This window comes from Papaver somniferum, unplaced genomic scaffold (assembly GCF_003573695.1).
Source record: "Papaver somniferum cultivar HN1 unplaced genomic scaffold, ASM357369v1 unplaced-scaffold_117, whole genome shotgun sequence".
NCBI lineage: Eukaryota > Viridiplantae > Streptophyta > Magnoliopsida > Ranunculales > Papaveraceae > Papaver > Papaver somniferum.
Window position 1 is genome coordinate 1,972,064 of NW_020620714.1, and position 70,830 is coordinate 2,042,893.

Consider the following 70,830-nt stretch of genomic DNA (forward strand, 5'->3'; position numbering starts at 1 on the left):
CTGATGAGAACAAGGGGAGACTTTTTTATTCCAGAGAGTGGACTTGAAGGTTATGCTCCTGCTTATCCCGACCTCATAATTGCATTTGATGTTGGAAGTGAGAAGTTCAGGGTTATCCCAATTCCTAGTTTCATCCTGGACGAGCCTACTGAAAAAGTGTACAGTGGGGATGCTAATATTGGGTGGACGCGTGACTCTAGTTTATCAGACCAGCAGGCGCATTGTTAAGCTATGGATGTTAGACGATGATGGAGTCGAGAAAAGATTAGAAAACTGTCGAGGAAAAGGAAGTAGTAACTGGAGTGAAGAAACTATTACACTACCTTTTGATTTTTATATTCGTTTTCTTGGTTTTCATGGAGTTGCAACAAATGCTGAAAAGATCTTAATCTCTGAATACGGAGATATAGATATTGGCGGTACACAGAAAAAGTTGGCCAGTTTGTATTGTTATGATCGCAAGGCAAAGACCTCGGAGAAGATTGAGATGGACGCAATCTTCTCGATTCCTTGCCTTCACTATAATATTTCTCTATTTACAACTTATACGGAAAGTATCATTCCAGTGCAGCCTCCTCAACAAGACAAAAATCGGAAATCAGAACTAGTTCTCTAGGGGTTTAATGTAGTCTTTATGTTCTGTAATTTCACTCTTTTTAAGTAGTTGATTTCATCATCTTATCCCGCGAAACATAACAATGTTAACCAGTGTGGTATCAGAAAACTTATAAGCAGCATATTTGAATTCTAGCAACTTTAATGTATTTTCACTTGGTAAATTTACCCATTTTCGGTACAGTCAAAATCTCTGCTTTTTTTAACGCTAATACAAAATGACAATGATTTCTTGAAAGAACAAGAGGCATGAAACTGAAAGATCAAAATGTCTGTAACCAAAAGGAAGGATGTGAGGAGATTTCAAGTCACTGTTACATTGTATTGCGTGTTTTAGTATGAGAATACTACGAGAAAAGGGATCTGTTCTTGTTCCGTTCCAGTCTAGCTTCCCTCTGTTGAGAGACATAAAAAATTAAGTATCAAGATGAGCATTGAAGGTACTTACCGTTCAAAACATGAAACATAGATAATAAGGTACGGAAGAAACAAATAAAGATGAACAAAAAGTGAAGCTGAAGATTAAAGCTGTTGAGGTTTTCTCTCAACAGTCCGCAGTGAAGCATGTAAGAGCATAGGAACGTAAAGAACTCCACGAGCCATCATATAGATAACCGAATAACTTATAATCATAGGATACCATGGATTACTACTACGAGACAGGTAGACTGACATAACAAGCAATAAGGCTTTCCTAACCTACACCATAATACAGCTTTAGCTAAGGAGGTATAAATTGATTTAAACACTTCCAACACAAACAGCCTATTGAGAGAATTCTAAAGGTAGGTGTAACTATTACTGATTCCACTAATAACCGCCTAACCAGAATCTTCTGATCCTAGAGCTGTGCTAGTCTCCATGAAATCATCAATACCCCTGCCTACTTTGTAATTTTCATAAAACATCTGTTTGCTTGCTTCAACCAAAACCAAAATTTGAGCAAAAGACATAAACGCCAAATATGGAACCACCTTCAGGATTATATATAATGAGCTGTAGGATAACACGAGCACACTGCAAAGTTCTCGGCTCGTGTTTATTTGACTAGTTCGTGTTGGAGTGCTCTGCACCCTGGTCATGAAATCGAGGACTACTGCATTCGGCTCGCGTTTATTTGACTAGTTCGTGTGGAGTGCTCTGCACCTGGCTCGTGAAATCGAGCAAATATAAGGGCTTGCAGAAACTAGCCATATCAAGGATCCAGGTCAAGTGAAATATCTAGGACAAGAGAACCAGCTCGAATGAATGGCTCACGGATCCTTACTTTTCAAGCACAACTGGCATATATATGTAAATTTTCAATACAGTTGTGGCGGAAATTCATGTATGACATGACAGGATGAAAATTTATCTGCCCAGTATGTAAGGCTTAAATATTGTATAGGATGGAAGATGTGGGAAACGTACAAGCATAGGACGTATAGAAGTCCACGAGCCCCGTAGATGGATAACCAGACAACTTATGTCATAGGATAGCAGGGATCAGTACAAGATGCACTACTTTCTCAACCCACACCACCATGCTTTAGCTACCTCTTTATTAGAAGATTTAAACCGATTTAAACACATCCAACAGAAACAGCCTATTGCAAAAATTCTAAAGGGGAGTAATAACCATCACTGATTCCACTAACAACAGCCTAACCGCAGCCTTCTAATCCCACTGCTGTGCGACCCTCGAAGAAATCATTAACTATAAAGACTTAGACGAAGAAGATTTGTTTGGTTGCTTCACACCTATTCATATGGATGAACCAAAATTTGGGCATAAAATCGAAACATGGAACCTTTAGAATTATGACTACAACTAACAGTCTAACATAGTATAACAAGAATTGGATATGGTATTTACCTCTTTCTTCTTGCATTCCTTATAAACATCAAAATACTCCTGACATTTACTCTTATCAGTGCTGAATTCTTCTAAACCTAAATCATGAAATCACCATTAACAGAAATTCCAGCTCCAATAAAAACCATCAAATTAGATATTCTTCAAGAAAATTAAGGTCTGGGTTTTTCTTTAAACTTCAATTCAAGGAGATTTCAACAACAATCACAACAAATTTCATCAAATTTTTTTTAATACTGATCGAACCAGGAAAAAAGAAGTAGAAGAAGATACATACACTTGAGAGAAGCAGAGTACTGAGGATAACAATTAGAATCCGAGATTCGAGAAGCACTTGGATATGATGATGATGATTGAGATGGCGACTCCATGATTTTGCTATGCCCCTTCTTCTTCGATTCAACGAGAAAGGGTTTTACTTTACTTTCTCCTCTCTGTATTGGAAGCTACAGAACAAATTAAAGACATACGTGGTTCCTCTGGGTTCCTTCCGCGTGTGCTTCGTTAATTATGATTCTCACACACCCTTTACACCCCTTCAAAATTATAGTACTATTTCCTGATCACTTTCCTCGTTCCTTTGATGTCGTCGATTTTGAACTCTCTCCCTTCTTGAAGTATTTCATCACTTCCGTATCCAAACTTTCCATACAAGGATGAGATCATTCTTGATACCATTTCATGTAGTTCTCACCAGTATCGGAAGTGTCATGACAATCTTCAATCTCTCTTTTACTCATTTGGTTTACTACTTCGGAGCGAGCATTCCAATGATCGATCATCCGTGTTTGTTCATAGGTCAGTCTGACATCTTTCTCCTTAAATTGGGAGTTGCTTACTGTTGATGGGGAAAAACGATTCGCTGGTTTTTTAGGGAATGGAGAGACGACCGTGTGACGGAGGCTCCTCAACCGAACGAATTGCCTAACCTCAAACAGATGCAGTGCATGGGAGTGATTTGAGTTCGAGAGATCAATCTGTAGGACTTCGGGCTAAACCAAGACAATGGTCATTCCAGAGTCAATTCGATCACAAAGAGGGAAGAAGGTTAATCTGTAAGAGGGAAGCTGAGAAGTGTGTGAGATCAATGATGATCAAGGATTGTGAATGTGTTTAAGGTTTCTGCAAGTTTTCTGTGAGCTATTGAGTTCGAATAAGTTCTGGTCGATTGATTGAATTCTTAAAGGAGATTGCTCGGATCAGAATTCGTTTGTTGTTCAATCGTGGATTCAGAGACTTATTTATATTGTTAGAATAGTAGACACATTGATCTCCAGTAAGTGTGACGGTTGCTCGAGTGAAAGAGTGGGAAATCTTAGTTTAACCAGTTCCAGGTCGTGCAGAGACTTGGTTGATTGTCCACCTCCCACTACTTTGCTAACTTCCGCAACTGCTTGTACGACTTACTCACATTTCTCATCGTGGATGAACAAGCGTTCTGTAGACCGCCATACCAAAACTCTAATTAATATCCACCATGTAACATGATTGATGTCTCACGAACGCGGAGTCTGCAAAGCAGACGTGTATTTGATCAGTCAGTCATTGACTTGATTTGACGAATGAGTCTAGGTATTTTCCAGTCGAGCATGATTGCTAAATGCTCTAGGATTCATGGATTGAACATGTCTGATGGGAAGTATAGTTCTCGAATGAATTATGTTGATAATTGAATCAACATAATGAATATTGGTAGTCTGAGAAAATATTGCTCGTATGATGAATTGTTGAATAGTGATAGTTGGATCAATATTCGAGCGTCTGAGCAAGTATCGCTGATTCGATAAATTACTGAATATTGATAGTTGAATCAATATTCTAGCATTTGAGCAAGTATTGCTCATTCGATGAATTATTGGTAACGTGACCAAATAAAATATTAATTAAATGTTGGTAGCCTGGCCAAATATTATATATTTAACCCAGATGTTGATTGCTGGATCAACATAAAATTATTAGTGTTTGAGCTCGCTCAGAATTATGATTTGCGGAGCATTTGTTCGAAACCCTAATTTTGATCAATTGTTGATTTACTGAAAATAAGTCACTCAGTGAAGGAATGACCGGATACATAGGATGATGGTCGACCATGTAGCGCCTAAGTGCTCGAGTAAGCATGCACCAAAGTCCTTTGTTGACCAGTTGGTGAAAGGTTGATCAAATGCTGGTTTGATCATTTATTAAAATAATGATTGTGTGAGTGTTAGGTAGTAAAACCTAGTTATGGAGAGATGAGGGACTGACCAAGGGGTCACGGGACCGGCCCTTGGTGGTCTTGGGACCAGTTGAAGGTAGATTGAGCGAGTCCCAAGTTGGTTGGAGAGAGTTTGGACCCAATATGAACAGTTGAGAGATAATTAGGTCAAAATTATGAAAGAGTATGGGATCGGATCCTTGCAAGCCTAAGGTCCGACCTTGGTCAGTCAACGTGACATGCCCATGTCACCATACTGCTCGTGTCTCAGTCCTGAGAGTTTTGGAAATTTCTGGTGTGCGTTTGAGTAATATTTTGGATTTTCAAAAGAGTTTGATCTTGACTGAAACTCTCAATTTTGCTCGAATGAGAAAGTAGAACTTTGGTCATGCGACCGATATTTTGAGAATATTAAAATGATAATATTTTAATTTTTGACGTGAGAAGTCTAATCGGTCATGTGACTATTTGACTTTTTGGCTTTTTCATAGTTTGAGTAATATTTGAAAAAGTATTGAAAAACTAGGGTTTTCGCTCAAACGATGGAGTTCCATGAGGTGAAGAAAATAAAAATATGAGAAAATAAGGGATTATAAGGTGTGGGACCGCTTACAGCTAGGGCATGGCCGGCCGGCTAGGTGGCTCGGTCCGATGACACCTGTCCCTATTTTTGTTCGATGAAAGTATGGAGAAACTAAGAGTTTCGCTCAAATGAGGGAGTTTGATCAAATGAAGGAGTCTTCATGAGATGATGGAAATATATTAAAATAAAATAAAAAAATGAAAGAGGGGACCGGCCACGGCGGCATGACCGGCCGGCCGGTGGGCTCGGTCCCACACCTCTTGTTTATTTTATTATTTTCCTTCATAAATTCCTCGTTTGTCCATATTTTTGAATGCTCGTTCGTGCGTTTGGGTGCTCATTCGTGAATTATTGTCAAGTACACTTGCACCATTTTATCGGGGATTACTCGTTGATGGCCCAGACGCCCGACTGTTGAACGTTTATTACTAATTCATGAAATTCATCTGAGAATGATTCATGAAACGGAGTAATAAAATGAGTTGATTATCTATTAATAATCCATGGAATCTAGTTGGGGATTCAAGGCACAGAGTAATGAGATAAACTGGTTATCTATTACTAATCCATGGAAATCAGCTGAGGATCAGCCATGGAAAGGAGTAATGAGATAAAGTGGTTATCTATTACTAATCCATGGAATCTAGCTGAGGATCATCCATGGAACGGAGTAATGAGATAGAATAGATTATTTTCTAGAAATTCAGTTAATGAATGACACGCTAGAATTAATCTATTTGCATAATCGAGATACTAGATAGTTGAAGCATCATACTCGTTTTGAGGGGGTATATATATAGTCAGGGAACAACGAACGGCGTGACGTCCTTAAGACATTAAGCTCTCTAACAAACATTATGTCTAGGAACCGACCAATCATTAAGAGATTCTATACATGGTCTCTCTACGTAGTCAGGGAACAACGAGCAGTGTGACGCCCTGAAGGCATTAAGCTCTCTAACAAACATTATGTCTAGGAGCCACCCAATCATTTTGATTATATATAGAGGTGATGATGAAATGTGTGAAACATCAAACACTCAGCTGGGAGGCCTTTCGAGAAACATATTCATCATAGCTCTGAGAGGAATGTTCCCCCAGTCAGAGATCGTGAAACGGTTCACGGATCATAAACTATGAATCGTCACATACATTCCTGAAGTCGGGTCAGAAACATACAGTATCATGATTTTACGATTTTAGCCCGTGCCGAAAATCCACCATCAACATTTACGTTCAGTTTCAAATGAGAGGCTTCAGGTGCTATTTTCTGGATAATACGAATTTGACGGAGCGTTCTACGAGAATCTAAAATGACGAACCCAGTTGGATGAAACAAAGATCCCACATAGGTCGCCACATCATAAAAACACTCTATCATCAACTTCATCTTCCCCATCCTCATCAAGTTCAAATATGGATCAAAACCATATCATCGATTTTCAAAGCATCTAACGTTCTCCTCATGTCGACCATTTCCGTCTCTTTAGCCTTGTGTTGGGTCTCTCGAAAAGGGTTTCTTCTTCTTGTAGGTTTTTCTAGAGCCCAATTCTTATCCTGGTAAGTCCTCAAGCATTTAAAATGGTCGTAAGCCCATGATTACGGGAAAAAAAAAGAATTATAAATAAGATATTACACACAAATCAATACAAAATTTTAAAAAAAAATTGTTATATTGAAACAAAAGATACATGGATAAGAGCAGCAAACCCAACAATTTGTGTTTCTTTCCACCTAGAAGCGTTAATTTAAAAAGATTTTCCATCACATTAGAAAGGAGGGCGGTGCCCCACGAGTACCTAGGTACCTCGTTTGTTTTCGAATCGAGAATGAGAGTCTCCAACCACTGCAAATTACAAGCATTTACCTTATTTAATTCCTAAGAAATTAGGGAAAAAGACGGTCCCAAGAGAGTGCAACAAGTAAGCTATATCTGTACGTCTAGCTCTTGCTGCATCCATCATCACCTGTCCACTAGCAGTCTTGGGGAGCTTCTCCCTCAGACGAACCATGTTAATCTTCATTGCCATCTTCACTAATTCTTGACGTTCACCTGGTGCTATGTATTCCATTTATCTCTAGTCAAGGTTCCGCCACCTATCTCAAACTTTTCTTCCGCTTCGAGTTTTCCCCACCCAAGATAGTGTTTCACCAAGACATAAAGCTCTTCAAAAGGAATAGAATGGTTGAAATCCACAAACACAGCTTTTCTAAAGCCATAACGATAATTTTCTTTACATTATCCGGGGTGATAATAATCTCGCTGAACGGGAGTATAAAAGTCATGGTTTCGATCAAGAATCTTTCTCTAAAACCACAAACAATCACAAAATCATAAATCTTCTACAAAGCCTCGATTTCATACCATAACACCTTTACCCTTATCAATAGCAGCAGCACTTGTTTCAGCCAAGTTTTCATCTTCAATCTTTAACTTGGTTGTTCAAAAACCGGATTTGCACTTCTTCCACCTTCATTTGCTCCATCGGTGATAACTCCACCTTCATTTTCTCCATCAGTGACAACTCCACCTTCACTTCGACGAGGATAAAAGGATCAGGTTGCGACGAGGCTCGCAGGCCGGCGTAAAATATGTCATACATTCATGAGTTGGAATTCATTCCAGCTCTACCCCACCCTGACTTGCTCGGGAAAATAAGGGATTTCATATTTCAGATTATCTTATATCTTACTAATATAAAAAAAGAGCTCTTTTTGGTAGGAGACCCCCTAAATTACTTAGTTGTCCCCATTTTTTACATATTTACATAAATACCATTGTTTTAAAAATAGATCAAAAATTTTAAAAACTTAATATCTTTCAAAATATATAACGGATTTTTTTTTTAAATTTATATATTTGAAAAGCTCTTTCAATTATTTACGTAACGAGTATAGTAAATTTTTGTTCTAGGATTTTTTGTCATGGCTCCCAATTTTAGTATTGTTGGATGAGTAAAAATTCAAGCATGTGCATCACATATATGTCCTTACTAGTTAATATAAAGAAAAGATCTATTTTTGGTAGGAGACCACCTAAATTGCTTTGTTGTCCCATTTTTTACATATTAAAACTTAATATCTTTCAAAATATACACCCGTTTTCTTTTTAAATTTATATATTTGAAAAGATCTTTCAATTATCTACATAACGAGTATAAATAAGAATAATAAATTTTTGATTTAGGAAAAAAATTTCATGGCTTTCAAAATTTAGTATTGTTGGATGAGTAAAAATTCAAGCATGTGCATTGCGTATGTGTCCTTGCTAGTGGATAATATTAAGAAAATAAATAAATATCTTAATTTATAATGGTATAAAGCCCGGTTACCTTCTTTCCAAAGCATTTTGATCATTAATTTAATTCATTCATGGATATGTCAAAATCTCATTTTCTTATTGGAAAATGATGAAAGAACAAAAATTGACTAATACAAACTAGGGGAAAAGTTTCTAATAAGCAATTGCCTGGCGTCAACAGATAAATTCATACGTGTTGTGTGCCACTAGTATAATATCTTCCCCGTAAATAACATATCCCTAAGAAAGAGGTCATCATGATAATACCAGTTAGTGCTCATTCTTTAATTATGGCATGTGTGACGACTACTTCCTTCTCTATTAACATCAATGGATCTTCACAAGGTTTTTCTAAGAGTGAAAGGGGTACCCGACAGGGTTTTCCACTATCTCTTACTTTATCCATAATATGTTTTCAGGGTCTCTCATTACTGATGCAACAATTTGAATCCGAAGGTCTTTACCAAGGATATAAAATCAACAGATGGGCACCCACAATCTCCCATTTGATGTTTGCTGAAGATTTGTTTTTCTTTGGTGAGCATTTCAGATCAAATGTGTTTAATCTGAAGAAACTTCTCCAACAATATGTATCTATGTCTGTCCAACTCACCAATTACAAAAAAATCATCCATTTACTTCAGTAAGGGGATTTCAAATTTAAGAAAGAAAAACAAGTATGCAAGATTTGGGAGTTAGAGAGATGGTGCCTGATGATAAATATCTGGGGCTTTTCCTATTGAAGTCGGACTTCAGAATTACAAGTCTCAATTATCATATTAAGAAGTTTAATTCTAGATTACCAGGCTGGAGATTTCATTATACGAATATGGCATGGAGAACTGTATTGTTAAAAACTACCTTTCCTCAATTCCAATTTATTCCATGGGAATTTGTCTTCTGCCAAAAGGTGTTACGCAAGAGATAACCAAAATTCAGAGATGTTTTTGGTGGGGTCATTCCACTGAAGAAAGAAAACTGCATTTCTTCAATTGGTCGAAGGTTTTCTTAAGTAAAGAAGATGGAGGTTTGGGAGTTCGAAATCCTGAATGTATGAATATGGGCGATGGTCTGTAAACTAGCATGGAGATTTCTGGAGAATGAAGATGCCATGTGGGTTAAACTTCTTGCAGCGAAATATATTCATTATGAATATTTTTGGATTGCAATTAAGCCGGGTAATTGCACTGCAACATGGAGCAGTTTATTAGAAGTCAGGCAGTTTCTCATAAATAAGGTTTTCTGGCAGATATCTAATGGCGATAAGGTTCATATTTGGGATAATCCTTGGTTACCATTGAGTTTGGAGCCCTTGATCAATAAACCGCTAGATCCAACTGTGGATGTTACCAAAGTTTCATAACTTCTAGTTTCTGATTCTAGATCTTGGAATCTAGAATTGTTGAATAATCTTTCCACTCAAGAGATGGTTGCAAGCATTACTTCTATCTACTTCAGTCCTGATGATAACTTAATGGAAAAATTGATTTGGAAATGTACTCCATCAGGTAAATTTTCGACAAAATCTTGTTACAAGCTGCTAATGAATAATCAACTTATTTCTCCAAAATTTAGTTCCTTTCCTTGGAAGAGATTTTGGGCTTTGTCTCATATTCTGCCAAAGATTTTAATTTTTATATGGAAGTTCCTGAACAATGGTTTAGCAGTTAAGATGAATATAAGTAGATTTGTTTCTCATATTCAAACTTCTTGCACTCTTTGTGGTGAAGCCGATGAGACAATAATTCACTTACTGTTCCAGTATGACAAAGTAAAGTTAGTTTTCGAAGCTGCTGGATTGAATGTGAATATATTGGCATATGAAGACAATTTAATGCTATTACGAGGGATTGGATGGAAGATAATATCAATCAAAAATTTGTCTAGAGGATGTGTGTTCTTTAGAACATATGGAAATCAAGGAATGATATGACTTTCTCTGGTGGTAATTTCTCAATTAGCATCATTCTGAAGAAATCTGATCATGACTTGAACATGTGCATGGAGAGTTATCAGGGAAATATATAGATGAAACCAAGAACCAACATTACAATCTTGGTCCTCTCCAGACCATACTTATATCAAGATAAATGTAGATGCAGCATTCATCTCCAATAATGGAGCAGCGGGAGTAGTAGCGTGGGATGGTAACAGAAGTTTCTTAGGATATGCTTCTATCACCTTTGATTGCACGTCTTCGTTACTGGCAGAAACTATTGTTTGCAGACTTGGGTTGGAATTTGCTTTGGAATGTAACTTTAGTAGAATCATTATTGAAGGTGGTGTTGCTAATGTGACTGTTGCTATTCTTGGAGATATTAGAGACATTCATTGGGGCATTGCTGTCTGTGGTCATTTATTGACAGCATGTTCGAAAGAGTGCAAATCAGTTGGCACATGACTTATATCAACATGCTTTTCATGACAACGTAAATAGAAGGCGGAATGCAAATTCTCCACCTCTTTATATTTCTGCAAACTTTATTTACTGAGGTAGTTTAATAAAGTTGAGCTTTTTTAAGCCCGTTCAACCTTGAAAAAGAGGGGGGGGGAAGATATATAAGATCTACCCTGAATAAAAGAAATCGTGGAGCGTTTTTGGCCAGCATGATGTTTCTTTATTGTTAACAACTGCCAACAACTCATTTGACTCAAATAGTATACTAACAATGATACGGACTAGCCACCTACCATCTTGAAGTGCTCAAGAAACTAAATTGGAATCCAAGAAATAAAAAAGAGATGGTATAATTTCAACATCCAGGAGAGGTGTTTTAAATAACAAAGCCATTATAGCTGGTTAATTTGCACAGAGTAGAGATCACAGAATGAGTTTTCCCAACGTTCGTCGTGTCTCAACAACGAATGTCCGACCAGCCAGTTACACAGATAGAGATGAATCTGATGATAGTCATAAACGTATCGATTTGAATCCATGGGATCTCACACATCTAAGACAACTATACATGCAAAGGGGTCTTCTCTTCAAAAAATCGCAACAAGCAGAAGAAGAAACATCGAAAGAATCCATCGATAACATAATAAGTCGCCTTAAAACTTCTTTGTCATTTACACTTGATTATTTCTTTCCTCTAGCTGGTCGTCTTGGTATCGAAAAACATGAAGATGATGGCACCGTCTCCTTCTACATCGACTGCAACTTTGAGGGTGTAGAGTTCATCCATGTGACTGCAGAGATATCGGCAGAGGATATTCTCTCCCCAACCTACACTCCTCAAAGCCTAATTAATTCATTGTTCTCCCTCAATGAGGTAAAGAGCTACGAGGGTAGTACACATCCTTTACTTTCTATTCAAATAAATGAATTACGTGATGGCTCCATATACCTAGCGTGCAGTCTAAACCATTTGGTCTCCGACGGTACATCATTTTGGCATTTCATTAATTCATGGTTTGAAATGTCAAGATCATCGTCTGGTGGTTGTCACAGTCCAAGTCGTCCTCCAGTGTTCGAGCGTTGGTTTCTCAATGATGAAGATTCCCCTATCCGTCTTTCCTTCACTTCCGAAGATGAAATTCTCCTGGGAGTGAAAAAATCCAGTCCACCTCCACATGGTATTGTGGAGAAGTGTTTCCGTTTTACCAAAACGAACATTGCAAAACTGAAGGCGACTGCCAATTCAGAAATAATATCCGGAACAAAACAAAATGCGGCAATATCTTCGTTGCAAGCGGTACTAGCTCATGTTTGGATAGCGGTAACCAAAGCTAGAATGGGTTTAGATTGTAATTCTACCGAATCCATTTCGTTTGGGTTAATGATGGATGACGGTAGCAAGTTGATTCCTCCCTTGTCAGAAGCCTATTTTGGCAACTCAGTATCCTCTAGGAAAGTAATCGCGAAGGGCGATGAGGTGCTCAAAAAAGGATTTGTGTTCTTAGCTTTGCAATTGAACCAAGTGATTAACTCCCAGAGTGATGAAAATATTAGAAGCTCTTACATGTCGTGGATAGAGAAACCATTTATCGTTGGTTCCGGAGTCGGTACAGGAATTATCAGCAGCAGGTTTTTGGCCAGGAGTTCTCACAGGTTCAATATGTATGGAAACGATTTCGGTTGGGGACGACCTATTGCCGTAAAAACTGGGATGTCTGGAAAATCCACTGATGGGGGAACAACTGTGAATCCAGGACCACTTGAAGGAAGTATTGACATTGAAATCTGCCTTCCAATAGAGGTTTTTCAGGCCCTGGAGAATGATACCGAATTTATGGAAGCCTTCTCATCTTAACCATTTTCTTCTTTTAAATTTAAAGATTAATAATGTCGGAATTTGTTTTTCCTTTTCATTAATTCTTTTATCTTAATCACCATTCAATCAATCAAAAGTTTTCTAGTATATGAATAATTGAGCGGTCCATCATCCATGTAGCATTTTCGTAACAGTTGAGAACATAGCAACACAAAAAATGATCAAATATTTATACCACTTTCGTAACAGTTGAGAACATAGCAACACAAAAAATGGAAATCTAAAGAAATAAATATATAAAAGAAGTCTTACCAATACAGTGAGGGAAGATCGTTCAAAAATACAGTGAGGGAAAGATTTGCTATATTCATAAAGGAGACTAATAATTTAATTAAGTCCAACAATCTTTAACACAACACGGCACTTCCAAAATATCACTACTTACCCAAGCAACAGTTAGACATAGAAACACATAAAAAAAACACATAAGTCAAGTACATTGGTAACACAAAAGGATAGTATTGAAATTGTACAAAGAAAAATCATATTTTATGATCTAGCTGATTTTTGTTTTCTATGGTTTTGTTTCTACTTCATAATCAAGCCGCTTTTCATGTTTCTTTTCTATTTGATTGTTGTTTGTTTGTTCTTGTTGGGGCACTTTGAAGTTAAAAAAAGATAATTTGAATCTTAAAGAATATGGGCATTTTTTTAAATATATTTCTGCACATGGACATTTTTTTAAAAATTCCGTTTAAGAATCATCACTCGTGATTTTCTTTAATTTATACAATGTATGATCAGGGGCATCTCCACACGAACCACAATATTAGACTTGTATATAGGCTCACCAGCTGTGCCAGCAGAGCTGCACTTCTAGTCTAAGTTTTAGTCCAAGTCTTTAGGTGTATAGTTACTGAAAACGGTGTAATTCCGAGTCCCGTGTTGTTTTGCAAACTTGTACTGATACATATAAATACTCAATGAAGAATCAATCTGTCTACACAGTTGTGAGACAATAAACCAATAACCTAGAATCTTTGATGATATCATCTTGATCCATCCTAAGACCTATATTTATTCCTTCCGCACATATATCAAACTTTGATCTCTCTCACAATGGTGGAATCTGCTGATCAATCACCTCCTCACAGTCCAACTCATCTCAATAATGAAACCCAAGTCAATTCCTCTTCAGGGAATATTCGAACCCTAGACCCTTACGTCATCCACCCAAGTGGCAATCCTGCAACAGTTCTATATTCTCCTCTTTTGCAGGGTGATAATTATGGTTCCTGGGTTAGGGGAATAACCAAAGCTCTGAACGCTAAAGGAAAGCTAGGCTTCGTTGATGGTTCTTTGTCTCCTCCAAAAGATGAACTGCAGTATCAGTGTTGGAAACGATGTGACGATCTCGTCGGAAGTTGGTTACTGAATTACTACCAACCTGACATTCGTGCTAGATGTCTCTATGCTCCGTCATCTCATGCGATCTGGAAAGATCTCCAGGTGAGACTCTACATAGCTAATGCACCTATTCTTTTCCGACTTAAGTCGTTGTATCTGCTATTAGACAAGAATTGATGTTTGTCTCTCTGTATTACACTAAGATTAAAACTTTGTGGGATCAATACGACTCTCTTGTGGCTGCCACCGAAGTTTGTATATGTGGCGCTGGTAAATCTCTTCTTGAGAGATTCGAACGTGAAAGCGCCATGGAGTTTCTCCAAGGTTTACATGACCGCTTCTCCAACCTCAGAAGTCAGATCCTAATGATGGATCCTTTTCCAACTGCTCTGCACATCTTCAACATGGTGCAGCAGGAAGAAGAACAACAACACATTACAGCAAGTCCTCTCCCTGCCATTGAAGCTGCTGCTCTCAACACCAACAAGTATCAGTCTCATTCATCTCGTACAGCACCTCTAACTCACCACAAATGACCTCGACCACATTGCAATTATTCCAATCGTCATGGTCATATTCGTGAACGGTGCTATCGCTTGCATGGTTTTCCATCGTCTTCTACAACAACACCTACTTCTGACACCACTACTGCAACTCAGGAATATCTCACCATGCAACCTGCTGCCATTCCAGCATTCTCAGCTGAATAATACAGCCGCTTACTTGGTCTTATCAATCCTCCAGGAGAAGATACATCCATCGAGCCTCGCGTAAACTTTGCTGGTAAGCTCTTCAATACTTTCTTTTCCGAACCATGGTTTGTTGACAGCGGTGCTACGCACCATATCTGTGATTCCTTATCGTATTTTACATCATATACTCCTGTTAATTCACTAATTCAGATGCAATTGCCTGATGGCACTATATCCACAGTAAAACATATTGGTGAAGTTGTCTTCTCACCAACTCTGAAATTGTCAAATGTTCATCATATACCCAATTTTAAATTTAATCTTCTATATATGAGTCAGTTGACTCGTTCTTTGCGTTGTGTTGTAATTCTTACACAAAATTCCTTTGTGTTTCAGGACCTGCTCACGAACAAAGTGATTGGTCAGGGTGATTTAAGTGGAGGACTTTATCAACTCCGAGTCTCTGCATCTCCAGCAACATTGCCCAAAGCTCTTTTCAATAATAAGACGTCCTTCGATATTTGGCATTGTCGTCTAGGACACCCTAGTTTAGATCGTTTCAAGTTTCTCTGTAGTTCAAACAGTTATATTCAGTCTAGTTTTTCCAGTACTTGCGATGTATGCCCTATGACAAAGCAGACTCGTTTATCTTTTAATAAAAATCGTATTTCTTCTACTCGATGTTTTGTACTTATACATTGTGACATATGGGGTCCCTTTTTCACAACATCTATTACTGGTGCAAAATACTTTCTCACCATTGTTGATGATTTCTCTAGATGCACTTGGGTATATCTTATGCATACCAAGGGAGAAACTTGCAAGTTTATCAAATTCTTTTATCTTCATGTTATTACTCAATATTCTCGAGAACTGACTACTATTTCCACTGGTAATACATTGCCTTTTTTACCGGTTCTACAGCGTTTTCAATCAGATAATGGGTATGAATTTTTATCTAATGAATTTCAGACTTGGATCAATGATAATGGAATTCATCACCAAATAAGCTGTGTTCATACTCCACAGCAAAATGGAATAGTCGAACGAAAACATCGACATTTGCTGATTGTGGCCAGGGCACTTCGTTTTTAAGCTAATCTTCCAATCACCTACTGGGGAGAGTGTATTCTAACGGCAGAATATCTTATCAACAAAATGCCTACTCCGGTTCTCTCCAAACGATCTCCTCATGAAGTTCTTCTATGTACACCACCTAATTATCGTAATCTCCGTGTTTTTGGATGTTTGTATTATGCTAGAAACACCAAAATTATGAATAAGTTTGATCCTAGAGTCAAACCAGGTGTATTCCTTGGATATCCGTTTAATCATAAAGGTTTTATTATCTTAGACCTTGATACAAAATCTACTTATGTTTCCCGTGATGTTGTATTTCACGAGACAGTTTTCCCTTTTAAGGATGCTCAATTATCTACTCCAGATTCTTTTAAATCTGCACCACAAGAGGAATATTTTTTTGATGATCTTAATACCTCTTTTCGCAGTTGCCACCAGCTGCAACTATGCCTTCTCTGTCAGCAACTCCGACAATACCACAGTCTCCAGATGCAAGCTCATCTCAGTCCGTGAGTTTTCCCCTTTCAACTGATGTTGATGCATCACCCAATTCCAGTAATACTGATTCTTTGCCAACATCTCCTGGGAACTCTAGTATTGATCCATTACCGCTTACTACTGTCACTACACCCCCTGAAGAATTGCGTAGATCGACTCGAGAGCATCATCGTCCCAGTCATTTGAAGGAATATATATGCTCATCCAACAAATGTACTTCTCAGTCTCAGTATCCTCTCACTAATTATATTTCTTTTGATCAATTTACTCCACAACATCGTGCTTTTTTGTCTTCAGTTATTACTAATGATGAGCCACGCATGTTTATGGAAGCAATCAAAATTCCAATTTGGTGCAATGCTATCATAAAGGAACATACTGCACTACACAACAATGACACTTTCACTATCACTACTTTACCTCCTATCAAGTCTGTTGTTGGCTGCAAATGGGTATTCAAAATTAAATATCGTCCTAATGGTGAAATTGAACGTCATAAAGCTCTCCTTGTAGCTAAAGGCTACACGCAACAAGAAGGTATTGATTTTAATGACACTTTTGCTCCTGTTGCCAAACTCGTTACTGTTCGTGTCTTACTATCACTAGCTTCCATTCATAATTGGCCTCTCCATCAACTTGATGTTAATAACGTCTTTCTCCAAGGTGATCTTAACGAATACATTTATATGAAAATACCTCATGGATTCCAGAAAAAGGGAGATAATCGTGTTTACAAACTCAACAAGTTTTTATATGGACTTAAGCAAGCTTCTCGCCAATTGATGGTTTGCCAAATTTTCAGCAGCCTTACTCAATGAAGGCTTCATTCAATCTCATGCTGAGTATTCTCTGTTCATTTTTCATTCTGGGTCAGTCTCTATTTATGTTTTGGTTTATGTTGATGATATTATTATCACAGGCACAAGTGATTCAACAATACAAGCTCTCAAACATAAACTAGAATCTCAATTCTCTATAAAGAATCTTGGTCGTCTCCAATATTTCTTGGGCATTGAGGTATCTCGATCTCCCAACGGTTTTTTTTTTTTTGTCAATGCAAATACATTCTTGACATTGTTAATGATTCTGGTATTTTAGGTGCTAAGGTTGCTCCTTCTCCCATGGAACAACATCTAAAACTTTTTCCATCATCTGGTACTTCTCTACCTGATCCTAGTATTTATCGTTGTCTAATAGGTCAACTTTTTTACCTTCAAGTGACTCGTCCTGATATCACTTTTTCAGTTAATTATTTAAGTCAATTCATGCAACACCCATGTTTTGCTCACTTGGATGCTGCACATCGTGTTGTTCGTTATCTTAAAGGTACTGTTAGTCATGGCATTTTTCTTTCAGCCACTAGTACTTTATCTCTTACACGTTATACTGATTCTGATTGGGCAGGTTGCCCTACTACCCGTCGATCAACCATAGGGTATTTTACTATGTTTGGAAATAGCTCTATTTCTTGGAAATATAAGAAACAACCTACTGTATCTCAATCTTCAGCCGAGGCAGAATATAGAGCTCTCGCCAAGCTCACTTTTGTACTGCAATGGTTACATTATTTGTTCACTGATATGCGCATTATCATTCCAAACCCATTCCAGTTTATTGCGATAATCAAGTTGCTATTCATATCTCTGAAAATCCAGTTTTTCATGAACGAACTAAACACATCGAAATTGATTGTTATTTTGTTCGTGAAAAACTTCTCTCGGGTCTCATTAAACCAATGCATATTCCGTCTGCAGCACAATCAGCGGACCTTTTTACGAAACCACTTGGAGTGGACCATTTTCGGCGTCTTGCAAGCAAGTTGGGCATTTGTCCAGATTCTCCTCATGCTCCAACTTGGGGGCTGGGGGGAGGGGAGGGGGGAAGAGGTATTAGACGTGTATATAGACTCACCAGCTGTGCCAGCACAGCTGCACTTCTAGTCTAAGTTTTAGTCCAAGTCTTTAGGTGTATAGTTACTGAAACCGGTGTAAATCCGAGTCCTGTGTTGTTTTGTTATTCTTAACTTCCCTATAAACTCGTCCTATTTTTTAGCTCGAGTATTTGAATCCTTCTCTTGTAAACTTGTACTGATACATAGAAATACTCATTGAAGAATCAATCTGTCTACACAATTGTGAGACAATAAACCAATAACCTAGAATCTTTAACACAAGGATGCGGAATCAGGGAAAGATCAAAATTTATAGAGGGGGATGATGAGAATGATCCAAAGCCATCGGTTCAAGATAAACCCTTGCAGCTACTAGCTAGGGTGTGATGGGGAAACTGTAACCAAGCTGGATGGAAACCAAGATAACGAGACTTTTAATGTAAAGAGAAAGGATGATGAAGCTGGGACGAAGGCGAACTATCAAGGACCTAAGAAACAGTAGGTCGACCTGCCATTGTTTTGTTACTTTTAGAGGTTCACCCACCGTGACAGGTTATGAACGTGGCATGTTGCTTTTCCTTCAATTTCCTATCCTATGATATGGCCATGAATAACCGGAAGGATGATCACATAACAGATATGAATGATTTTCCATGGTGGGGTATGTCTATATATACTAACTCCCCATGTTGGTAATCACATTCACATTTTGCAGGTGAAAAGAATGGCAGGAAATTCAGTACATCTGAATTTAGATACGCGATTTTGAACAACCAGAAAGATGCATGTTACAAAGCAATATAATCCAAAGACAGCACATTTGAAAAGACAGCTACAAGTTAATCAAACAACGTATGGTGCCACTTATGAATATCTTTGAGAAAACAGGTTATTCTGTCGATGAATTATCATTACATTTTTGTAAATATTCACTCTGCAGTCTGCACTGCAGTAGTAAGCACCGGGCACGTTCAAAACATTTTTAGATGGGAAAACTCTATAACTGGGACAACTGTTATAGTCCAATTCTGGGATAATACATTCTGACCTTTGATCATTTCCCTCTCTACCCCGCTACCAACCCAATATTAAAGTCATTCCCCTCTTTACCATTCAGATTGTGCCACGTCGTGTCCTAAGAATTGGATAAGTCCTTTCTTTCCCGCTCTAGTAGGGTCCACTACAAAACAGAAGGCCTCTTGGGACGGCCAAAAAACGTCCCAAGAGGACAAAAAACCGTCCCAAGAGGTATTAGGGACGGTTTATGTACCGTCCCCTATTCCACCGTCACTAATACTATTTGGCCATGTTTTCTTTTTGGGACGGACATATTTTAGCCTTGATTTAAATATTTTATGACTATTAGGGACGATCAGGCCATCACCGTCCCAAATATCCTTCTTTAGGGACGGTTTTTTCAAAACTGGCCGTCCCTAGAAGCCTTCTTTTTTGTAGTGGTCGTTTTCAGATGCTACGCATCAAAAAAAAAAAAAATAAGATAAAAAGATTTTTTTGCCAAAATTTAAGGAGACTTAGATGAAAGGCTAAGAGGGTGAAAATGCCTCTGCTTCTTACCACTAAACCATGTGGTTTTTTGTGATTATTGGTGTGTGTATTATATGCATATCTATAAAATTTATTTTCCACCTTAAGTACCGTTTGTTAACCTTTTTTCCTTATTTTTTCAGAGTTGCGCAATAGGATGTTTTCGCAGAAAAATACTCAAAATTTATAGTAGGTACAACACTTGAAGTCTAATCCAGAACTAATTCAGAACCAACCCAACTGGAAGTGTGCAAACTGTGCATGTACAACTCTTGAACTCTTGTTTACTTGAGATTCGTTTCACTTGGACGTCCAAATTGACAAATTGACGCAATGACACGACGTATTTATTAAGACATGCTTTTGCATAAAAACAGCTTTCGTATATATAGACGGCATTTGCAGTTTATTATCCAAGTGATCCTTAACAGATGTCCCAACCGGTACAGCTCCATCATTCTCTAGTATGCCATCTTTTATTTATTTATTTTGATGAAAATTGCCGTCCTTCGGTATGTGTCAACTCACCCATATATTTATCTTCATTGTACATTCCCTGATAGCAGTTTAATCGATAAGAATATGGTGGTCTGTAGAAAAATAACTAAAGACAGAAGTTCAGTATGTGAAAACTGCTATCTACATCACATCTGTCCGCTTCTATCAGCAGCTGAACAACATCATTGCGTCTCAAATGGTTTTTCACGGTAATGAGCTACATTAGTACTACTCCAAAGCTTTACACGTCATACTTTGTCGTTGCTCTCGATGTATAAAATATTATCCAAGAAGAAAAATAATGATCAGACCACCATATTCTTATCGATCAAATATTATCTTATAGAAATTTTGAACTTAATATGACAATGATGACGTAAGAACCCTACAAAAGCGACACCAATTAATATGAATAGGCAAATTGAAATCGAATCAAACAATCGAATCAAACAATCACACCTTAATCGAATCAAAAATCAGTCTTAAAAACAAAGACAAGCAAACAGATTTTTAAAGAGAGGAGGCATCAAACAGTAAGATGATGAACATGACTTCTAGCTTTTGATGGCAGCGGCAGTGACGGAGAAGACTGTAAATGAAAACAGCACCATTCTTAAATGTTGGGCGCATTCAGAGAGACAAAGTTAAGGTGGTTATGTGGAGCACAAAAAAGATATTGTCAGGATAGTGCATCCTAGCCAGCCAATAACGACCTAGACAATAGCTATCCAAATATTATCAAATAGAATCACGCAAGTGGCATAATTGGGGTAACACACTTGATTTACCTTCATGTATATAGCTCTTTGTGAAAAATAAAGAGCAAGCCAAGTATTTGTACCATAACAGTAGTCGAGGAAATGAACCATGCTTTTTATAAACATGCATATGGTGATCCACATAGTAGTGCAGCTTTGGAGGCCTAAGATTTTTCTCATTTCTCTATGGAGAGCACAGATTATGCTTTTTATTATATAGTCACCGTATGCGAGAAATAACTCAGAAGAAGGTATACGGCTTTAAAAAGAAAAAAAAAAGGAGATAAGGTGAATAGCTAGCACAAAGAGCTTAGCCAAACATAATAAGCAAAACTAACCTCAATCAGGTATCTGATTGCTTTGACCTTTATCTCAAGATGAATTTCAGTTCGCAACTTTTGAATTGCATCTAAAACAAAGTACATACACTACAGGCCAAACCTCAAAATAAGGGTTTTAAAGTAAACAATATATTCTAAAAATGTAGTAAAAATATATAGAAGAGAATTACCAACAGATGCGAAGGGCATACGTAGTTGTTTCTCTCTTTCTAGTTGAAGATGAGTTAGTATTTACATCTCTAATCATATATGTTACTCAGAACATCACAAATTAGACATGGAAACACTAACACAGCCACAGTTCAGTTAGGCCTGATCTTTTTTCTCTTCCTAGTATGCAAATATTCAGACATCTGATTGATGGATCGCGATTATCCAATCCTGAGTCACAGATTCAAAACCTCACCTGCAAAATCAATACGTACCCAAAAAATTAATACAAAACCACAATTTCTCGATCATGATTATGTTTCACTGAAAATCACATGAAACATGTCCAACAAAGCAAGATAAGAAGACTGAAACGTCTATGATGCATCTCCGACAGTTAAAAAATAAATCAACATGACTGCGGAGAAAATAAAAATAGACTGAAGGAGAAACGCCTAGTAAAACATAGAGTAAGGGAGAAGATATGAGGCGATGAAACAGAAAGCAAAATTTAGGGTTTAGGATTTAAAGTTCATACACCAGCTAACTGGTATTGACAAAGTCGATGTAGAAAAGGTGATTATTGTATGTAGGTTTGGGTATGACACCATCGTGCCTCCAGTTTCGTTATCAATGGCATATACTTCACAGCTGTCGAAGTCTTTGTTCAGAATAGAATCAGGGTGACGGCAGAGAAAAAGAGGAGAGAAAAGGAAATCGTAGAGAATATAATTAGGGTATGGGTTTTGTTTTCTGATTAGGTTCGATAAGTATGAGTATCGATCACCTACCCCATTTGTGTGCGGGAAAAAACACCGAAAAGATCTCAAGACCCACGAATCTTATTGGCCTATATTCTCTCAAGTGGGGTCAGAAACTCTGGAAGTCGAGCTTTGTTCAGCTTTAAACCGCAACTCTCTAAATTGGACTCAAATTATACATCCAATATATCATGTTTTCTTTTCTTGAAAAAGAAAAAAATAATATAAAAAACAAATGGTGCCCTCAAAAGATACCAGAAGAGATGAGCAAGGTGCTTAGACGGCTAACATAAACTAATCTCTAGAAAAACTTACCGAGTCGAAAACAAAATCATCAACTTAAAATTTTGAAAAGAATAGACATTAATTCACCGACTAAGAAGCAAATTCCCTAGTATCATATTATAATTGATACTCCCTCTGTCCTAAAATTTCTGTCCTCTATTCTATTTTCGTCTGTCCTAAAATATTGTCCAGCTTCTGTTTATAGCCATATTTTTCAGTAAAACTCTCAAATATATCCTTCAAACTTTTACATTTATAAAATTATTTTAAAATATCAGTAATCTAAATATTAAATGATATCTTCCTCAATAGGAAACAAATCTACTAAATCAATCCAAAAATATTTTTATTTTTATCTTTTATTTAAATATTTCTGTAAATATAATCATTACCAATGTATTTTTCTTACATACTCCATATACTCATTTTACTTTTAGTAATAATATATCATTTAATAGGGGTAGTTTTGTACACTTCTCCGGTTTCCTTAATATCTTGACTTAGTCAAAACGGACTAATAATTTAGGACGGAGGGAGTAATATATTAGGATCCTCATCCGCGCCGCGCGCGTTGTGCTCGTGTCCGGTATTGGTGTCCCATGTTTGTGTCGGTGCTTCCCTGACTTGGACGGGGGCGGGGAAAAAATAGTTAAAAACCACAAAAAAAACCATTAAATTCTATGTAGCCCTATGTGTTTATGGCGTTATTAATAACTCGGAGTAGATTTATGTCTCTTTCACCAAAAAACTGTTGAATTATATGTAGTGCCATGTGTTTATTATTGCATCAATTATAGTATTGGATTGAAATAAGCTTATAAAGTCAAACTCCAAGAAAAATCATTGCCTCTCCTGAACACTGAAGCAAGCAAATTTAATTGTACAACAAGTTTAGGTTTATAAGTATCTTAGCTAGTACATTAGTACTATTTAATGGCTTCTTCCATGAATATTGTTCATCAGGAAACGCGAACTGCCGTGAGGACATCACCATCAACGCAAGGCTTTGCTACCGTGTTAGCCATTGGTACGGCCACACCACTAAATGTTTTTTTATCAAGATGACTATGCTGATTTCTTTTTCAAACTCACCAACAGCAATCACAAGGCTGAACTCAAACACAAATTCAAGCGCATTTGTAAGCTTGTTATTATAACTAATCTTTACATTCTAGATAGCACAACAAATATCTTGCTGCACACTGCTTGTAGATATTGCATGACTATGTTATTTTAACATTAGTATCGATGGCTTGCTCAGATCTTAACATTAACTCTACAATTTGAGTCACTTTTCGTCTCTAGTTTACGTATACAAATTGGTATATGTTTATGAGCACAGTAAACGAGCACAGTAACAACAAAGTATGCAATATATGCTTCAAAATAGTTATTTGGTAAAGATTCTAATGTGAATCCTTGAAATCCTTGGACTTGAAGATATCTTCTGACATCCATGAGGTATGCTTTTGCATTTTGGAAACTGATTACAAAGTCATATAAAAATAAACAAATTAGTATCCTTAGGAAGAAGACTTTTGTTCTGCCCGGTATTGAATTGGGTGGACGATTCGCAACTCAACTTCTAGTAATATGAGGCTGGGAGGCGTGGGCAAAGGTGAACTTCTAGTAATTTGCAGACTTGTGTACCAATCCACCTGTTTGGTACACAAGGTCTTTGATGTCGCGGTGCTCTATGTTTCCATCTTTTCCAGCCTTGGTCTCGGTTTCCTCTTTCGCTTTTCTTAAGACATTTGGATTGTTGAGTAGTTCTGAGAGAGCCCATGTCATGGCTACTGATGTGGTCTGCATGGAGCCTAATATAAGGGACTGCAAAATGGGCGAATCCTAATTAGGATTATTCATTGATTATTCCTAAACATGGGAACATTTATAGAAATCCGAAATGTGCTAAATTACATACCAAACAGGTGGATTTGATGACAGTATCCCGACTGTGAACAGCAAAGAGATCCTCATTTTCCTCATCAAGAACCGTTATCAACACGTCCATGGAGTCATTCTCTTTATCACCAACATTATTGCTTGCTGCCAGTTGAAGTCTTTTTTTCTGTTTATGCTCTTCAAGCCATTTTTTAGCAAAACAGTTCATCTCCTTGGCTACCCTCTTCATGCGTTTCTTTTGTCCGTCCACATCCAGCCAGATGCAACAGGAACCCCTAACAGCGTGAAGAACTCTTTGATTGTCATGTACATGGTGTTAGTCCTCAAGGGAGTTGGGGGAGTTGTGTGTAGTTGGGTTTTTTCCTGTTAGTCGTGGGGGAGTTTGAAGGAGTCTCTCAAAATCCCATTTAGTCGTAGGAGAGTTTAGAAGAGTCTCTCAAACTCCCTAGAAAACCCTGTTAGTCGTGGGGGAGTTTGAAAGAAACTCTTAAACTCTCTGTTAGTGGTTAAAACTAGAATGTTAGGGAGTTGGTTTGTTTTAGAGAGTTTTAGGGAGTTTACATTGTATTTTTGCCTCACTCCAAATTTCTCAAAAAAATAGAGATTTTGGGAGAGTCTCTCAAACTCCCTACACTTAAAACACCAAACTCTCTCAAACTCCCTACATTCTCTTACACTCCCTCAAAATCCCCAAAATCCAAAATACATTAGACTCACCCAAACTCATTCCTGGTGTCAGATTCATCATCCTCGCCGTGCTGGTTAAATAGAGACTTCCCTACAACCAGCTTCAAGGCCACGTTCAACGTTAGCTCTTTAAACGCTTCACTCATGTTGACTTTAAGCCATCTAGCAGCTACACCGCTTATCTGACAATGTTGGTATAGTCCTTTTATATGGTTGCTGATCTCTGAGTAAGGGATATGCTTGAGCGATTCGAGCCGCTTTAGAGAGAACAACTGCATATTAGCGATCTTACGGATCCATACGAGGAAAAAGCAAAATCGCCAACATTGAGGTATTTGGAAGCAGCAGAATGTGGGCGATTAGCGAGGAATCTGTCATTAGTGGAGAAGCATTCTTTAGTCATCTCCCAACTGCTCACCACTAGAGTCGGGTGCATACCGAATCGAACCATGAAGGCAGGTCCGTTCTTGTCAGACATGTCCGCAAGGATTTTGAATAAAGGTGTAGTAGATCTTACTAGCTGAGGAAGATGACCAATTATGGGCCATGCGCCAGAAACTTCAGTGAGCGGCAGAGATGATGCTTTCCCATTCCTTGGCTTTATAACAGTGACCCAGATGTAACATAAGAAAGTTAGCAAAACCAACAAGCCTGCAATGCCCGGTACTGATGCGAAACACTGGCAGGCGAGTATCAAATCCACCATTTTTTTTTGCAGATGATCGATGATAAAACTGATTGATCGGTACCTGGCTGAGGGATCTCGCACTTAGGTACATTCTGGTTACCTTCAAATGCATCTGTTTTTATAGAGGTACACGGAACATTATGTAATCAATATGGTATGTTTGTAAACACTATCTTCGCACTAAATTATACGAGATCTCCAGAATTATTAATTGCTGAAAATGTAAATCTTGCCGGACATCAGCCGGAAATGTAAATCTTGCCGGACATCAGCCGGATAGAACCTTCCAACCCGATCAATCCTGATGGATAATCTTAACGTGTCTGATAAAACTGATTCAATCGAGTAAGCATTGATACCCCTAATTTAAACTAGTTTGGATTATACGATGATACAATTTTGGGTGAAAATCAGTTTCCTTGATTTTTCTAACAAACGCATAAACACAAGCAAGAAGAGATGTCCATGAATGAAAATGTAGAACAGATGATTCATACATTTTTACAGCAATGGACTGAAAACACCATCGTTCCCATGTTTGTAACCTTAATGTGTTGCGCCTCATAACTCAATGTATCTTCTCCTCGCTCTCCTTCTCTAAACCTTCATTACATTTGCTAACACTCCAATACCGAGGGAATTAAAATACCAATTTGATTCTTAACCCCATACTCATTTAGGGCTAATGAAACTACTAAGACTATTCGACAGACAGAAAATATTTGGCTGTTTTTTCTGTTTACTGTGAATGTTGCTAAGAAGAGAAAGCCCGAGTGCGCAAGAGAATGAGAGAACATTGGGTAACAAAAATTCTCAAGTTGCTATCTCTTCCACTTCTGAGTTGAACACAAAACTTGGAAATGTCGTGGTAATATCTCTGTAAAGTTCCAAAAATAAGAGAAAATGTATTAGGTTTTATTATATGAGCTGCAAAACATTGTTTAATCGACAAAAATTCAGAAACTCGCTAAGGATTTCCATGGACTTACCTTAAATAAGTGAGGGTCATAATCTTCATCAGTGATGGATTTCGTGAGACAAAGTTAAGCCATTCGGCTTTATCAATCTTCCCGTCTTGATTTACATCGGCGTCTAAAAATGTCTGTTCACATAATCAACAAAAGTTTAATTTCTAGTTTATCTGAAAATCAGAAGTTCTGATTGATGTAAGCCGCTGGATGAACTCAAGTATAAATGAATGCTCTTTTTAGTTTTTACTTTTACTAATGGCGGCTTATTGATACAGAGCATTCGGCGAAACTATTTCAGGCAATAACAGCTTACCTTATCAAGTATGATCTCTATGGTTTCATCAGCTAGCCTCATTTCTGATTCACATAGAAGTGCAATTAACATCTGTTTGACCTGAAGAAACATCAAATGCACTTTTTAAAAGAAGTACATTGGGAAATTTGTAGCGTTAGAATCAGCTAAGACTCCAGTAATAGGAAAAACATAATATTGTAGAGTTAATCACAGAGATGTTGCAGTGCCATGAACAAGAGAATAAACTGATGAACAACGAGTTTTTGGATTTGCATGATTTATTACCTCTTGACGTTCAATGAATCCCGTACTGTCCATATCATAGAGCCTGAATGAAACTGCAATCAAGAGTACTGTTCAGAAAATATATCTACCGACTTGCAAATCCTAGAAACAAATCAACTTGTTTCCACTTACACTCAATTTTGTCTTCAAATGGGGCGTTTGGATGAAATACATTAAGTGATCGAACAAAGTCACCAAAATCAATCACTCCCTTCCGCTTCACATCAAACAGGTCAAAAATCTGCATGCATATTGGTACCATTTGAAAACATGAACACAACATTCAGGGTGGGAACAAAGAAAAACAATATCCAAAGAACTAGATTCAGGACGACATAACACAAGAATAGACACAGAACGATGGTGCTATACAAACAACAAACATCAATCTGCAATTGTTGGGATGTATTACACAAGTAAGATAGAGGACCATACCCGATTGGCGAAGAGGTTTTCCTTCTTTCTGTTCTTGAATAAAGCTAATTGAAATTCTTCCTGCATACAACAAACAAACAACCATTTCTGTTATTATTCCTTGCGATCTAAGAATATTCCTTGCAATCTAAGAACAACAAAATGTTCCATTAGAGAGGTATTTTGCCAGCTAAAGAAGGATGGCTGGGTAACTGACTAATGGTTCCACTCTTACGTTTAGCTTTACCACACTAGACTATTAGTTGGAGAGCAAATAAGCTTTTGCTAAGATCTATATAAACAGGGACCTTGGCCAATCACCTTACACTTAGTAATTGGAATCTTTAGTACATCTGTATAGACTATTAGTAGGTTAAGGTTAGCAATAGATAGGTCAAATTGGATTTCATCAGTTGATACGGTAATTCTCCATCTTCCAAAGTAGGCCTTACTTTAAGAAGCTAAACCAATAGGCAATGGTTACATGACTAATAATCCAGCAGCGAATCTAGTAGCTCTAGAAACTCTCAACCAAAAAGTACCCTGTTTTAAAATGTACTGCACGCTAAAGATTTATGGCTCAAAACGGTTATAAGTTGGACACAACATACATAACCTAGATGGGAAGGAAAACAAAGAATTTGGCGGTACAGGGATGTGGCATGAACAAATACACCAGCGAAAAAACTCCTACCTTAGCAATAGAGCAAGGGCAACAAAAATGACATACGCAGTCCAAAAACATAAGGAGATTCGGAGAACCATAATGAGTTACAGATTGAAATATACCTTACTTATCAACCCATCATCAATCACCGAACTGCTAATACTTTTGAACAACTCAAATAACGCTTCAACTTCGCTTACACTGACTGAAATTTCAAAAACAAATAATACGTTATTACAAAACATAAGCTACCAACATACAACCTCAAAAGGAATTTAACCATTCTGAACCAAAAATACAATGCTAACAAAATCAAATCGAAATTTTGCTTACACGCAGTTTGCGAAGCAAGAATGACAGGGTTCTCGTGTCCAGGAAACTGTTTTCTAACCTTTGAATTAAAACAGCCCATTGACTAACTAAAGCCCCTAAGCTTCTGTATAATATATCCTCAATACTTGCATATTCAAAACCCTAAAGAAAATCAAACCCTGCACCAAAACACCACAAAATCAGTTACAATCCTTAATCCAACAAAGGGTTCTCACAAAACACATTAAATCACAAAACCCTTATTTTAATTTCTCATAAAAATCAACATAAATCTCTAATTTAATCATAATTACAAAAAGGAAAAAAATTAGGGAAAAAAATAAAAATCATATCTTTTAACAACTAATTACTTAACAAAAACACAATAGATCTCTCTATAAATCAAAACCCAATTACAATGAATCAGAGGGGATGAATTGAACTTACTGCATATGAATTTCACCAAGAGATTTCTAACTTTCCTGAGCTGAAATTAGTTTTTTTTTTTTTTTTAAACACGTTTTTCTTCTTATTTGGAGGTTTTGTTCTTCTTTCTGGAACGAATCTGGGTATAAATAATGGGAAACCCTAAGTTTGAAGATTGTTGCAGTCAATCAAGAAACTAAGAATGCGGTTTTTTCTTTACAGAGAGAAAGTGTTGGAGTTTGTTGCTGTGAAGGAAATAATGAACTGTATCTTGTTTCTCTCGACTAACGGTTGAGATTCTCCTTGATTTTCTATTTTATATTTGTGCTGACCGAATTTGAAACACGAAGGCCGGACCCAACTTCGTATCGGAACCCAACTACTCGGACTGGCCCACTATAAAATTTATCCCCCGTATTAGAATATGGGCATCTAACTCAAAATCAATTGGCAATGAGTGGATAGGCCCTAAAGGATTATAAACCACAGGATCTTAGATTTTCCAACAATGTGGAACTAATAATCTCAACACCCAAACCAACAATACAACTGCACTAGATAAAAACTTTTATCATGGAGATCGAACTCGTGACTTTCTCCTATGGATACAACTACATTACGATATAGAAATTTATTGTGGAGATGGAACTTTTTACTTCCTCCTTTGGAGTTGATGTGAAACCACTGAGTTATAAGTGTGGAGCCATAAAGGTTTATTTCGTATATCTTTTTATTTTCTCATAATTATAGACTTGTTTTTCTGACATTTGTAAATAAAGGCCTGGTAAAATTGTTTTCTACAAAAAAAAAAAGGATGTCTAACAGAAAGTTATCTTGCTTGACAAAAAAAAGTTTTTGGGACTTTAAATAATTGAGTTATCTTTTTGACTCGATTTGTTCTTTGTCCCAACAATCTAATCCGCCGAGTTGGATTGACTGGACACATTTTCTTGGTAGTGAGGGTAAATGATTCGAAGATTCTGAAAGCGGTATAATGATTTTGAACAGGAATCGACGAACCTAAAAAGTTTTGTACATAGTCGATTATCCCTTTTTGGAGAATGTTGTGATGAACCTGAAAATAGTGTAATCCAGAATCGAACTCGAAGAACCTGAAAAGTATTGCAGAAGGACGAGTTGAAAACTAGTAAAAAAAGGTGAACAAGAGTAAACTACCATACTATTTATCTTGTGCCTGACCGAAACATGGACTAAACTCGCTAGATATTAACCGACTTACATATCGGATGGAAACACCATTATATATTTGCTAATTTCCAAAAACAAAAAAACTTGCTTATATTTGTAAATCGGGTTGAAAAATAGACCTATCCCCATAGGTTTTGACTGCGTGTTAAAATTTTTATGTTTCACTGTTTTTGTTGTAGGGTTTCGTAATTAAAATAAATAGTCTTTTATCCACAAAACATAAACGAAAAAAATAAAAATGGGTTTACACAGAACGAAAATTCAAATAGTACTCTCAAAACACTGACCAAAAAGCTTATTAATAGCGCATATGGATAGAAGTAAGAAGTCAAAAAGTAAAAAGTTATTTGGTTGTAAAATTTTAGAACGACTTATAGAAGTAAAAAAAAAATCCATTTTTTGTGAAGAAAAATATCTTTGCTTCTGTCTTCTATTTCTGGAGAAACATAAACACTTCTGCTTCTGGTTTTTTAACACCCTATAAACCTTTTGGGTGGATTATATTCGAATTTGTGTTAGTTTTTATGGTGTGTTTATTCTCAGCTTGTCAAATAATTATTAAGAAAATTAAATTTTCAATAATATAAAATTGAAAGAATAATATCATAGGAATATTCTAAAGAGAAAGATACAACTATGAAAGTCAAAAAGAGACATATCGAGAGAAAGATGTCTGGTTGGCTATGATGAACAACCCTAAATTGATGTCTTCACTTTTCTGGTTTCTTAAGACTTTATCTTTCAAGGAGAAGAATATTGGTAGGAAACTACTAACGAATGTATAACTTGTTGGCATCTAAGAGGAAAAAGTGTAGAGAGTTCATAGTTTATATGAAACATACATATCCTAAGCCATATCTTATCTATCTACCACCTTTTCTTGATTGTTGGTCTCACTTTGGCTTTAGAAAAGGGAAAAAAAGAAGTCCAATTCTAGACAAACTTATAACATTTAACGGTTCATATTTGATGAATGATAATAAGATTATAGTTGCATCCACACTCTAGGTACGAAATTCCTTGTCCACACCAAACTTCAAAAAGAATCATCTTGTAAATTAGCTTCAACATTCCTTTTCGTGTGAATGATATATAGATAGGCACGAGAAAATGTGAAGTCAAAAATGTGACACCATGGGATAGATGTTGGTGTCTTGTACCTTACCTATCTACAAACTTTATTTAATTGTTCATTTCACTTTGGCTCTTATGAAAGAAAATTTGGTAATGCATAGTTATGTTTTTAATTGTTCATCGCCAAACGACATCTTCAAAAGGCATCAATACTGGTTGTTGACAGAGACGCGTCTGTTCAAAATTTCAAAGATATTTGATCTAGGTTTTCAACCTAGAACCAAAAAATTTTCCGACACACTTTCTCGCACTCGACCCGGAGAAGCTATGCCCTCGGAGTGCGGCAAACAAAAATACATAATGTTGAAAATATCCAACATTACACTCTCATAGTGTTTCCTAGTGATTATATAGTGCATCTTTGTGTGGGTAAACATTATTAATTAGGCTTCTCTTAAATGTAGTTCATGCTTTTATTAACCATAGTCCAAGAAGTTTAAGTTAAAACAAAAGGTCAAAATTATCAAATAAGTCTTAATTTTATTTAACTAATAATCCTACTTCAATTCTTCCCTAAAATCAAAATATAAACCCTAACTTTTCCTAAATCATGATTAGGATAATATCGGTATATCGATCAAGGTTATATATTCTAATGTTCCCTTAAGAAATCTCCACAACAATATCAATCAAAAATCGAAATCAAATCAAGTAAGGTTTTGATTCTTTTTCTAAAATCAATTTTTTAAAACTCCATAAACATTATTATTCTATAAAAACTCTAAGATGATTTTTTTTTCTCAATCATGATTATTGATTAACTTTTACAAAAATTAAAAATCATCAATTATGTCATAGATCTAACGGAAATTGTATTACAAAAATTATATGATTAACTTTTATCTTTTGATTTAAGGAAATGATAATACGTTAATAATATTAAGAAACTGCTTGGTTAGATTAATGACTTATTTTTTGTGGGGTATGATTAATAAAATCATGGGCTACATTTAAGAAAAGCCATTATTTATTAGTTTTGAAGCAAGTTAACATTATTTGACAAGTTTAAAATTGTGGTGAGGGGATAATTTTTTCATCGCGTAAATGTTAATGACGACACCAAAAAATTTAATCAAATTCTTATGCTAATTTTCTTTTTAATACTATTATGTTAATTAGATTGAGTGGTTGTTAAACTGACCCATCCTTGATCCTTCACACCATAAGAAAAATCTTGCCCATTAATTGAAAATCGGATCCCCTTTCGTTTTCCGTCCATATTGCAATATCTTGTCAATGCGAGTCACATTGTAGTTTGCCAAAATGGAACAATTCGGAAACCACGTTTTATACGTGAAAAAAATTATCTAGCTTGAAATTTGAAACCACGTCCTTGATTCACAATTCTTCGCAGTTAGATCATGCATGACGTTTTCGGTTTTCTTCTCGCATAGAGTAATTGACTTAAAAAAACATTATCGATGCTCGGCCGTTCGGTAAAACGTCAACTCTGAGCATTCAAGATACCCCGGAACGCAGTATCGGGCATAAAGGTATCACCTTCTGCTCGCATTATGTGTGATCCAGTTCACATAAGGCACACTTGGGAACTTGAAGCATTCAGTCGATAAATCTCAGGCCACCCTGTAAATTTTGGATAAGAATCTAACACGTCAAAGTTTGGACCCGGATACATAATTTGGTCCCCAACCACTATTTTGGATCATGCATCAAGTTTTCAATTAGATATCCTAGACCACAAGGCCATTTTGGCCCACAAGGACCAATTTGGATAACCCTTTAGATTTTGAATTGCATATTTTGTTCATTCTCTTCTTTAGGGTATTATCAAGAATGGTCACACTTTTATAATCCAGTTCACAAAATAGTCATAATGTTAACTGGGGGTTTACCGCTTCCCTTTCGGAGTTCAACGAGACTTCTTCTATTTACACCACCACGACCATCACTTCATCATCACCACCACCTCAACCACTTTAGTTAACTGATGAGGGGTATTTAGCAAACCAATTTTTTCAAAACAGTTAAATCGAATGGAGAAAGACTATTTTGTAAACATTAATAAAAAAATACGATGGTTTTGTAAATCCAATGAAGACAATGTGAACGTTTTGTAAAGCTTTATGGGAAATGATATGTTTTCCAAAAGAAAATCTCCCAACATATCTCCTGTAAGAGACAAAAGGAGACCATATTTTACACAATTTTCTTTTGAAACAAGAAAACATACAACTATGAAAATCAAGAGTTTACATGGTTTATAACCTACGGTAATTGAAAATTGATATTACTAGGAGGAGATTGAATCCAGACACACCACTCATTCTCACAACTCTAGCTAACTACGACAGAATGTCAATTACCTTATTCTTCTCCTTTGGCACATGCATACATTGGCAGGAGTTAAAATTCCTAAAGAAGGATTTCATTTCAATAATTAAATATATTCTGAAGTCTCCACTCGATATTGAAGACATCTTTATTAACCGCATCAATCACAATTTTTGAGTCTAGATAGAAGTAGACCTTTTTTCTAGTTGTAATTCTTTGGCCCATTTGACTGCTTCCAGTAGTCCTCTACATTTTGATTATTCTGCACTTCATGATTCAGCTGGGTAGATGCATTTTCTCCATTGAATGCCCCTACAAAATTGCGAAGAATTAGACCAACGCCACCAATTTTAGTTAAGTTATTAGGCTTAGTCTTATGGTCTTCCAATCTTGCATCTAGATTGGAAGTCCACGTCAGCTTGAATACCCATCTAAGTTTTATGGTCATTTCAATTTAGCATCTAGATGCGCTGAATCATTCCGCGAAAGGTATAATTTGGTCGCGCTAAAGGAACAACGCAACCATCTCAGTCGTCGGATCAAAAAATAAAACAATCTCGTTGAACCATTCCACAAACAGTAGAATTTTAGTTGTGCTGAACGAAACAGCAAAACTATCTCGCTACTAATTGATATTCGTGATATATCTGAAGAGAGAAATAGTGTTGAAGAATAAACAACGCTGTGAGAAAAATGTGCTACATTTTTTGTCTAATTTAAAAGCGAAATCTAGCCCATAGCCTTATAAGTATCATCAAAGTTAATAATAAGGATGCCTCTAGGGGGAGGAGAAAAGTGCACATTATGCCCTATTCACCTTACACATTCTCAATTTCGATGGTAGACTCGCTGTGTAATTGTTCTTAATTTTCTACTCGGGGTATTTCACCTAATTTAACATGGTATGGGTAGAATCACCCTTTTTTTTAGTGTAGACTCTGGTCATCTTGGATTATGTGACATATTTTATTCGGATCATGGGATAGATTTTGAGTCACCGTGCAAATTTGAAATTACACGATCATGATGCACATTTTGAACCACAAGAGGTATACTATAGTCAATGAGGAAGATTTTGCTCTACAAGACTTAGTTCGGTCATGGCAAATATTCAATCACGGTGGCAAACTTTGGGTTATATGTGGATTTTGGATCCAGGGGTGGAGGCAAAATTGCCGGTAGTCAATTCCCGCCCTTGCCCCTTGGTGGTAGAGACTCAAGCTTCACAAGCCCAATTTAGAAACTAAGTGGTGCTTGCTCCCATCTCTCTTAGAAAGCCCAAGTCACTTTTTTTTTTTTCTGCCCCTGCTCTTGAAATTGTGGATTAGGATGCAAATTTTGAATCATATGAAAATTTTGGATTACGAATAAAAATACATGTTTCCAATCACATACTCCCTCTGTTCCATTTTAAATGATGTTTTTGGAGTTTTCACGCAGATTAAGAAATGAAAAGAGATATTAAAATTTTCTATTTATGCTCTTGAGAAAAGTCTTCAAACATTAATTGATACAAGTGTGTTTAAAAATAAACTTATGATTACAAGACAAAATGTGAGGATAGTGATGATAATTTTGTGGGAAAAATATGAAAACTATCAAGTAATGTGGAACAAAATAATAATCCTAAACACTCATCTAAAATGGACCGGAGGGAGTATTAAATTATGGGATAGGTTTAGGTGATATAAAGTATTTTGAAATCAGGTGATGAAAACCATCAAGTTGTGTATGATTTTCATGCTCCCTCCCACTGCAAAAGTAAAGTAGGGGTTGGAAACTTAATTGTTAGAATCCGTTCCAATTTAATTTTTGGATCGTGTTATACCAAATATTTCACATGAATGGGGAAGATTTCAAGTGATATGCACACATGACAAACATTTTATGGTCCGACTGAATCATCCCTTAAAAATTGCTTGAATGCAGAAGCAACAGGGTCACTTTTGTCTTTGTACTGAAAAGGTCAAGATCTAAAAGTAGGTAAGTCAACCCCAGTCAAAAGACTAGAACGTTGAGATTTAAAAGAAACAGAGAGTGTAACGGCTAGTTTTCTTAAATCTCAACGTTCTAGTCTTTTGACTGGGGTTTTTTAATCTCTGTTTCTTTTAAATCTCAATCTAAAACACTTCCCATATCTCGGTTTCTACAAGTCTCAGATTAATGTCAGTTTGTTTAGATATTCCATCTTCTTCATTTACTACTTCTCAATTCAATAACAGCGAATCTAACAGCAATATCTCAATGGAATCTGAATCTTCACCATTATTATCACCAAGTCTTTCTGCTTCATCAGAGAAAGAAGACTATTGGAGCACACTTCGAAACCGAGTGGATACCCTTCTTGAGAATCGACAATCAATTAATCAAAACTCAGTAGTTTCATCGACAAGAGATGAAGATACTTTGCTTCTTCTGCGAGGATTTGATTCGATTTCTTCCTCATTGGTTCAACTTAAAGGCAATTTGCACAAGGCAATTGAGGTAAGTAGTTAGCAATCTTTAATTTCTCTTTTGGGTTATAATCTTCTTACCTTCTCTGATCTGTATGATGGCAGGGAGCAAGAGATCTATCAAAACCTTCGCTAACTGAAATATTGCAAAAAAATGATGCTGAAGGTGAAGGAGAGGACAAGAAAATGTTGAAAAAGAGAAGGCATGATGAGTCTGATGAACAGTCCATTGAAAATCAGGGAGGAGATGTCGAAGTGGATGCGAATTTGAAGAATGGGAAGCTCAAGAAAGCTAAAAATGTTGGTTCTCTTTGATTTGATGAATGTTCTTCGACTCATGTGCTTGGTTCTAATTTGTGTGTTTTTTGTAGCTGGCGATCTCAATGGCAGCAAATGCAGCTACACTTGCTAGAGAATTGAAGTCGATACGATCAGATTTATCATTTATGCATGAGAGATGTGATATGCTCGAGGATGAGAACATGAGACTTCGCAATGGGTCTCACAAGGGTGGTGAAGAAGATGATCTGGTGAGACTTCAATTGGAAGCATTACTTGCAGAGAAATCACGATTAGCGACTGAGAATGCGAACTTAATACGAGAGAATCAGTGTCTTCACCAGCTTGTGGAATACCATCAACTTACCTGCTCTTCAGAAGATATTGATCAGACTTATGAACAAGTTGTTCGCGGAATGTGCTTGGATTTTGATTCTGCTTCTGCTTCTTCAGATGATGATGACATTAATTGCCTTGATCAGTGCTATGAAGAAGACAAGTAGTATTAGCTGCTAGTACTGGATGAATACCATCAGTCTTGTAATTCAACTTATGAACAAGTTGTTCGCGGAATGTGCTTGGATTTTGATTCTGCTTCTGCTTCTTCAGATGATGATGACATTAATTGCCTTGATCAGTGCTATGAAGAAGACAAGTAGTATTAGCTGCTAGTACTGGATGAATACCATCAGTCTTGTAATTCAATTCAGTTTACAGTTTCTGATTTCAATTTATTTAAATGTAATTCGTTGAGATATATTTTGTCTCTAATTCATAAGATTGTTTTAAAAAAATAATTGAATGCTTTAAATCCTAATTTCGTTACAACTCACTGCAAATTCTTGGCATTCAGTGGCCAAACGGTTACTCGAAAACATCAACAGGGCTTTTAAGAAAGAAAATTCAGCACGACATACTTGATTACACTTTGGCTTGTAGGAAATGAAAATTTCAAGAAGCCATAGGTCTCCCTTAGCTGGTGCCAAATCCTCCTACCTCCGGTAGGGGCGGAGCCAGAAATCCTACTATCGGGAAGCAACATCTCGACCTCGCAGTATGGACGGAAGGGGATGAGTATGGTACCCCTTTTTTTGTTCCTGTTGGTATAATGGTGATTAGATTGGGTGGTTGTAAACTGACCCAGTTCTTGATTCTTCTTCCCCACCATAGATTTGTTTAGTTTTTGAAATATTAGCTTTCTTCAATGAATGTATATGTTCAAGGATCTATTTTATGTAGTACTAGGGTCCCCCTAACAATGAGAAATCTAAGAATTATTCTATGTGAGTCGCATAGTTGTTTGCCGAAACGAGACAATGTTGGCACCACGTTTTACATCTTATATCACGTGAATACAAACATGTAGGTGGCTCAAAGACTAACTGATAATCAAAGACTTAGACATACGCATATATGAACCTTACACAACTGTCTATCTGGAAAATGTTGTTAAGACTACGCCATTAGTTGCCTTGGAAGGTAACAATTATAAAGCATTCGGCCATTCAAGAAGAGTTGCGGAAGAGATTTGGGAGTGGTTCTAGACTTCACTCTTAAGCATTCTAGATATTCCGAAGCACTTGCTTTGCAGGGTCGTGCATAAGGTAACACCATGCATGCCGCACTTGAAAATATAAAATGGCAAAGTTTGGACCATAAGACACTTTTCCGCCTCGAGAGACCAGCTTATTGGTGGTGGAAAAGTGTCATTCTAAATCGCCCATGTCACTGTAATATAGTGATAAGGTTATTGGGTGATGATGATACTCGAGACGTGAATTCGAAACTCATCGGCACCACCTTCTCTACCAATACAAAGATAAGCTATCTTAGGCTCAAATTGGTCCGGTGGTCAACGAGACATATTTTGGCCCATAAGGCCCATTTTGGATCACTCTGAATTACATGGTGAAATAGTGCACATTTTGGTTCTGAGAAAATTAATATATGATCACATGATAGATTTTGGGGCCAAACGATAAATTTTGAGTCATATTCTGGTGAAGGAGATTTTCGTTTTCATCCAAAGAAAGATTTAGGGAATTACGTTGAAACTAAATACTTTTTTTTTCTTTCAAGCATAATTTATAATACTTTCTTCGTCCCATTATTAGATGACCTAATTCAAGTTTGCACAATTCTTAAAACAAGGAATGAGAAGGAATATTTTTAAGTATTTTTTATAATTATGTCCTTATGAATAATAATTTGTAAATTTATAAATGGTTTATCTCTCAAACTATACTATAGATTTTCGTAAACTTTGTATCGTTGGAAAGCATTTTAAAACACCTATGCAACGAGTATAAACATTGATATCAAATTATATATATTTCTTATACGTACGATAATCAATGAAAATTGATAATTTTAGAAATATTTTCTTGTTTAGTGAGATAGGTCAACTAATGGTGGAACAAAATTTTAAACTAAATAAGTTATCTAATAGTGGGACGGAGGGAGTATTGTTATTGAAATAGTCCTACCGACCTTGTAACCTTGGTGTACTATTTAAAGAATAATAATCTTACGCTAATAAATGACATAAATGTTCCTAAACGAAGATAAAGTTATTAATTATTTATTTTTTTGATTATATTCTCTATTACATCACTAAGCTAATTAGATTGAGTGGTTGTAAAGGTATCTCATTAGCTCACTTTTGTTCTTGGCATTAATTTTTAGTTTAATACAAATTGTCTTTTCCTTTGTCTAAATAATTTAATTTATCTTTACGAAGGGTCACAATTAATGTAGACACCTCTAAGATCAAAAGATGGATTACATGGGTGTAAGTCAAGAACTTGGTTGTCAAAAATGGCCCTAATGTGAGGACACGTTTAATGGTTTGTACCTCACAAGTACAAACACTGATGTGTATTGAGAGTGAAACTTACCGTCTGATGGTTACTTGCTGCCGTCCTTTGATGTTGCACATTTTTCAAGTAACACGGTAAAAAGTTCATTTTTGTTTCATCGATAAAAAACTTGATGCTTACAATGGTTTTATAAGCTAACAATTTTATCACTAGAACACCACTGTCAGTGTGGGAGGACCGATTCAAGAGAAAACAAATAGGCAAAACTGAAAAAGTATAAGTATCTGTTTCCCCAAAATGAAGTGAGTACATTGTTTTAGTAGGGCAACAGAAAATTAATTGAGGTGTAAACCAAATATATTATTGTATAATGTCGATTTTTAAAAATTGTGCCTAAAAGAAAAACACTTCCAAAATTTTAAAATTGATATTGTTGTTTGTCCTGATTTTATAGACCTTTTTAAAGGAAATCAAATTTGCAAAAGGGGAGAAATATTGTTTGGTCCTTTTTTTAGGTGGTCCCATGTTTGTTTAGTTCTTTGGAAAACGCCTTTACTATTTGGTCCATAATAATTTAAAAACATAAAACAGACAAAATTACCCTTCCGTGTTAATTTCTACTTCTTTTTTGTAGTAGTTCATTCTTCAAAATGAACTCCTGTTTATTTCTACTTATTTTTTCAGAAATCACCTAAAAAACCAGAGTTCATTCCATATAAAAATTTATAAAAAACGAGTTCATTCCAGAAATGAACTCCATATAAAAATCTAAAAAACCAGAGTTCATTCCAGAAATGAATTCCACATAAAAAGCTAAAAAAACAGAGTTCATTCCAGAAATGAACTCCATATAAAAACCTAAAAAAAACAGTTCATTCTAGAAATGAACTCCATATAAAAACCTAAGAAAAATCAGAGTTCATTCCAGAAATGAACTCTATATAAAAACTAAAAAAACAGAGTTCATTCCAGAAAATGAACTCCATATAAAAAACTAAAAAAACAGAGTTCATTCCAGAAAATGAACTTCATCATGTTCATCATCAGCTTTAACACAAGTAGCAAAAACATCAAAAACGAGATCTTCGTTGTCTTCATCATTCAACAACAGCAGAAACATCAAAAAATAAGATCATCATCAAAATCAAGATCTTCAACATCAAAAAACAAGATCTTCAACACGAGCAGCAAACAAAGATAATCGTCTCTTAATAATTGAGTATATATATTACGTGGTCCCAAAAGGATATTTCTGCCACTACAAGATGACAATTACATCAGTCGTGACGTCACCCTAGGACAAAACCCTAATTTCTAGGACCAAACTATAATATATTTTTCCAAAAGGACCAAACACACACATGACTGAGTCAACTGGACTAGACTCTCTCTAATATATTATTCCTAAGACCATATGGTATTTCCTACATTTGCAAAATTCTAAAACATGAATCTTTAGATATATGTTATACTCTAAAGCACGGATTTTTAAATATAAAAAATTATCTTATAATAATTGGACTAAAATGGAGGGACAATTATGTTAAGTAAAAAGATATCCAAAATTTTGATCACACCAAACCATTTCCAATCTTTTTAACAAATCGCACTTTTGTATTAGGTTTTAAGTTGCTATAAAAGGGACTTCCTCCTTCCAACCCTTTAGTCGATCTGTGCAATTATATTAGTACAATGATGTCTGCTACGTTATGACATTTGATAATTTTTATCAAATCTCTTACAAGCTACTACACAGCAACCGTTAAGTAAAAAAAAAAAGAGAAAAAAAGGAAAAGAGAAAGGTGTTGTGATGATGAGAGCGGCCCCTTGGGCAGAAACACAAGATCATGGATTAGACCTTTTACCCACACCTACTCAGTTCTATCTTGTTTTCTGCACACCAACTTTGATCTCTTTCACATACATACTATCTCTATAATATCTGGTTTCCAAAATCTGAAAAATAATAGAAAATTCTTTTTCTTTTGATTAAAAAAATATAGTAGAGAACTAGCTACTTGTTCCTTACATTTCTTACAAGCCGTAAACTAGGACTCCTGCAGGAGCCGAGCTAGAAATCCCTTTATGGGAAGAGAAAATTGAAAGTGCATTAGTATGGGCAGCCGCCAATCCGTGCCATGAGCTGACTCTGTACGTTCGGATCATGACATTTACTTACACCATGTTTGTTTATTCTTGACGCATCTGTCTGGATCTGAGGAAAATTACATGACTCATATGAATCTGATTCCATATGTTTGTTTTGAATCCTATCTAACTTATTTAACATAGAAAAAATTTGAGTTAGTGGTTTGGTTTTATGAATTGGGAGTATTTTGTTATCCGACTTAAACGAATCCGAGTCCGGAATTAGGTATGAGTCAGAGGTCGAGTCATATCAGACTCAAAATAAAAAACAAACAGTTTGACTGTTAACTCGGTGCAAGTTAGAGATTGACTCACACCCAAGCGCCTAGTTCGCCGCAACCAAACAAGGTCTTATTACATACACGCCACCGTCCACTTAAGCTTGCTTGGAGTATGATGTTGCACCCATCCATGTTCAACTGAATGTAGAGTTAGGAATGAAGCAGGTGCCATCGTCTATCACATCAAATTCAGACATGAGGGACACTTTTAAGCGACGGTTTGTTCTTCACACTAACGTGTCTTTTAATTCTTCTTTGTACTAATAGTGATAAAGGGTGACAACGAACAAAGTTAAAAAGAATATCTAGCCAAGAATTCAAGAATGAACAGTTCCAGACAACGACTAGAAAACAATGACTAGCTTGGGATTTGCTAATCTAGACTCCAAATATCGGTATTTATGTATCCTTTCAAGACATATAATTTGGGTTGTTGTGATTTTCAACATTTTAAGTTCGTTAATTGCTCTCCCTTTTCTAAGTTAGCAGTAAAGATTAGCAATAATCTTTTTTTTTTAATAAACAGATATATTAGACCGTTAAACTTCACAATTTTAACGGGAGCCTGACTCTCATACTTGAAGTAGTGCAAGACACCACAATTTATCACGAAGCTGCTATATAAGGTGTTATTACCTAGTTTTCACTTGTGATTACTAGTGCCAAGCAAAAACAACCCTCCAAAAAAACTAAAAAGCCAGAATTTAATAATCTCATTATAATTTGGTAACCTCTAAATAGCAACTTTATATATATATATATAGTTTAGACTAGACGGTACTTTTCTTTTTAAAAGTTCAGTCTAAGGACTCGAACATTATTTTCCTTCTTAAATTCTATGTAAGTCTTATAGTTGAAATTTCTATGTACTGTCTTCTCAATTACTTCTCTTAATAGCTCTCAAATTCCTCTCTCTCTCTATCTCTCGAAGTTGAAAAAAGTCTTCTCGCCATTTATTCTCAGTTTATTCTCTGTAATTTCTCTCTTTGGGTCTCACTTTTTCTGCTCTGCTCTGTGTAACCATGGAAGAACGTTATGAGGCAGTGAAAGAACTTGGGTCAGGGAATTTTGGAGTAGCAAGGTTGGTCAGAGATAAGAAAACTAAAGAACTTGTTGCTGTCAAATACATCCCCAGAGGAAAAAAGGTAATTTCATTTTCTTACTTACTCATCATCAATATTGAGTCAAGTACTTGTCTTATCATCTCCCAATTTCCAGAAAAAGCTTCTGTTGAATTTGTTGTTTTCTTTTGTTCAATTTAGAGTTTGCTTAGTATTGATTTATGGAAAGTTTCATGTTGCAGTAAATTCATGAAGTTGACATTGCAGAAATGAATAGTGTTTACGTTTTTCTGTTCTTGAATCTTAATATGTTGTCATCATTTTCCTGGATTCAGATTGATGAAAATGTTCAGCGGGAAATCATCAATCACCGGTCGTTGAAGCATCCAAATATTGTTCAATTCAAGCAGGTATGGTGTTGATTCTCTGCACTTCAAGTTAATTCATTTACAGTTGAAATATCCCCAAGTTTTTGGACATAAGAATGTTGTAGAAGATTGTCAAGAACCTGAAATTTTGCCAAATTATGTGCAGGTTCTGTTAACACCAACACATTTAGCTATTGTCATGGAGTATGCAGCTGGTGGTGAACTTTTCGAGAGAATTTGCAGTGCAGGCCGATTTAGTGAAGACGAGGTATAATCAAACAAACTCTAGTTAATTTCTTTGTTTTTTCAAGAATTATTTGCTTTGTGTTCTCTTTTTTGAGAGTTAGAACTATAATGTGTCCAATTTCAACAGGCAAGATTTTTCTTCCAACAGCTAATATCCGGAGTCAGTTACTGCCATTCTATGGTATGTATGTATACATCATAATCTGTTTCACATTCTTTGAACCAAATGAATGACGGATCCAACTCTTTATCTATTGTGCAACAGGAAATTTGTCACAGGGACCTGAAGCTAGAAAATACGCTCCTGGATGGAAATCCCACTCCACGCCTTAAAATCTGTGATTTCGGTTATTCAAAGGTTCGTGCATATCTTGCTTATGGACTTTTATGCTTTATGATACATCATGGAATGAGGACATTCTATTGCAGAGATTTCATGTGTGGTTGCTTTCATTTAAATGCAGTCGGCTATATTGCATTCGCAACCCAAATCAACAGTAGGAACACCAGCTTACATTGCGCCAGAGGTGTTGTCACGGAAGGAATATGATGGCAAGGTATGTATCTCCATAATTAGCCTGTATTTAGTGCTTCTTTTTTGCGGTCTAACTTTCCATCGGTAAATTACAGATAGCAGATGTTTGGTCAGCTGGTGTCACACTTTATGTTATGTTAGTAGGAGCATATCCATTTGAGGATCCTGAGGATCCCAGAAATTTCAAGAAGACAATCGGGGTGGATTTTTCTCTGCATCTATATAGCAAATACTAAATTTTTGATGCATAGCTAATTTCTAATATACCCTGCAGAGAATCATGAGTGTAACCTACACCATACCGGACTACGTCCGTGTATCTGCAGAATGCCGGCATTTGCTCTCACAAATTTTCTTCGCGAACCCATTAAAGGTAAGTAAGTCTTGGCACATTATGATCTGTTTAAAATGAAGCTTGTATGTAATCTTTCCTGCTTTAGTTTACATGGTGGCTCACATTCTTTAATCCTCAGAGGATCACCATTCCGGAGATAAAAAGGCATCCCTGGTTCCTTAAAAACTTACCAAGAGAGCTGGTGGAAGCTGAGAAATCAAATTACCATTACCAGCCAGTTGAAAATTACCAACCAACCCAAAGCGTGGAAGAGATAATGCAGATTATCCAAGAAGCACGCACACCAGGAGAAGAATTAAACACGCAGAACCAGACCACAGTCGGAATGATGGATCCTGAGGATGACGAAAGCAATGCTGAATCTGAAGCCGAGGGCAGTGGAGACTTATGGTAAGAACTACCGCGACATTGTTGTAGTTAAAACCAGTTTGTACAGTGAATCCAAATTATGGAAGAAACAACACAAACCCTACTCTGAATCGAGTGAATTTGAAACCCGAAACTGTATTTCATTTTGTGAGTTTATGAATTGTTCGCGAACTATTAGACATTTAAGTTTAAAGTTTTTCATCTAGAATTGCGTTGTCAACTTGTATTGTCAACTTGGTGTGCCACCAGGGGATAACCTAAGGTGCTAATGCAACTTACCAAAAATGAGTTATTGTACCATGTTTTCTGTTAGATGTTTCTCAAAGAAAGATTGATATGACAAGGATGTTTTGCTGTGAAAATTGTCAGAATACCAATCTAAGATGCATAAATTACAGAATCACCTAGGAATGTTCATGGAACCTGTTGTAACTGTACCAAAACTATATTGTTCGGGATCAACAGCAGTGGCAGAAGTGATAATGCATTCCTGTGCCTCTAGACTCTCTACACCTCTCAAACTCTCGACCTCTGTTGTTACTTGTCTCATTGTTGGCCTTTCTGCACCCTTCAACTTAAGGCATCTCCTGGCAAGCTCGGCAACTGCAACAATTTGTTCTAGTGGCCCTTCATTCACCACTCGATCCTCAACAAGTTGGAAAAGATTGTCTTCTTCCATCAACGAAGTAAAATATGCAGCAAGATTTCTATGTGGTCCAGAGTCTTCAGAACCCTCTTAAAAAATGGGCTTTTTTGTTGTCAGGAGTTCTACTAGAACCACACCAAAGCTATATACATCACTCTTGTCAGTCAGTTGGCTCGTATTAAAGTACTCTAGATCCAAATATCCTTTTGTCCCCAGTACTACTGTGGCTAATTCTTTTTGGTCCAAAGGAATTAACCTTGATGCTCCAAAGTCTGCAATTTTTGCAGTATATGTTTCATCTAAAAGGATGTTGGCAGACTTGACATCTCTGTGAATGATGGGTATAGACGCCGCTGAGTGTAAATAAGCAAGTGCATTCGCAATTTCCAGTGCAATCCTCAAACGGTTTCCCCAAGAAATGGAACTTGAGTGGATGTGTTGGAAGAGGGTGCCATTAGATATGTATTCATAGCAAAGCAAGGGAACTTCAGTCTCCAAACAGCACCCTAAGAGCTTCACCACGTTTCGATGGTGAACCTTCGTCAAAATAGCAACCTCATTTATAAATTGCTTATTTTGATTCGGATCAGCTATATTCGACTTCTTAATGGCAACTATACGGCCGTCAGGCAAGGTTCCCTTGTAAACTGTTCCATAGCCACATCGACCAACGGCCAGACTCTCATCGTAATTGTTAGTGACTAATCTTAGCTCTTTCTCTGTAAAGATCTTTGATGTTTCTACACCACCTTCGTTTAACACTAATTGTTGTTTTAATAGCAAGCTGCCATTTTGCTGATAGAATTCTTCTCGCTGCCTAACTAGTTTCTTTCTCTTCCAGAACAAGTAGTATAACCAACAGCTTGCAAATAAAACCAGGAGCCCGAAACTGATACCTGCAGGGATTTACAATAAGATCGAGTTTAGCTATTAGGTGCCTCACTCAACATAATAATTGTCTAATAGACTAATGCTAATATTATCATCGTGTAAAGAAAGACCCAAAATGTACCCAGAGCAACTGGTGTTGTTGGAAACTTTACAGCGTCCATTTTGGTGCAGCCTCCTCCCCCTTTGAGATAAGGGTTCCCCGTGTAACCTTCAGAGCAAGTGCAGCGATACCCGGCGTTATTGTTTAAATTGGTACACTTAGTGTTTACCTGGCATGCAAAAGTTGCTACATCTTTTTTTGCTTCTTCGCAACTCTTATTCCCTACGGCCCAATCAAGAACGATAGGGATGTCGCTGCCATTAGGTGTGGCCAAAAGATCCCATGAATTGAATTTGAACTGCTCATAATCAGCCACAAATGTTGAACTGCAAGGGTTATACGATAAGAAGTTGCAATTAGGATCAACATCCCATGAAATACTAGTCTCAATCTCTTTTAATGCCTTGGCTATGGCAAACTGGCAACACCCAAAGCCATCACAAGACCCTTCTTTTACATCTCCCCTTTCTTTACAGGTTGAATTACATGTGCCGTTATATTTCTTTTTAAGCAGATCGTAACCAGAGTAAACCCCTGAATATCCACACCCTATTTCTTTTTAAGCAGATGATAAAAACAGCAGTTCCACTTGTGCTTCTGCAAATTATGTTATCACTTTCTGTCCTCCATTACCCACCATGTAAATTGTTAAACTATTTTTTTATTTATTTGTAACAGTTTGTAGTCTTCATCTATCATTTACCACAATTTGGAATTGATCATTTTTTTTTCCCATGTTGTTGCAGTAAAAATGGAACGAGAAATCCAGTGGTAGCAGGCGGTCCGGTAGGTGTAACATCATCATCATCCTCACCCACGGGCGTCTCATTTGTGCAATTTCTTGGCAGCACCGTCTCTCTTTACATTTTATTATTATTATCATCGATTAGTAGTAGTCCTTCCAGAAACATGATACTCATTAGGAAATGAATTTTCTGATCTTGATTGAGTAAGAGGTGGGTCGATACCCCTGTACTTTGAATCCCAGTTTTCCTCCACACGAATTCAATACCTTATCTTGAAGGGACGAAGGGATCCATCATCCACCGCCTTGGGGGCACCTGGGCACGGCATGGTGAAGCCCAAGTCTATGCTTACCAAAGTTGGGCTTTAGTGGAAGCAAGCAAAAGTCCAGGTCTATTTCTTCAGTAATAGGATGCCCATTTCGATCCATCAAAATGACGGATGTGGGTGGACCGGTGGATTATAAATTCTTCTTCCTTTTTTTTTTGAAGCATGAACTTGTATTAATAAAATTAAAGTGGAACTACAAGTGGGCATGTTTCTCCCATGGTGTCATTTAATACAGTTTGTTTCAAAAAAGTAGGAACCGTGTACTTCCAAATTTTAGTGTGCAATACTCCCTGTTAACTATTGTCTGCCGCATGATTAGCAAGAGAATCCGCTGATGATTTGCTTCCCTGTAAATGTGAAAATTTTTGTAATGGGGAATTTCTTCCGGCCTTTTGGTGATCTCAATAAGCATGTCTCTCAGGTACCATGGAGGATCAACCATTTTGTTGATGAAATGAACTAATGCCTGCGAATCAGATTCAATGTATATTTTAGTCCATTGGTACAGTGTGACCGTTTTTTAGGTCATTAGGAGTGCCCATGTCTCTGCTAGTAGCGTTGTTGTGATTACTAACGGTTGGGCCATTGCAAGAATAACTGAGGTTGTCGAGTCTCTGCAAATATTACCACCTCCTGCGGGTCCCGGATGTCCACGAGAAGTTTATCTGTGTTGATTTTGATCCAATGCGGTTCCTGTGGTTTCCATCCAACCTGAATATTTCTTGTCATCCGGAGTGGAAGGTGTTGTAGCATTCATGCATGGCAGGGGTGGAGGTAACACTGAATTTGCCCAATTGTATTCTTGGTGCATGTGGTTTGCTAGTTTGACTATATCGGAAGGCGATTTATGTTTTCGTCCATAAACTAGATCATTCCTGGCGATCCAAAGTGCCCACAAGATGAAGCAAAAGGAGGTTGTTGCAGCTGTAGTATTTGGTTGACGGTGGTTGATGGAGTGAACGGTTGAGGTCTTTGGTGTTGGAATCCAGGCTCTGCTTCATGCTGGTTGAAGAGAAGGTTCCAAACTTCTCTGGCGAATTGGCAGTTGAGAAGGTTATGTTCAGCAGTTTCTGGAGATAAGTTACATCTAGGACATAGGTCGGAAGTGGTAAGGTGAATTTTATATAATAGAGTGAAGGTAGGTAAGCCTTCATTGATAGCTTTCCACAAGAAAAGATGTATTTTTGGGGGGCATTTTAGTGTCTAGATGTGAGTTGAGGGTTGTAGCTGATTTGTCGGGTGGGTTGCAGTGGACTGTTGGGTGAGCATACGGTATCCGGAGCTAACTGTGTATTTCCCAGATTTTGTGTAAGGCCAAATAATTTTGTCGGGTGGACCATGTTGAGGGAGATGGATGTTAATGATCCTGAGAATAGAGGATTGTAGTAATTGAGACAATCGGTCATGGTTCCAAGAGTTTGAACTTGAGTCTATAAGATCTGCTATTAGAGGAAAATTTTGGCAATGGTTTTGGGTTAAAGGTGGGTGATCCGGGATCCAATTTGAGTTGGTCCGGATTGAATTTCCTGTGCCTATTTGGTGGAAAATATGAGGTGAGATACAAGGAAGAAGGGAATTGAGTTGTTTCCAAAGAGGGCTAGCTGAATTTGGGGGGGATCGGTTTGATTGTAGAAAAGGTTCATTGTTGAAATATTTTTCTTTGCACATTGATGCATAAATCGAGTCAGGCTGATCATGAATTTGCCAAACTCGTTTGAGTAATAGTGCTTTGTTGTGGTTAAGCTTTTCCTAATTCCCAATCCCCCTCATCTATTGGTTTCGATAGTTTATCCCATCCCATGAGATGCAGTTTTTTGATAGATGCATCATGGCCCCAGAAAAAATTCCTAGTAATTTTATCTATTTTCTTATGAACTTGCATTGGTAAAAGGTTTGTCTGCATAATGTGGTTTGGAGTAGGTAATAGAGAAGTTTTAATGAGTACTAACCTTCATTTTTGATTTAGACATTTCGTTTTCCAACCTTTCGCTTTGAGAGCCATTCGTTGTATGAGTGGCCGGGAAATATGAGCTGATGTTCTTCCACTTTTGAATTGAACTCCCAAGTACAATGGTGGTGTTGATGTCGCCGGCATGTCAAAAACGCTTTGGATATCACCGATGACGGTGGAATCAAGTCGTGGATGATGAATTATATTAGATTTGCTAGGGTTGATATGTTGTCCAGCTGAGTCGGAATATGCATCGAGTAGATGTTTGAGTTGAGTACAACTCTGTCGGGAAGCTTTTAACGTTAGTAGAAGGTCATCAGCATACATTAAATAAAGTATTGGTGGTTGATAGACACATTTTTGTGTCTTATTTGTCCTCAATGACCGTATTGTTGGAACTCTAATTTTGTACTAATATTGTGTTTTTATGTATTTTTAGGAAATAAACATTTTTGAAAAATTTGGCTCGAAAAGTTGAATTTGGCACCCGGAGGACAAGTGTTATTCGGACTCTCATTTCGGTTAAGGGGCAACCCAATTACTAAGGGGCATCTCAGTTGGGCATTTGCTATTTGCACTCCAGAGACGGATAGGGGGCAGTCTTCTTCAAAATTCAAATTTTGATTTTTGGCGGGAAAATTGTTCACAGTTCAGGAGATTTTCGATCGAAGAAATGAAGCAGTTTTACGTCGATTCAATGGCTGAATTTTGGAATAGAGATGTGATATGGCATAGAGAACATGTTTTTGGCATCAGGTTAGATCAAATTTGGCTATAATTCCTGGTTAGATTCACCAAACCAAAACAGAGCAACACGCACTGTAAGCAAGAATAATTGGAGTTAGAGCGTGCATGGGGGAGTTCTGATAGCTCAGGAAGAGTGCTGAGGCGTGGAGAAGGCAATTGGGAGCGTGCAGGGAGAGAGTTGACGTGAAAATCTTCTAAAAATGGTAACTATCGTTTATTTTTGGACATCGGGTTTAATGAGAATTATGTGAAGTTATGGCGAGATTCGATGCTCCTGTTGAGTATAAAAGGGTCTGTTAGGTACATTAGAAGGGTTGTCGAGAGTTTTGGGGAGGTTTGGAGGCGAGCAGAGAGGCGCAGGAGGAGTTGCAGAGAAGTTACCTGCTGCTGCTGCTGCTGCCATTAACACGCCTGAAGAACACGAAGAACGGACTCGCATCAGCAGTCGTTTATCAACAGCAACATCGACTGTTTGTGGGTCGTAGTTCTTCAACGACAACAGCACTCAGCTCTGTCGTTGATTCTGGACGCCTTTTGTGGGTCGCATAGTTCTGTTTTACATCAATTTCTTGTATTTCTCTTCATTGTAAAACACTTTTGAGCATCAATGAAATATTTTGAGAGCATTTTTACTATGATGAGCTAAACCCCAATACTGGGGTGATGGAGGAAGCCTTATTTCACACTTGGGTAATTATATTTAATTCTTCTCATGACTTTTGCACTAAGTTTAATTGAAATTATGATTTGAAAAAATTAGTTGTCATTTGATTTGATGCGGCATGCTTAGCTTAGATGATTTGATGCCTCATGCTTAACATTTACATCTAATATTTGGAGAATTTATCTTGGCAAAAATAAGAGTCAATATATTTTATATATTTACTGAGTTATAATTGTTAAAAGAATCATTATTTGAACATTAAGAAATGAATTCGGTGGAATCCTAAACCCCAGTACCTCTTGTACCATTGTTAATATTTTTGTGTATAAAATTTTTGTTAAATCTAAAAAAATCTGCTTTCACAAGTCTGAAAAGAACCCTATTTTATAACCACTATTATTACAACCACGAAAAATTTATAATCATTTTGGCGCCGCCGACGCGGACATGTGCTTAGGTAGAATTTTTTTTAGGTTTATTATGTTTTTTTCCTTTTTACGTTTCTTTTTGTCTTTGATTTGCAGGTTCGAAGTGGAGTACTAAGGACCTTGGAAGGAAAAGCTTAAAGCAAAAGGAGCGAAAGAGGAATTTTTTTTTGTTTTATATATAGAAAAGAGAGAAAAAAAAAAGAGAGATTTTTTTTATATTTTTTTTAGGTTATTTTTCTTTTTCTTTTGCACTTTACATTATTTGGACTTTGGACTGGACTCTTAGACTTTATTATTATTATTTTTTAACCCTACGGAAGGGTATTTTTATTAAAAAAAAAAAAATTATTATATAAACTGTGTACAGGGAAGGACGACGATTACTATATCGTCTCGGCCCCTCGGGTTCGCACACGGCATAGGAGTCGTGGCCCGAGTCGACGACAACGGTTCATCGCCCGTCTGGTACGGGAGGTAAGTCCAATCGAAACACCCGCGAATCTCCTGCAAGCGGGTTACTGTCTGCCTTAAGGTGATAATTGTTTGAGGACGAACCAGACTGTCTTTATTTTCCTAGTAAAGGGCAAGGCCTGGCCTAAACAAGATAAGGGTTCGGATTTCATCACCGTTCTCTTCTTGCCCGCCTTAGGAAAACGAAACCGAACGCGAACCTAAGCTTTAAAATTTGGAATAGAACGAGACCGATAGGGTAACGAGCTTAATAGGAAACTCGTTCGAAAAATATTGGTTGCTCTTTAAGCACACTCCAAAGTTCATGATGGTTTCTGTGAGTTGAATGCGTGACTGCGCCGTTGTGATAGCGGTGAGGCCTTGGGTATCAAAGCTCCACTGAGCTTCCCTCGCCTCAATTCAACTTACTTTGACTCGGATTGATTCCAGAGGGGTTTGCTCAAACTGCAACGAATTCTCTTCGAAAGATAGAAGCTGGTCTAGAAACAATCTAAGTGGAGCCATCATGCTTTTTGTTTGCTAGAAATCTTTAGGTTTGTTTTGGTGGAGTCGAGTCGGCCTTGTTTGTGATTGTGTAGAATTCCCTTGCAATTAAGAATGTCGAGCTGGTATGATAGAAGCCAATACAATGAATATCGACCGAATTTGAATATGGACATCATCAGTTTCATTACCATGGTGGGAATAGTGGTTGGGAACGCCAAACTCTTCAAGGTTATGGTTCATACCATGGTGAGCCCAATCACTATCCTCACAACCATCAGTCATACGAGAAAAATTCTGCTAATTCCTCTTTACTTGAGTCGACACGTAAGTTAGCTGAGACAACACGTAAGTTCGCTGAAATGAATAACTTAGTTATGGACGAAAATAATGCAATGAGTGAACTTTCTTTACCTGATTTCCTAGATTACGTCAGGAATTCGTGTGAGTCGGCCCAAAAGCTTTTGTTAGAGACCCAGAATAGAACTTCTCTAAAAGATCTAAATTTCCAAAATAGTGCTTCCAATTTTACCCTTGATGTAAATAGTGAATATTTGCCTAATTTAGAGGACGAGGTTAGAATAAAATACACTACTTATTTAGATAAGGTTCAATCATTTTCGTACTATGATGATGAGGATAGCAGTAATGAAGAATCTGAAATATGTAGGCATAGTGATCAGGAGTCTAGTAATCCAATTGAGTTGTATAGTGATTATATTATTTCTAGTTCAAATCCAAATAATTTTTATGATTATTCACCTATTCAAAAGGATGTGGATTTGATTAGAGATACCACCGTTTTAGACGATGTAGTTCATGATCCTTTAGCCTGCAGTATGTTGGATAATCCATTATTTGATGTGCCTATCAGTGAATCGGAGGAGGTAACTATGATTAAAACCTTAGTTTATGAGCCTTTCTCTGATAATCCTTTATATGATTGTGATGATGGTTTAGAGGAAAGAGTTTACCCTGAGAATACTGTTTTAGAATCTAGCGATTTAGAAACACTAGTCTTAGAAGATGATAAACTCGTAGAAATGAGTGAGGATGAACCCAACTTAGAAGAATCTATTGACCATTTCCAGGAATCTGATGACCTAGAAATTAGGGAAGTTGTGACTAGTCTTTCTAGAGACACAGAAAACTCTAAGTTTGGGGGTGATTATCATTCTGTGTGCTTTAACTCTTAGAAAGTACCCTCCTGTAGGACTTGACATTTGTGCCTCAACCATCTTACAAGATTATCTTCATACACGTTTTCCCGAACCTAATGATGTCCAGAAAGAAGCTCAGTTGTTAGAAACCCATCCTCTGGTTGATGTGGTTAACCCAGGCTATGATACCAAGATTGACTTTGTTTTCCCACCAAAAATTTTTTCCAATTGTGGGAACTTTTGATTTTAATGTGTCTTATTAAGTTTGAGACTAAACCTAATCACTTTAGGAATTGGTCGACACATTTCTAAGAATGACCACACTCTCACTGGTCAATTATGTAAGTCATATCTGATTGACTTAGAGGATCCGCAATTATTTAGGTTATTACTTTGTGATTCCAAGTTCTTATTTGAGTTTTTCCAGACTCTAGGACCTAATAATTTGGATCCAACCTATGAGGAAATGCATCCGAGGAAAATATTTTATTTAGACCCTTTCATAGAACCTGAACCTGAACCACAATTAGATATAAATATCTTAATCAGGAAACTAGATAAGGGCATGTTATTTTGTTCACTTTCTTGGGTTATTGTAGTTTCCTTTGGTCAGCTCTTTTTCGTTTTGAAGACCCACAGTTATTTCGACTGTTACTTTATGGTTCGAGTTGACTAATCCTTTCCTAAGTCTGGCTGAAGACTTTAAACTTAGCACTTCTTGGGAGGTAACCCAATATTCTTGCGACACGGTAATATCCTTCCTTATCTCTTTTGCTTCAAGTGGTAACAGTTTCTCCTTGTTCATGCTTTTAGTTTCATCTTTAGAACATTGAGGACAATGTTAGATTTAAGTTTGGGGGTATGGGAGAAACTTTTTAGTTGCATAATAAATAAACTCCAGAGCCTAGAAATTTACGCCTATTAAGGATAGCACTAACCAATCTAAGTGGATGGAAACATTTTTGTTTTAGGAGTTGAGGAACCAATCTGACTAGATGGAAACATCTATAGAGTCTATTCATAAAAGCACAGAGCTCAGGTGTTAGAATAACATGATAGTTTCGCCATATCTCGTCGAGTCCTTTTCACTTTCTATTTTTAGTTTTCTTTTATTTCAAGTGATTTGGTGGGGCACACGATTCAAGTTGTTACCTTGCTAGGGTGAAATAGAGTGACTGAGTTACCTTTTCCAAAAAAAAAAAAAAAAAAAGAAGAGAAAAAGACCGAACCAGTTAGACCAATCGGAATAAGTATTAACACTGGGATAGCAATATGCGTGTGTTCTCCCTGTTTCCGTCGCCTAAGCAAGCGTGGAATGCAGGACTCGTGGGAACTATCGTGTAATCTGCTGACAAGAAGCATGCGCTTGGATCCAACAGATCTATTCATGCCGTTAAGTTAAAAAAAAAATGGTTATTGTTATGTGTAGTCAACTGCTGGTTCCCTTGTATTTGCCAGTTTGTTGATCTAGATTTAAGTTATTGACCACTGGTTCCCTTGTATATGCCAGTGTGTTAATATTAGTCAGACCGGTATCTCAGTCATTTAGGTTAGGTTCACCTTGGCAGAGGCCTTCAGACAGATATGGGAAACACCGTTCACTTTTCAACCATATACATTTTTCTTTTTCCATCTTCTTAATCTTTTCATGTGATTAGTCTGACTCCGAGTATGATGTCCATCGTGAAACTATCTTAGTAGAGCTCTGTCACTTATATGAATTTTAGTATGCTTGAGTGCAAACTCGTGTACAACAATTGGAATTTCGCATCAGGGTTCTTCCTCTTAGAGTCAATAATTGTATGCCAACCAAGGAGGTTCTTTAGTGCTTTCCAAGGTTCTGCGTAGATAGCTAGGGTCTGGAGTATTGGTTTTTGTGGGTACACCTCTGATAAACCCACCCGAGATTAACTCGGTCACTTTTCAAGAATAAATTTTGCTCGAGGACTAGCAAATAATAAGTATGGGGGTATTTGATAGACACATTTTTGTGTCTAATTTGTCCTCAATGTCCGTATTGTTGGAAATCTAATTTTGTACTAATATTGTGTTTTTATGTATTTTTAGGAAATAAACATTTTTGAAAAATTTGGCTCGAAAAGTTGAATTTGGCACCCGGAGGACAAGTGTTATTCGGACTCTCATTTCGGTTAAGGGGCAACCCAATTACTAAGGGGCATCTCAGTTAGGAATTTGCTATTTGCACTCCAGAGACGGATAGGGGGCAGTCTTCTTCAAAATTCAAATTTTGATTTTTGGCGGGAAAATTGTTCACAGTTCATGAGATTTTCGATCGAAGAAATGAAGCAGTTTTACGTCGATTCAATGGCTGAATTTTGGAATAGAGATGTGATATGGCATAGAGAACATGTTTTGGGCATCAGGTTTGATCAAATTTGGCTAGAATTCCTGGTTCGATTCACCAAAACAGAGCAACACGCACTGTAAGCAAGAATAATTGGAGTTAGAGCGTGCATGGGGGAGTTCTGATAGCTCAGGAAGAGTGCTGAGGCGTGGAGAAGGCAATTGGGAGCGTGCAGGGAGAGAGTTGACGTGAAAATCTTCTAAAAATGGTAACTATCGTTTATTTTTGGACATCGGGTTTAATGAGAATTATGTGAAGTTATGGCGAGATTCGATGCTCCTGTTGAGTATAAAAGGGTCTGTTAGGTACATTAGAAGGGTTGTCGAGAGTTTTGGGGAGGTTTGGAGGCGAGCAGAGAGGCGCAGGAGGAGTTGCAGAGAAGTTACCTGCTGCTGCTGCTGCTGCCATTAACACGCCTGAAGAACACGAAGAACGGACTCGCATCAGCAGTCGTTTATCAACAGCAACATCGACTGTTTGTGGGTCGTAGTTCTTCAACGACAACAGCACCTCAGCTCTGTCGTTGGTTCTGGACGCCTTTTGTGGGTCGCATAGTTCTGTTTTACATCAATTTCTTGTATTTCTCTTCATTGTAAAACACTTTTGAGCATCAATGAAATATTTTGAGAGCATTTTTACTATGATGAGCTAAACCCCAATACTGGGGTGATGGAGGAAGCCTTATTTCACACTTGGGTAATTATATTTAATTCTTCTCATGACTTTTGCACTAAGTTTAATTGAAATTATGATTTGAAAAAATTAGTTGTCATTTGATTTGATGCGGCATGCTTAGCTTAGATGATTTGATGCCTCATGCTTAACATTTACATCTAATATTTGGAGAATTTATCTTGGCAAAAATAAGAGTCAATATATTTTATATATTTACTGAGTTATAATTGTTAAAAGAATCATTATTTGAACATTAAGAAATGAATTCGGTGGAATCCTAAACCCCAGTACCTCTTGCACCATTGTTAATATTTTTGTGTATATAATTTTTGTTAAATCTAAAAAAATCTGCTTTCACAAGTCTGAAAAGAACCCTATTTTATAACCACTATTATTACAACCACGAAAAATTTATAATCATTTTGGCGCCGCCGACGCGGACATGTGCTTAGGTAGAATTTTTTTTAGGTTTATTATGTTTTTTTACTTTTTACGTTTCTTTTTGTCTTTGATTTGCAGGTTCGAAGTGGAGTACTAAGGACCTTGGAAGGAAAAGCTTAAAGCGAAAGGAGCGAAAGAGGAATTTTTTTTTGTTTTATATATAGAAAAGAGAGAAAAAAAAAAGAGAGATTTTTTTTATATTTTTTTTTAGGTTATTTTTCTTTTTCTTTTGCACTTTACTTTATTTGGACTTTGGACTGGACTCTTGGACTTTATTATTATTATTTTTTAACCCTACGGAAGGGTATTTTTATTAAAAAAAAAAAATTATTATATAAACTGTGTACAGGGAAGGACGACGATTACTATATCGTCTCGGCCCCTCGGGTTCGCACACGGCATAGGAGTCGTGGCCCGAGTCGACGACAACGGTTCATCGCCCGTCTGGTACGGGAGGTAAGTCCAATCGAAACACCCGCGAATCTCCTGCAAGCGGGTTACTGTCTGCCTTAAGGTGATAATTGTTTGAGGACGAACCAGACTGTCTTTATTTTCCTAGTAAAGGGCAAGGCCTGGCCTAAACAAGACAAGGGTTCGGATTTCATCACCGTTCTCTTCTTGCCCGCCTTAGGAAAACGAAACCGAACGCGAACCTAAGCTTTAAAATTTGGAATAGAACGAGACCGATAGGGTAACGAGCTTAATAGGAAACTCGTTCGAAAAATATTGGTTGCTCTTTAAGCACACTCCAAAGTTCATGATGGTTTCTGTGAGTTGAATGCGTGACTGCGCCGCCTTGTGATAGCGGTGAGGCCTTGGGTATCAAATCTCCACTGAGCTTCCCTCGCCTCAATTCAACTTACTTTGACTCGGATTGATTCCAGAGGGGTTTGCTCAAACTGCAACGAATTCTCTTTCGAAAGATAGAAGCTGGTCTAGAAACAATCTAAGTGGAGCCATCATGCTTTTTGTTTGCTAGAAATCTTTAGGTTTGTTTTGGTGGAGTCGAGTCGGCCTTGTTTGTGATTGTATAGAATTCCCTTGCAATTAAGAATGTCGAGCTGGTATGATAGAAGCCAATACAATGAATATCAACCTGAATTTGAATATGGACATCATCAGTTTTATTACCATGGTGGGAATAGTGGTTGGGAACGCCAAACTCTTCAAGGTTATGGTTCATACCATGGTGAGCCCAATCACTATCCTCACAACCATCAGTCATACGAGAAAAATTCTGCTAATTCCTCTTTACTTGAGTCGACACGTAAGTTAGCTGAGACAACACGTAAGTTCGCTGAAATGAATAACTTAGTTATGGAAGAAAATAATGCAATGAGTGAACTTTCTTTACCTGATTTCCTAGATTATGTCAGGAATTCGTGTGAGTCGGCCCAAAATCTTTTGTTAGAGACCAAGAATAGAACTTCTCTAAAAGATCTAAATTTCCAAAATAGTGCTTCCAATTTTACCCTTGATGTAAATAGTGAATATTTGCCTAATTTAGAGGACGAGGTTAGAATAAAATACACTACTTATTTAGATAAGGTTCAATCATTTTCGTACTATGATGATGAGGATAGCAGTAATGAAGAATCTGAAATATGTAGGCATAGTGATCAGGAGTCTAGTAATCCAATTGAGTTGTATAGTGATTATATTATTTCTAGTTCAAATCCAAATAATTTTTATGATTATTCACCTATTCAAAAGGATGTGGATTTGATTAGAGATACCACCGTTTTAGACGATGTAGTTCATGATCCTTTAGCCTGCAGTATGTTGGATAATCCATTATTTGATGTGCCTATCAGTGAATCGGAGGAGGTAACTATGATTAAAACCTTAGTTTATGAGCTTTTCTCTGATAATCCTTTATATGATTGTGATGATGGTTTAGAGGAAAGAGTTTACCCTGAGAATACTGTTTTAGAATCTAGCGATTTAGAAACACTAGTCTTAGAAGATGATAAACTCGTAGAAATGAGTGAGGATGAACCCAACTTAGAAGAATCTATTGACCATTTCCAGGAATCTGATGACCTAGAAATTAGGGAAGTTGTGACTAGTCTTTCTAGAGACACAGAAAACTCTAAGTTTGGGGGTGATTATCATTCTCTGTGTGCTTTAACTCTTAGAAAGTACCCTCCTGTAGGACTTGACATTTGTGCCTCAACCATCTTACAAGATTATCTTCATACACGTTTTCCCGAACCTAATGATGTCCAGAAAGAAGCTCAGTTGTTAGAAACCCATCCTCTGGTTGATGTGGTTAACCCAGGCTATGATACCCAGATTGACTTTGTTTTCCCACCAAATAGTTTTCTTCCAATTGTGGGAACGTATAGATTTCAAATGTGTCACTTATTAAGTTCTGAGACTAAGCCTAAGTACTTTAGGTTAATGGAATCGACACATTTTCCTAAGAATGACCACTACTCTCACTGTGGTCAACTATGTAAGTCATATCTGATTGACTTAGAGGATCCGCAATTATTTAGGTTATTACTTTGTGATTCCAAGTTCTTATTTGAGTTTTTCCAGACTCTAGGACCTAATAATTTGGATCCAACCTATGAGGAAATGCATCCGAGGAAAATATTTTATTTAGACCCTTTCATAGAACCTGAACCTGAACCACAATTAGATATAAATATCTTCATCAGGAAACTAGATAAGGGCATGTTATTTTTGTTCACTTTCTTGGGTTATTGTAGTTTCCTTCGGTCAGCTCTTTTTCGTTTTGAAGACCCACAGTTATTTCGACTGTTACTTTATGGTTCGAGTTGACTAATCCTTTCCTAAGTCTGGCTGAAGACTTTAAACTTAGCACTTCTTGGGAGGTAACCCAATATTCTTGCGACACGGTAATATCCTTCCTTATCTCTTTTGCTTCAAGTGGTAACAGTTTCTCCTTGTTCATGCTTTTAGTTTCATCTTTAGAACATTGAGGACAATGTTAGATTTAAGTTTGGGGGTATGGGAGAAACTTTTTAGTTGCATAATAAATAAACTCCAGAGCCTAGAAATTTACGCCTATTAAGGATAGCACTAACCAATCTAAGTGGATGGAAACATTTTTGTTTTAGGAGTTGAGGAACCAATCTGACTAGATGGAAACATCTATAGAGTCTATTCATAAAAGCACAGAGCTCAGGTGTTAGAAATAACATGATAGTTTCGCCATATCTTGTCGAGTCCTTTTCACTTTCTATTTTTAGTTTTCTTTTGTTTCAAGTGATTTGGTGGGGCACACGATTCAAGTTGTTGCCTTTGCTAGGGTGAAATAGAGTGACTGAGTTACCTTTTCCAAAAAAAAAAAAAAAAAAAAAGAAGAGAAAAAGACCGAACCAGTTAGACCAATCGGAATAAGTATTAACACTGGGATAGCAATATGCGTGTGTTCTCCCTGTTTCCGTCGCCTAAGCAAGCGTGGAATGCAGGACTCGTGGGAACTATCGTGTAATCTGCTGACAAGAAGCATGCGCTTGGATCCAACAGATCTATTCATGCCGTTAAGTTAAAAAAAATGGTTATTGTTATGTGTAGTCAACTGCTGGTTCCCTTGTATTTGCCAGTTTGTTGATCTAGATTTAAGTTATTGACCACTGGTTCCCTTGTATATGCCAGTGTGTTAATATTAGTCAGACCGGTATCTCAGTCATTTAGGTTAGGTTCACCTTGGCAGAGGCCTTCAGACAGATATGGGAAACACCGTTCACTTTTCAACCATATACATTTTTCTTTTTCCATCTTCTTAATCTTTTCATGTGATTAGTCTGACTCCGAGTATGATGTCCATCGTGAAACTATCTTAGTAGAGCTCTGTCACTTATATGAATTTTAGTATGCTTGAGTGCAAACTCGTGTACAACAATTGGAATTTCGCATCAGGGTTCTTCCTCTTAGAGTCAATAATTGTATGCCAACCAAGGAGGTTCTTTAGTGCTTTCCAAGGTTCTGCGTAGATAGCTAGGGTCTGGAGTATTGGTTTTTGTGGGTACACCTCTGATAAACCCACCCGAGATTAACTCGGTCACTTTTCAAGAATAAATTTTGCTCGAGGACTAGCAAATAATAAGTTTGGGGGTATTTGATAGACACATTTTTGTGTCTAATTTGTCCTCAATGTCCGTATTGTTGGAAATCTAATTTTGTACTAATATTGTGTTTTTATGTATTTTTAGGAAATAAACATTTTTGAAAAATTTGGCTCGAAAAGTTGAATTTGGCACCCGGAGGACAAGTGTTATTCGGACTCTCATTTCGGTTAAGGGGCAACCCAATTACTAAGGGGCATCTCAGTTGGGAATTTGCTATTTGCACTCCAGAGACGGATAGGGGGCAGTCTTCTTCAAAATTCAAATTTTGATTTTTGGCGGGAAAATTGTTCACAGTTCATGAGATTTTCGATCGAAGAAATGAAGCAATTTTACGTCGATTCAATGGCTGAATTTTGGAATAGAGATGTGATATGGCATAGAGAACATGTTTTGGGCATCAGGTTTGATCAAATTTGGCTAGAATTCCTGGTTCGATTCACCAAAACAGAGCAACACGCACTGTAAGCAAGAATAATTGGAGTTAGAGCGTGCATGGGGGAGTTCTGCTAGCTCAGGAAGAGTGATGAGGTGTGGAGAAGGCAATTGGGAGCGTGCAGGGAGAGAGTTGACGTGAAAATCTTCTAAAAATGGTAACTATCGTTTATTTTTGGACAGCGGGTGTAATGAGAATTATGTGAAGTTATGGCGAGATTCGATGCTCCTGTTGAGTATAAAAGGGTCTTTTAGGTACATTAGAAGGGTGGTCGAGAGTTTGGGGAGGTTTGGAGGCGAGCAGAGAGGCGCAGGAGGAGTTGCAGAGAAGTTACCTGCTGCTGCTGCTGCCATTAACACGCCTGAAGAACACGAAGAACACACTTACCAGAACCGTCGTTTTCCAGCAGTCTTAAAACAACAGCTACAGCGACAGTGGAAGCTAAGTATCGTTGTTTATGTTACAGCAGTGGTAAAGTATCGTTGTTTTCTGGACGCCTTATGTGGGTCGCAGATTCACTGTTTTAGTTCTTCCTTATCTTTTAATCAACTTTTTGAGCTATAAAAATGTATTTTGAGAACATGATTAAAATGAGTAGCTAAACCCCAATACTGGGGTGATGGAGGAAGCCTTATTTTACACTTGGGTAATTATATTTAATTCTTCTCATGAGTTTTGCACTAGTTTTAATTGAAATTATGATTTGAAAAAATTAGTTGTCATTTGATTTGATGCGGCATGCTTAGCTTAAATGATTTGATGCCTCATGCTTAACATTTACATCTAATATTTGGAGAATTTATCTTGTCAAAAATAAGAGTCAATATATTTTATATATTTACTGAGCTATAATTGTTAAAAGAATCATTATTTGAACCTTAAGAAATGAATTCGGTGGAATCCTGAACCCCAGTACCTCTTGCACCATTGTTAATATTTTTGTGTATATAATTTTTATAAATCTAAAAATCCTTCACCTTCACAAGTCTTAGAGTTCGAACCTTCATTACTGCAACCACGAAAAATATTTAATCATTTTGGCGCCGCTGCCGGGGATCTTTTGGCACGAAAAGTTGAATATTTTTTTGGAAAAGGTAACTCAGTCACTCTATTGGCTCGAAAATATTTAATCCTTTTCACTTTCTATTTTTAGTTTTCTTTTGTTTCAAGTGATTTGGTGGGGCACACGATTCAAGTTGTTACCTTTGCTAGGGTGAAATAGAGTGACTGAGTTACCTTTTCCAAAAAAAAAAAAAAAGAGAAAAAGACCGAACCAGTTAGACCAATCGGAATAAGTATTAACACTTGGATAGCAATATGCGTGTGTTCTCCCTGTTTCCGTCGCCTAAGCAAGCGTGGAATGCAGGACTCGTGGGAACTACCGTGTAATCTGCTGACAAGAAGCATGCGCTTGGATCCAAAAGATCTATTCATGCCGTTAAGTTAAAAAAAATAAAATATTAACTCCTAAAACAAAAATATTTAATTATATTTTTCGAGCCAAAAGATATTTAAAAATCCTTCACCTTCACAAGCCTTAGAGTTCGAACCTTCATTACTACAACCACGAAAAATATTTAATCACCTTCACGAAAAATTTGGATCGAAAAGTTGAATTTGTCACCCGGAGGACAAGTGTTATTCGGACTCTCAATTCGGTTAAGGGGCAACCCAATTACTAAGGGGCATCTCAGTTGGGCATTAGCTATTTGCACTCCAGAGACGGATAGGGGGCAGTCTTCTTCAAAATTCAAATTTTGATTTTTGGCGGGAAAATTGTTCACAGTTCAGGTGATTTTCGATCGAAGAAATGAAGCAGTTTTACGTCGATTCAATGGCTGAATTTTGGAATAGAGATGTGATATGGCATAGAGAACATGTTTTGGGCATCAGGTTTGATCAAATTTGGCTAGAATTCCTGGTTCGATTCACCAAACCAAAACAGAGAAACACGCACTGTAAGCAAGAATAGTTGGAGTTAGAGCGTGCATGGGGGAGTTCTGCTAGCTTAGGAAGAGTGATGAGGCGTGGAGAAGGCAATTGGGAGCGTGCAGGGAGAGAGTTGACGTGAAAATCTTCTAAAAATGGTAACTATCGTTTATTTTTGGACAGCGGGTTTAATGAGAATTATGTGAAGTTATGGCGAGATTCGATGCTCCTGTTGAGTATAAAAGGGTCTGTTAGCTACATTAGAAGGGTGGTTGAGAGTTTGGGGAGGTTTGGAGGCGAGCAGAGAGGCGCAGGAGGAGTTGCAGAGAAGTTACCTGCTGCTGCTGCTGCTGCCATTAACACGCCTGAAGAACACGAAGAACACACTTACCAGAACCGTCGTTTTCCAGCAGTCTTAAAACAACAGCTACAGCGACAGTGGAAGCTAAGTATCGTTGTTTATGTTACAACAGTGGTAAAGTATCGTTGTTTTCTGGCCGCCTTCTGTGGGTCGCAGATTCACTGTTTTAGTTCTTCCTTATCTTTTAATCAACTTTTTGAGCTATAAAAATGTATTTTGAGAACATGATTAAAATGAGTAGCTAAACCCCAATACTGGGGTGATGGAGGAAGCCTTATTTTACACTTGGGTCATTATATTTAATTCTTCTCATGAGTTTTGCACTAGTTTTAATTGAAATTATGATTTGAAAAAATTAGTTGTCATTTGATTTGATGCGGCATGCTTAGCTTAAATGATTTGATGCCTCATGCTTAACATTTACATCTAATATTTGGAGAATTTATCTTGTCAAAAATAAGAGTCAATATATTTTATATATTTACTGAGCTATAATTGTTAAAAGAATCATTATTTGAACCTTAAGAAATGAATTCGGTGGAATCCTGAACCCCAGTACCTCTTGCACCATTGTTAATATTTTTGTGTATATAATTTTTATAAATCTAAAAATCCTTCACCTTCACAAGTCTTAGAGTTCGAACCTTCATTACTGCAACCACGAAAAATATTTAATCATTTTGGCGCCGCTGCCGGGGATCTTTTGGCACGAAAAGTTGAATATTTTTTTGGAAAAGGTAACTCAGTCACTCTATTGGCTCGAAAATATTTAATCCTTTTCACTTTCTATTTTTAGTTTTCTTTTGTTTCAAGTGATTTGGTGGGGCACACGATTCAAGTTGTTACCTTTGCTAGGGTGAAATAGAGTGACTGAGTTACCTTTTCCAAAAAAAAAAAAAAAAAGAAAAGACCGAACCAGTTAGACCAATCGGAATAAGTATTAACACTTGGATAGCAATATGCGTGTGTTCTCCCTGTTTCCGTCGCCTAAGCAAGCGTGGAATGCAGGACTCGTGGGAACTACCGTGTAATCTGCTGACAAGAAGCATGCGCTTGGATCCAAAAGATCTATTCATGCCGTTAAGTTAAAAAAAATAAAATATTAACTCCTAAAACAAAAATATTTAATTATATTTTTCGAGCCAAAAGATATTTAAAAATCCTTCACCTTCACAAGCCTTAGAGTTCGAACCTTCATTACTACAACCACGAAAAATATTTAATCACCTTCACGAAAAATTTGGATCGAAAAGTTGAATTTGTCACCCGGAGGACAAGTGTTATTCGGACTCTCAATTCGGTTAAGGGGCAACCCAATTACTAAGGGGCATCTCAGTTGGGCATTAGCTATTTGCACTCCAGAGACGGATAGGGGGCAGTCTTCTTCAAAATTCAAATTTTGATTTTTGGCGGGAAAATTGTTCACAGTTCAGGTGATTTTCGATCGAAGAAATGAAGCAGTTTTACGTCGATTCAATGGCTGAATTTTGGAATAGAGATGTGATATGGCATAGAGAACATGTTTTGGGCATCAGGTTTGATCAAATTTGGCTAGAATTCCTGGTTCGATTCACCAAACCAAAACAGAGAAACACGCACTGTAAGCAAGAATAGTTGGAGTTAGAGCGTGCATGGGGGAGTTCTGCTAGCTTAGGAAGAGTGATGAGGCGTGGAGAAGGCAATTGGGAGCGTGCAGGGAGAGAGTTGACGTGAAAATCTTCTAAAAATGGTAACTATCGTTTATTTTTGGACAGCGGGTTTAATGAGAATTATGTGAAGTTATGGCGAGATTCGATGCTCCTGTTGAGTATAAAAGGGTCTGTTAGCTACATTAGAAGGGTGGTTGAGAGTTTGGGGAGGTTTGGAGGCGCAGAGAGGCGCAGGAGGAGTTGCAGAGAAGTTACCTGCTGCTGCTGCTGCCATTAACACGCCTGAAGAACACGAAGAACACACTTACCAGAACCGTCGTTTTCCAGCAGTCTTAAAACAACAGCTACAGCGACAGTGGAAGCTAAGTATCGTTGTTTATGTTACAACAGTGGTAAAGTATCGTTGTTTTCTGGCCGCCTTCTGTGGGTCGCAGATTCACTGTTTTAGTTCTTCCTTATCTTTTAATCAACTTTTTGAGCTATAAAAATGTATTTTGAGAACATGATTAAAATGAGTAGCTAAACCCCAATACTGGGGTGATGGAGGAAGCCTTATTTTACACTTGGGTCATTATATTTAATTCTTCTCATGAGTTTTGCACTAGTTTTAATTGAAATTATGATTTGAAAAAATTAGTTGTCATTTGATTTGATGCGGCATGCTTAGCTTAAATGATTTGATGCCTCATGCTTAACATTTACATCTAATATTTGGAGAATTTATCTTGTCAAAAATAAGAGTCAATATATTTTATATATTTACTGAGCTATAATTGTTAAAAGAATCATTATTTGAACCTTAAGAAATGAATTCGGTGGAATCCTGAACCCCAGTACCTCTTGCACCATTGTTAATATTTTTGTGTATATAATTTTTATAAATCTAAAAATCCTTCACCTTCACAAGTCTTAGAGTTCGAACCTTCATTACTGCAACCACGAAAAATATTTAATCATTTTGGCGCCGCTGCCGGGGATCTTTTGGCACGAAAAGTTGAATATTTTTTTGGAAAAGGTAACTCAGTCACTCTATTGGCTCGAAAATATTTAATCCTTTTCACTTTCTATTTTTAGTTTTCTTTTGTTTCAAGTGATTTGGTGGGGCACACGATTCAAGTTGTTACCTTTGCTAGGGTGAAATAGAGTGACTGAGTTACCTTTTCCAAAAAAAAAAAAAAAGAGAAAAAGACCGAACCAGTTAGACCAATCGGAATAAGTATTAACACTTGGATAGCAATATGCGTGTGTTCTCCCTGTTTCCGTCGCCTAAGCAAACGTGGAATGCAGGACTCGTGGGAACTATCGTGTAATCTGCTGACAAGAAGCATGCGCTTGGATCCAAAAGATCTATTCATGCCGTTAAGTTAAAAAAAATAAAATATTAACTCCTAAAACAAAAATATTTAATTATATTTTTCGAGCCAAAAGATATTTAAAAATCCTTCACCTTCACAAGTCTTAGAGTTCGAACCTTCATTACTACAACCACGAAAAATATTTAATCACCTTCACGAAAAATTTGGCTCGAAAAGTTGAATTTGGCACCCGGAGGACAAGTGTTATTCGGACTCTCATTTCGGTTAAGGGGCAACCCAATTACTAAGGGGAATCTCAGTTGGGCATTTTCTATTTGCACTCCAGAGACGGATAGGGACAGTCTTCTTCAAAATTCAAATTTTGATTTTTGGCGGGAAAATTGTTCACAGTTCAGGACATTTTCGATCGAAGAAATGAAGCAGTTTTACGTCGATTCAATGGCTGAATTTTGGAATAGAGATGTGATATGGCATAGAGAACATGTTTTGGGCATCAGGTTTGATCAAATTTAGCTAGAATTCCTGGTTCGATTCACCAAACCAAAACAGAGCAACACGCACTGTAAGCAAGAATAATTGGAGTTAGAGCGTGCATGGGGGAGTTCTGCTAGCTCAGGAAGAGTGCTGAGGCGTGGAGAAGGCAATTGGGAGCGTGCAGGGAGATAGTTGACGTGAAAATCTTCTAAAAATGGTAACTATCGTTTATTTTTGGACAACGGGTTTAATGAGAATTATGTGAAGTTATGGCGAGATTCGATGCTCCTGTTGAGTATAAAAGGGTCTGTAAGGTACATTAGAAGGGTTGTCGAGAGTTTTGGGGAGGTTTGGAGGCAAGCAGAGAGGCGCAGGAGGAGTTGCAGAGAAGTTACCTGCTGCTGCTGCTGCTCCTGCCATTAACACGCCTGAAGAACACGAAGAACGGACTCGCACCAGCAGTCGTTTATCAACAGAAACATCAACTGTTTGTGGGTCGTAGTTCTTCAACGACAACAACACCTCAGCTCTGTCGTTGATTCTGGACGCCTTCTGTGGGTCCCAGAGTTCTGTTTTACATCAATTTCTTGTATTTCTCTTCATTGTAAAACACTTTTGAGCATCAATGAAATATTTTGAGAGCATTTTTACTATGATGAGCTAAACCCAAATACTGGGGTGATGGAGGAAGCCTTATTTCACACTTGGGTAATTATATTTAATTCTTCTCATGACTTTTGCACTAAGTTTAATTGAAATTATGATTTGAAAAAATTAGTTGTCATTTGATTTGATGCGGCATGCTTAGCTTAGATGATTTGATGCCTCATGCTTAACATTTACATCTAATATTCGGAGAATTTATCTTGGCAAAAATAAGAGTCAATATATTTTATATATTTACTGAGCTATAATTGTTAAAAGAATCATTATTTGAACCTTAAGAAATGAATTCGGTGGAATCCTAAACCCCAGTACTTCTTGCACCATTGTTAATATTTTTGTGTATATAATTTTTATTAAATCTAAAAAAATCTGCTTTCACAAGTCTGAAAAGAACCCTATTTTATAACCACTATTATTACAACCACGAAAAATTTATAATCAGTGGTGCTTTCTTGGAAATGCTCAGTCCTGTAATGTTGTTCGTGTATTCCAAGTGTGCCAGGTTTGTTGAAAGGATCTCCGCAAAAATAATAAAGACATAAGGTGATAACGGGTCTCCTTGTCTTATTCCTCGAGAAGGTGAAATATAGCCATGTGGGGTTCCATTTACGTTGATGGAGTACGTGACTGTGGAGATACATAGCATGATATATTGGGTAAATTGTTCTAGGAATCCAAGTTCTGTAAAAGTTCTCTTCACGAATCCCCAATCCAGACTGTCATAGGCTTTCTGAATATCTAGTTTAAGCCCAATTTTTGGTTCTTTAGTTAAGTGGGAGGTTCTGATGTAGTGAAAAAGTTCTCCCGCTATTGCTATTTTATCTTTAATCGATTTCTGAGCTACAAATGCACTTTGGTAAAGGCTTATAAGGAAAGGTAGTATTGGTCGTAATCGATTTACTAGGACTTTGGCTATGATTTTGTAGGTCATATTGCACAAACCTATAGGTCTGAATTGGGATGCAGTTGTTGGGTGATCCCCTTTTGGTATGAGTGTGAGATTTGTGTGATTCATCAGGGGATGCATATTAAAATTCACAAAGAATTCTAGGACCATTGCAATGAGTTGGAGTTTGGTGGTATCCCAAAAAACTTTGAAAAACTTACTTGTGAAACCGTCTGGTCCGGGAGACTTTTCTGATCCAATCGCCCAAAGTGCCTCATTTCTTTCATCTTCAGTTACATCTTGAGTCAACGTACTATACTGGTTTGATGTTAACCGAGGGGTGATCATGGAGAATAATTGGTCATCCAGTATGGTACTAAGCGCTGTATATATTTATTTGTGAAATGTTATAGTAACAGGTCAATGATCTTGCTTTTTTCGAAAACCCAATTTCCATTATGGTCTCTCAGTTGTTGAATGTTGTTGCATCTTCGATGTATAGTTGTTGCGGTGTGGAAAAAAGATGTGTTTCTGTCACCAGATTGAAGCCGCTGGATTCTTGCCCTTTGTTTCCAGTATGTTGCATGACACCGTAGTAATGATAGATGAGCTGCACGAAGTTCTTTTTCTTGTTGTATCCACTGAGCTAGTATATGACCTGTCTGTATTGCACATTGATGTTGTGCAAATTTTATTTGTGCCGCAGACGTTTTGATCATGTTGGGAAGGTGGCCGAAAGTTTCTTTATTCTATTGTGTAAGGATGTTTGCAGCTGTGATGAGTTTGATCTGAAGATTGGTCATCGGTTCATGATCAGACGTTGTTTCCCAGGCTCCATTGACAATGTGGTATATATGAGGGTGAGATAACCATAGGTGTTCAAATTTATAATTCCTCTCATTTCTCCAGTTTAAATGTTTGGTTCTAAGCAGTATAAAATAATGGTCCGAAGCAATGCATGGCAGGTGACTGACAGCTGCATGATGATTGCTTGTACGCCATCTTTGGTTTGCCATGGTTCTGTCTAGACGTTCCAATATGAAACAATCGCCTTGTTAATGATTTGTCCACGTAAATAGGTCTCCATTAAAGCCGAGATCAATCAATCCTATTTTGTTGATCATATTTAAAAAAGGTTGAGTTTGAGCATATGTTACCGGCCTACCTCCTTTCTTTTCCGATGGTAGGATAACTTCATTAAAATGTCCAATCAAAACCCACGACAATAACGAAGGTTGGAAAACATTAGAGAAGTTATTCCATAAATCCCATATGGCATCTGGGTGAGGTGGACCATACATTCCGGTATATAACCAAGGAAGAGATAGAGGTTGTGGTGTAACAAGCATGTGAATGTAGCTTTGAGAGTGGAGTAGTATCTGTGCGTGAATTATGTTCTGCCACATTAGGAAGAGGCCACCTATGTGTCATATTCGCGGGATGGTAAAGCAATTGTCAAACCTTAATGTCCGCTGCACAGAGGTCATACGTTGTTCAGTCGCCAGAGTTTCTGAAAGGAACACAATATCCGGTCTATGCGATGACATGAGTCCACGCAACTGTTGGATCGTGGGGTCTTGATTTATGTGTTGACAGTTCCACGCTAAAATAGAGATGTTACTAGCCATAATTTACTTGAATGAAAAAATTATAACAGCCACAAAATAACTTTGCTTGTCTGGAAAACTTGAAGCGCCACAACATATTGGTATTGTAGCCCTCAGATATTTTGAGTTGATCTTCTGTGTGTGCCGATAAATCCTTTGGTTGTTAGAAAGCCGCAGAAGACAAGTCTGTAAAAGAGCCTGAGTTGAATCAGGGATCAAGGATGTTGAGGGTCTCGAAAGCTCGTTGTACCAAATCTTGAGGATCACAAAATGAATTATTTGAGGCCCAAAAGAGATAACAAGTAACAAGCCCACAAACAAATTATCAGTTACACACCAAACTACACTTATATCACAGACAACTCACACCATTACAAATCTTACAAACAGAAAGCAGACTTATTACAAGACTACTGAAACCAGACTGAAACACTCACAACCAA

At 37.2% G+C, this 70,830-nt stretch overlaps 7 protein-coding genes across 7 annotated transcripts; 3 read left to right on the forward strand and 4 right to left on the reverse strand.

Annotated features, from left to right (window-relative positions):
- Positions 1-721: 721 nt before the first annotated feature.
- Positions 722-2,913, reverse strand: LOC113330161 (cytochrome c oxidase-assembly factor COX23, mitochondrial-like). The gene is made up of 3 exons (XM_026577008.1): positions 2,748-2,913; positions 2,471-2,547; positions 722-1,010 (listed from the first exon to the last, which is right to left on the reverse strand). The coding sequence occupies exons 1-3, from the start codon at positions 2,839-2,841 to the stop codon at positions 963-965; spliced, it is 219 nt and encodes a 72-aa protein (XP_026432793.1). The 5' UTR covers positions 2,842-2,913; the 3' UTR covers positions 722-962.
- Positions 2,914-11,376: 8,463 nt separating this feature from the next.
- LOC113330120 (uncharacterized acetyltransferase At3g50280-like) lies at positions 11,377-12,801 on the forward strand. Its single transcript, XM_026576974.1, has one exon. It carries the CDS (start codon positions 11,377-11,379, stop codon positions 12,799-12,801), a length of 1,425 nt encoding a protein of 474 aa, XP_026432759.1.
- An 11,493-nt stretch (positions 12,802-24,294) lies between these two features.
- On the reverse strand, positions 24,295-25,966 carry LOC113330121 (cytochrome P450 82A3-like). Its single transcript, XM_026576975.1, has 4 exons — positions 25,553-25,966; positions 25,291-25,442; positions 24,593-24,848; positions 24,295-24,498 (listed from the first exon to the last, which is right to left on the reverse strand). Exons 1-4 carry the CDS (start codon positions 25,964-25,966, stop codon positions 24,295-24,297), a joined length of 1,026 nt encoding a protein of 341 aa, XP_026432760.1.
- A 161-nt stretch (positions 25,967-26,127) lies between these two features.
- LOC113330098 (calcineurin B-like protein 1) lies at positions 26,128-29,602 on the reverse strand. Its single transcript, XM_026576958.1, has 9 exons — positions 29,340-29,602; positions 28,914-29,071; positions 28,703-28,785; positions 27,935-27,994; positions 27,632-27,740; positions 27,500-27,552; positions 27,233-27,313; positions 26,938-27,050; positions 26,128-26,825 (listed from the first exon to the last, which is right to left on the reverse strand). The coding sequence occupies exons 2-9, from the start codon at positions 28,990-28,992 to the stop codon at positions 26,762-26,764; spliced, it is 642 nt and encodes a 213-aa protein (XP_026432743.1). The 5' UTR covers positions 28,993-29,071; positions 29,340-29,602; the 3' UTR covers positions 26,128-26,761.
- A 6,478-nt stretch (positions 29,603-36,080) lies between these two features.
- LOC113329991 lies at positions 36,081-37,502 on the forward strand. Its single transcript, XM_026576845.1, has 4 exons — positions 36,081-36,437; positions 36,512-36,706; positions 36,778-37,138; positions 37,295-37,502. Exons 1-4 carry the CDS (start codon positions 36,117-36,119, stop codon positions 37,342-37,344), a joined length of 927 nt encoding a protein of 308 aa, XP_026432630.1. The 5' UTR covers positions 36,081-36,116; the 3' UTR covers positions 37,345-37,502.
- A 5,281-nt stretch (positions 37,503-42,783) lies between these two features.
- Positions 42,784-45,167, forward strand: LOC113329990 (serine/threonine-protein kinase SAPK3-like). Its single transcript, XM_026576844.1, has 9 exons — positions 42,784-43,078; positions 43,330-43,404; positions 43,529-43,630; positions 43,736-43,789; positions 43,874-43,966; positions 44,073-44,165; positions 44,239-44,343; positions 44,418-44,516; positions 44,617-45,167. Exons 1-9 carry the CDS (start codon positions 42,956-42,958, stop codon positions 44,890-44,892), a joined length of 1,020 nt encoding a protein of 339 aa, XP_026432629.1. The 5' UTR covers positions 42,784-42,955; the 3' UTR covers positions 44,893-45,167.
- A 436-nt stretch (positions 45,168-45,603) lies between these two features.
- LOC113330122 (wall-associated receptor kinase 3-like) lies at positions 45,604-47,678 on the reverse strand. The gene is made up of 3 exons (XM_026576976.1): positions 47,603-47,678; positions 46,526-47,053; positions 45,604-46,409 (listed from the first exon to the last, which is right to left on the reverse strand). Exons 1-3 carry the CDS (start codon positions 47,676-47,678, stop codon positions 45,604-45,606), a joined length of 1,410 nt encoding a protein of 469 aa, XP_026432761.1.
- Between the last annotated feature and the right edge of the window lie 23,152 nt (positions 47,679-70,830).

Bases quoted from the DNA above. Each gene is read 5' to 3' on its own strand.
- LOC113330121 (XM_026576975.1), bottom strand. From the start codon at position 25,966: ATGGTGGATTTGATACTCGCCTGCCAGTGTTTCGCATCAGTACCGGGC. The intron at 25,443-25,552 runs GTAAGATCGCTA...CAACATTGTCAG, and splicing joins CTTTTTCCTCGTATGGATCC to ATAAGCGGTGTAGCTGCTAG. The intron at 24,849-25,290 runs GTGAGTCTAATG...TCACGCTGTTAG, and splicing joins GACACCAGGAATGAGTTTGG to GGGTTCCTGTTGCATCTGGC.
- LOC113329990 (XM_026576844.1), top strand. From the start codon at position 42,956: ATGGAAGAACGTTATGAGGCAGTGAAAGAACTTGGGTCAGGGAATTTT. The intron at 43,079-43,329 runs GTAATTTCATTT...TCCTGGATTCAG, and splicing joins ACATCCCCAGAGGAAAAAAG to ATTGATGAAAATGTTCAGCG. The intron at 44,166-44,238 runs GTATGTATCTCC...GGTAAATTACAG, and splicing joins GGAAGGAATATGATGGCAAG to ATAGCAGATGTTTGGTCAGC.
- LOC113330098 (XM_026576958.1), bottom strand. From the start codon at position 28,992: ATGGGCTGTTTTAATTCAAAGGTTAGAAAACAGTTTCCTGGACACGAG. The intron at 27,995-28,702 runs GTATATTTCAAT...TGTTGTATGCAG, and splicing joins ATGATGGGTTGATAAGTAAG to GAAGAATTTCAATTAGCTTT. The intron at 26,826-26,937 runs GTAAGTCCATGG...GGAACTTTACAG, and splicing joins ATGACCCTCACTTATTTAAG to AGATATTACCACGACATTTC.
- LOC113330161 (XM_026577008.1), bottom strand. From the start codon at position 2,841: ATGGAGTCGCCATCTCAATCATCATCATCATATCCAAGTGCTTCTCGA. The intron at 2,548-2,747 runs GTATGTATCTTC...TTCATGATTTAG, and splicing joins GTACTCTGCTTCTCTCAAGT to GTTTAGAAGAATTCAGCACT. The intron at 1,011-2,470 runs GTAAATACCATA...GTCTCTCAACAG, and splicing joins AGGAATGCAAGAAGAAAGAG to AGGGAAGCTAGACTGGAACG.
- LOC113330122 (XM_026576976.1), bottom strand. From the start codon at position 47,678: ATGGATCGAAATGGGCATCCTATTACTGAAGAAATAGACCTGGACTTT. The intron at 47,054-47,602 runs GTAAGCATAGAC...AAAAAGAAATAG, and splicing joins TCCACTAAAGCCCAACTTTG to GGTGTGGATATTCAGGGGTT. The intron at 46,410-46,525 runs GTACATTTTGGG...AAATCCCTGCAG, and splicing joins AACAACACCAGTTGCTCTGG to GTATCAGTTTCGGGCTCCTG.
- LOC113330120 (XM_026576974.1), top strand. From the start codon at position 11,377: ATGAGTTTTCCCAACGTTCGTCGTGTCTCAACAACGAATGTCCGACCA.
- LOC113329991 (XM_026576845.1), top strand. From the start codon at position 36,117: ATGTCAGTTTGTTTAGATATTCCATCTTCTTCATTTACTACTTCTCAA. The intron at 36,438-36,511 runs GTAAGTAGTTAG...GTATGATGGCAG, and splicing joins ATTTGCACAAGGCAATTGAG to GGAGCAAGAGATCTATCAAA. The intron at 37,139-37,294 runs ATGATGATGACA...CTGCTTCTTCAG, and splicing joins TTCTGCTTCTGCTTCTTCAG to ATGATGATGACATTAATTGC.